This window comes from Jaculus jaculus, chromosome 1 (genome assembly GCF_020740685.1).
Source record: "Jaculus jaculus isolate mJacJac1 chromosome 1, mJacJac1.mat.Y.cur, whole genome shotgun sequence".
NCBI lineage: Eukaryota > Metazoa > Chordata > Mammalia > Rodentia > Dipodidae > Jaculus > Jaculus jaculus.
Genome location: NC_059102.1, coordinates 148640001 through 148710069, shown reverse-complemented (window position 1 = coordinate 148710069; position 70069 = coordinate 148640001). Strand labels below are relative to the sequence as shown.

Sequence of the window (70069 nt, the reverse complement as noted above, 5' to 3'; positions counted from 1 at the left end):
AAAGTGGTGCATATGTCTGGAGTTTGTTTGCAGCGGCTGGAGGCCCTGGCGCATTATTCTCTCTGTCTCTCTCCCTCACTGTTTCTCAGTCGCTCATCTTCCTCTTTCTCTCTTTTGAATAAATAAATAAAATATTTTAAAAATTATAATAAATGGGGCTGGAGGACTGGCTTAATGGTTAAGGCATTTGCCTCAAAAGCCAAAGGACCTCGGTTCGATTCTACAGGACCCACATAAGCCAGATGCACAAGGTGGCACATGCATCTGGAGCATGCAGTGGCTAGAGGCCCTGGCACGCCCATTCTCTCTCTCTCTCTCTCTCTGCCTCTTTCTCTCTGACTTTCTCAAATAAATAAATAAATAATTTTTAAAAATTATGATAAATGGCTTTTGCCAACCCCCTCCATATTAGATGGTCCTAAAGTCACCTTCTTCCTACCCATGATGCACCAGGGTGAAAGGGGAAGGGTAGAGCCAGCAACTGTTATTTGCCAGATGTTCTGCCCTATGCCCATGCTCAGCCCTTTGGTACTCACAGCTCTGTAAATAGCAACAAATGCTGGTAGTGGGCAACTGGACCACAGGAGGAAAAGGAAACCAGGGGACAGGATGCTGGGCATGACGGATGTCAGCTGTGGTTTCAAGTCCAAGTCAGAAGAGAGAAAAAGCACCCTTCTACCTTAGTGCACCCATCTGTGCACTTGTTTCTTTAAAAAGTTATTTATTTATTTTGAGAGAGAGAATGAACACACCAGGGCCTCCAGCCACTGCAAACGAACTCCAGACACATGTGCCACCTTGTACATCTGGCTTTACATGGGTCCTGTGGAATCGAACCTGGGTCCTTTGGCTTTGCAGGCAAGTGCCTTAACCACTAAGCAATCCCTCCAGCCCCATCTGTGCACTTGTACACATGTACACAGTACACACATGTACCAAACTTACATGTCAGTACAAACTCAGCAGCAGCCAAAGCTGGGTGGTCTATGGGTCGGCACCCCCCACCCCGCCACAGTCCCTTTCTACCTCAGTCTCTCCAACTCTCAGTAAAGAAGTGCATGCATTCCTGCCACTCTCCACCAGTCTCCCCTGGGCCAGCTGAAAATGCAGGCTCCACTCCTCCTTGAGCCTGGGCTCCAGGTCTTCCTCTCTTTTTAGAGGCACACACTGTCCTGTGCCGAATCCCAGACTCCACCCCTGTGCAAATGCTGGGAATGGAGGCCTGCTTTCCTGTCTCACCTGATCATCAGCCTCTCCCACAGGCTTGCTGAGCAGAACCTGCTGCCCCTCAGGGGATGCAGGTTGCCATAATTACCCCTATCAGGCAGCTTAGCTGTCCTAACCTGGAAGTTGGTCATGACAGATGTGTGAGCAGGTTCCCTCTGCCCCAGGGTACACGGAGCATCATCGGGGGCAAAGGGTATCCAATGAGCACCTACTATGTGCCACAGAGATGACCCCTGTGTCAGGCCCTCAAGGTAAACCTGTGATACCCATTCTATTGTAGATGAGGCAGTTGGGGCTTGGAGAGGCTGGTTGACCTGTTGCCCCTCACCCCGCCCCGCCATGGTCCTCATGCCCTATGCTGTATGGATAGACGTCCTCGTCCTCTCTGGGCTCTGCACAGGGAGAAATGTCTCTGGGAAGGTGCTCTCTGTACAATGCCAGGTGCCCTGTACGTTCCTCGAGTCCAGCTTTTTTGTTTGTTTGTTTGTTTGTTTTATGTGGTAGGGTCTCACTGTAGCTCAGGCTGACCTGGAATTCACTATGTAGTCTCAGGGTGGCCTTGAACTCTTGGTGATTCTCCTACCTCTGCCTCCCGAGTGCTGGGATTAAAGGCGTGCGCCACCACGCCCAGCCTGAGTCCAGCTTTCAAAAAAAATATTTTATTTATTTGAGAGAGATAGAAAGAGGCAGATGAGAGAGACAGAGGGAAAGCATGAGTGTGCCAGGGCCTCTAGCCAACTGCAAACAAACTCCAGATGCATGTGCCACTTTGTGTAACTGGCTTACGTGGGCCCTGGGAAATCAAACCTGGGTCCTTAGGCTTCACAGGCAATTTCATTAACCATTAAGCCATCTCTCCAGCCCTAAAGTCCAGCTTTTTTGTTCACTTTTTTTTTTTTGATATTTTGTTTTATTTATCAATCTGACAGAGAAGGAGACAGGGAGAGAGAATGGGCACTCCAGGGCCTCCAGCCACTGTAAATGAGCCCCAGACGTGTGCGCCCCCTTGAGCATCTGGCTGATGTGGGTCCTGGGGAATCAAACCTGGGTCCTTTGGCTTTGCAGGCAAATGCCTTAACAACTAAGCCATCCCTCCAGCCCTTATTTTTTTAATGTTTTTTATTTGAGAAAGAGAGAGAACGGGCATGCCAGGGCCTCTAGTCACTGCAAACGGACTCCAGATGCATGCGCCACTTTGTGCATATGGCTTACAAGGGATCTGGAGAATCGAACCTGGGTCCTTAGGCTTCACAGACAAGTGCCTTAACCACTATATCATCCAGAGTCCAGCTTCTTTGTTGTTGTTGTTGGTTTTTCGAGGTAGGGTTTCACTCTAGCCCAGGCTGACCTGGAATTCACTATGTAGTCTCAGGGTGGCCTTGAACTCACAGTGACCCTTCTACCTCTGCCTCCTGAGTGCTGGGATTAAAGATGTGTGCCATCCTGCCCGTCAAGAATTCAGCTTTTTAAACTGTGGTTACAATCTCATAAGGGACCGCATAACTGAATATGGAGGGTTACCAAGAAAAATTAACAACAATAAAAGGTTTCCAAATGTACAGCAAGCAAAAATTAATTCTAACTCAAATATGTAATGATCCAAGGTGTTTCTGGCAGAGCCCACCCATGCTGCATTGAGTGATTTTGCTGCATGCAGCCTTGGTTCTGAACACACAACATGGGCACTGTTGCATGTGCATGCCATCATGCCACGTCATGCCAGTGTGGCCTGAAACACCTCAGCTCAGATTTGAGACTGTCACATGTTAGGAACTGCAGTGATTTTACTGCACATAGAGAGTTTTCTGCTCTTATAAAAGCATCATGGTTTAGACTGGGTATGGTGGCACACACCTTTAATCGCAGCACTGGGGAGGCTGAAGTCGAGGGATCACCAAGAGTTTGAGGCCAGCCTGGGTCTACACAATGACATCCAGGTCAACTTGGGCTAGAGTGAGGCCCCACTCAACAGTACCAGGACCTGGGGAGAGGGCTCAGCCGTTAAAGGAGCTTGCTTGCTTGCACAGTTTTCTGGCCCAGGTTCAATTCCCTAGCCACCTAGAAAGTGGGACAGACATTCCATGACAGCAGCGAGAGACCATGGCACACCCTCCCTACCCACCCGCCCACAGACAAATAAATACATTTTTGAAAAGTCCTGTTGTGAACCAGACTTGCTGGTGCATGCCTGAAAGGTCAGCCCTCCAGAGGCAGGAGGATCAGAGGCTCAAGGCCAGCCTGGGTTACAGGAGACCCTGTCTCAAAAGAAAAAAAAAAAAAAAAAAAACAAACCCAAAAAACAGCAGCAACAGGATAAAACATTATCTACAATATCTGTAAGCATAGTTAATGGTGTGTACTTAGTAATAAAAAAGGCCTTGACTTTGGGGCTGCCCGCAACTAAACACACACTACATATGGACTTCACACTGTGTGAAGTCTGTCCTCTAGTCGGAATCCAGCCCAGGGCTGACCTCTGCCGTGGCCCTCCCCTCCCCTGCCTGGCTCATCGGTCTTTTGTAGTGCATGACCGGCAGCTCTGAGAAGTGCTGGCGAGAGGCATTCCGAAGCGCGTCCCCCTGCCCGGGCCTGCCTGTTCTTTCCACAGGATTCATCTCTGGTAGTGGGTTTCAGGAAGACCACAACAGCATGGTCACGTACACCACGCTGGTGACAGCCCAAGTGCTGTCCCAACCCAAGTCCTTGCCCGCTGAAAGAGGCACCTGCACAGTAAAGTTATTGTGTCCCTTTTCCTGGCTCTACCCTCTGGAAGGAAGTCGCCAGAACATTTCTATGCTTAAAGGGGGGAAGGGCTCTGCTTCATCTTCTGGAAGTGTCCTGTAACCACATGTTACTTGGAATTCTTTCTAAAGAATAGTCTCTTCTCTCCAGATAAATATATGCAGTTTTTAAAAATTATTTATTTGTGTGGGGGAGGGGAGGGCACTTTGGGATGTGCTGCCTCTGTAAACCAGTACCAGAGACCTGTGCTACATTTGTGTGTGTGTGTGTGTGTCCAGATTTACATGGGTGCTGAGAAATCAAACCTGGGCCAGCAGGCTTTGCAAGCCTTTTAACCACGGAGCCACCCCTCCAATCCATATATAGTTCATTTTTGGAGTCAAAGTCTCACTGTAGTACAGGCTGACCTGGAACTCACGGCAGTCCTCCTCCCTCAGCCTCCGGAGTGCTCAGGTGATCAGCACGAGCAGAAAGAGAATGGCTAACCATTCCAGGGCGTAGTCGATAGAGGAATAGCTTCTCTGCCTGACAGTGTAATCTGCACAGTGAACTGGTTACTGCAGCCAAGAAGAACCACCCATCACTTCACACAGCTGGCCCTTCTTCTGTGTGGGTACAAGCACCTTGAATCCGCTCTGAGAAAATTTCCGCACTCTACGCATTGGACCTCTAGACTTAGATACCAGCTCAGCTTCAACTCCGCCCTCTGCCCCCACCTCATTTCTCCCTGCCCCCTCCAGCCACCCTTCTACTCTCTGTTCCTATGTGTGTTTCTGTGTATTTAGCATTTTGTTTTAGGTTTGTTTCTTTTTTTCAAGGTAGGGTCTCAATCTAACCAAGACTGACCTGGAACTCACACTGTAGTTCCTGGCTGGCCTTGAATTCATTCACAACTTGGCCTCCTGAGTGCTAGGGTTAAAGGCATGCCCCGCTGAACTCAGTCTATTGTTTCTTTCTTTCTTTTTTAATTAAATGATGCTTCTTTTTTAAAAATATATTTTTTTAAATTTTTTTGTTTATTTTTATTTATTTGATAGTGACAGAGAGAGAAAGAGGCAGATAGGGAGAGAAGAGAGAGAATGGGCGTGCCAGGGCCTCCAGCCTCTGCAAACGAACTCCAGACGCTTGCTCCCCCTTGTGCATCTGGCTAACGTGGGACCTGGGGAATCGAGCCTCGAACCGGGATCCTTAGGCTTCACAGGCAAGTGCTTAACCGCTAAGCCATCTCTCCAGCCCTTAAAAAATATTTTATTTATTTATTCATTTATTTGAGAGAAAGAGAGAGGGGGCAGATAGAGAAAACAAGAGAATGGGTGCGCCAGGGCCTTTAGCCACTGCAAATGAACTCCAGACACATGTACTGCCTTGTGCATCTGGCTTACGTGGGACCTGGGAATTGAACCAGGGTCCTTAGGCTTCACAGGCAAATGCCTTAACTGCTAGCCATTTCACCAGCCTGATGCTGCTGCTTTTTAAATTTTTATTTTATTTTTATTTATTTATTTGGAAGCAAAAAGAGACAGAGATACAGAGAGAGAGAGAGAGAGAGAGAGAGAGAGAGAGAGAGAGAGAGAGAGAGGAAGAATGAGAATGAGGATGGAGGTGTCAGAGCCTCTAACCACTCAAACTCCAGATACATGTGCCACTTTGTGGATCTGGCTTTACATAGATACTGGGGAATTGAACCTGGCTCATTAGACTTTGCAGGCAAGTGTCTTAACTGCTGAGCAATCTCTCAGCCCTGTTTTATTTATTAATGCCCATATTGTATCAGTTACTTTTCTCATTAATAGGACTAAAGTACCTGAGAGACATAACTCCGAGGAGGCAAGTTTATTTCCGCTCATGGTTTTGGCGAGATTTCAGTCCACAGTGGCAGGGGAGGCGCGACATGGGCGCCGGGGGCTGCAGGTGTTCCCAGGAAGCGGAGACCATGGGCTGCAACCGGCAGTGCATATAAGCTTCAAAGGCCCCCACGCTAGTGAGCCACTTTCCCCAGCCAGGCCTCACCTCCTGAAGGTTCTACAGCTCTCAAAATGATACCACGAGTTGGGGGTTGAGTGTTCAGAACATGAGGTAGTGGAGGCATTTCAGACTGTAATGGCAAGAGGCAGAGGAGTGAGACCAGGCAGTGTCCGTCTCCCAGCATACCATCCTCCCGGTTCACCCAGGCTACAAAAGGCAGGAGTTCCTACTGGTTCATTCTAACACTATGCATCTCGGTCCGGCCAGGAGCCTTATGAGCATCCTACCCCAGCCTCCCCAGTGCTGGGATTACAGGCCTTCTAGAATCTCCATTTGAATAATATTCCAATGTGCATACACATATACACACACACACACACACATACACACACACACACACACACACACACAGTTTTTTTTGTGTGTGCAGAGTATGTGGGGTACGGTGTATGATGTGATGTGTGTGTGATGTGTACATGTGTGTGTCTGTGTCCAGATATGCATGCCCCACGAACATGTGGAGACCAGAGGAGAATGTTGAGTGTCCTCCCTCACTCACCAGCCTGTTTCCTTGAGATGGAGAGTCTACCTCAACTCACAGCTGCCATTTTCCCAATAGTGAGGTCCTACCTCTGCCTCCCGAGTACTGGAATTAAAGGTATGCACCACACGCCCGGCTACTTTTGTTTTTTAAACAACAGCTTCTTTAAAAAATGTGTTTATGGGCTGGAGAGATGGCTTAGCGGTTAAGCAATTGCCTGTGAAGCCTAAGGACCCCGGTTCGAGGCTCAATTCTCCAGGACCCACGTTAGCCAGATACACAAGGGGGCGCACGCGTCTGGAGTTCGTTTGCAGTGGCTGGAAGCTCTGGCACGCCCATTCTCTCTCTCTCTCTATCTATCTGCCTCTTTCTGTCTCTGTCACTCTCAAATAAATAAATAAGAATGAACAAAACATATTAAAAAAATTAAAATTAAAAAAAATGTGTTTATTACCAGGTGTGGTGGTGCACACCTTTAGTCCCAGCACTACGGAGGCAGAGGTAGAAGGGTCACTCTGAGTTTGAGGCCAGCCTGAGACTACATAGTGAATTCTGGTCCAGTCTGGGCTAGAGCGAGACCCTACCTCCAAAAGAAATTGGGGGTGGAGAGATTGCTTAGTGGTTAAGGCACTTGCCTGCAAAACCTAAGGATCCAAGTTTGACTCTCCAGATCCTACGTAAGCCAGACTCATAAAGGCGAGGCAAGTGCAAGGTTGCACATGCCCACTAGGTGGCGCAAGCGTCTGGCGTTCCAGTGCAGTGGCTTATGTGGTGAGAAGGGGGTTGGCACCCCATACACTCGCCTGTAGCAGAAGCACTCCCATCCAGTGGCCAGAGTGGAACTTTGGGTGTCCTGCTCTAACATTTCCACCCAGTCTTGTTTTGGAACCAGAGTGGTTTTATTGATTGCTGGGCTTGGGGGGCTGATACTTGGCCTCTACTCCTGGAGGGATTGAGGTTGTAGATGCATGTGCAAGCTGTTTTTACCTGCGATCCAGAGACTCAAACTCTTGACATCCTTTCTTTTCTTTTTAAAAAATGTTTTGGGCTGGAGAGGTGGCTTAATGGTTAAGGTGCTTGCCTGCAAACTCAAAGGACCCAGGTTCGGTCCCCCAGTACCCCCATAAAGCCAAATGCACAAAGTGGGGCATGAGCCTGGAGTTCATTTGCAGGGGCTGGATGCACTAGTGCACCCATCTTTTTTTTCTCCCTCTCTCTCTCTCAAATAAATATTAAAAATATTTTTTTATTTATTTGCAAGCAGAGAGAGAGAGAGAGAGAGAGAGAGAGAATACAGGCAGACAGACAGAATGGGCACGCCAGGGCCTCTAACTGCGGCAGACACATGAGCCACTTTGTGCATCTGACTTTCCATGGCTACTGGGGAATTGAACCTGGGTCCTTAGGCTTTGTAGGCAAGTGCCTTAACTGTAGAGCCATCTCTCCAGCCCCTCTTTTTCTTTTTCTTTTTCTTTTTTTTTTCTTTTGAGGTAGGGTTTCACTCCAGCCAGGATGACCTGGCATTCACTCTGTAGTCCCTGGCTGGCCTCAAATTCACAGATATCCTCCTATCTCTTCCTCCTGAAAGCTGGAATTAAAGGCATGTGTCACCACACTCAGCAAATAAAACTATTAAAAAATAACATAAAATTGGGCTGGAGAGATAGCTTAGCAGTTAAAGTACTGGGAAGCCAAAGGACCTCAGTTCAATTCCCCAGGACCCACGTAAGCCAGATGCCCAAGGTGGCACATGAATCTGGAGTTTGTTTGCAGTGGCTGGAGGCCCAGGTGTGCCCGTTCTCTCGGTCTGCCTCTGTTCTCTGTATCTCTCTCTGTCTGCTTGCAAAATAAATAAAAACATTTCAAACAAACCCTCAGTAAATAAAATACAAGCTATTGAATTATACATTGCCCTTTGAATGGGTATCACATAAGAAAAATCTAAAAATGCATATATAAAATTAAAATTTTAAAAAAGAAGTTAAAAAAAAGTATGTCAGCAAGACCTTTGACTGTCCAGGAGAGCGTCTTGTAGTATTCTGCTCACTGGGGCGGTGGCACCCACAGGAGGCTGCATCCATCTTCCTCGACTGTCTGTCACCCTTGGTATCACTGCCCCTGTGGACTCGGGCAGGGATGGGGTCAGGAGGCCGCCATCCAGGACAGCAGAGGACTCCATCCCCTCATGTCACGTTGCCCTCGTTCTGCAGAGCTTTGGGACTGCCACGGCTCTCCAGACTCTACGCTCCCCTCTCTCTCTTTTAATTTTTTTTTTTTTTTCTTTTTGAGGTAGGGTCTTGCTCTAGCCCAGACTGACCTGGAATTCACTATGTAGTCTCAGAATGACCTGGAATTTACAGTGATCTTCCTAACTCAGCCCTCTGGGTGCTGGGATTGAAGGCATTTTTTTTTATGGTAAGGTCTCACTGTAGCCCAGGCTGACCTGGAACTCACTCTGTAGCCCCCAGACTCATGGTGATCCTCCCCCCTGTGTTTCCTGATTGCTGGGATTAACGGGGTATATTATCACACCCTGCTTTCTCATCCCTTTCTTCACCAAGGCTCCCGGCTGTTTGTGGTCTCCATGGACTTCCTGGTGGTGGACACACTGGTCTGTTGTAAGGACGCAGGGCAGAGGAGCGCAGTGGCAATGCATACGGTGTCGATGCCAGCCTGTGGCCAGCCCTGGCTCTGATACCAATTGCCACACATCTCCTTTCAGCCTTATAGCTCATGTATGAGGTAAAATGAGGTCATGCAGGCGGCCAGAGCCAAAGCAAAGAGCTGCTCTCTGGGCCTGGCACTCTTATTTTCCATTTTGTTTGTACACGTGTGTGTGTGCGTGCGCACACAGTGCTCTGCGTGCTTGTCTGTTGTTGGCCATGGCAATTTTATCCTACAAATACACACCACGTTCTTTTGTTTGCTGGTTTGTTTTTGTTCTGTTTTGTTTATTTGTGGTAGGGTTTTGCTCTTGCCCAGGCTGACCTGGAATTCACTATGTATTCTCAAGGTGGCCTCGAACTCAAGGTGATCTTCCTACCTCTGCCTCCCGAGTGCTGGGCTTGAAGGCGTGCGCCACCACGCCCGGCTGTTCATGTTCACTTTTATGTGAGACAGGTGGGACTAGGCATGGAGGTCCAGAAAGGAGACCCAGTTGTGAAGGCCCTGCCACCCTTGCCCTTCTGTCCATCCACCTGTGCTCTCGTCTATCCCTAGGCTTTCATGAAGACATCCCCTCGGGTGCCTTTCCCTACCTCCTGCCTTCTCTGTCTCATACGCATTCTCACCCTTAATTACTTCCGAGACTCTCCAACTTGGCACCATTTCCCTCATCCCTGAAGGAGCAGAAACACTGAGGGGGTTTAAAGTAACCTGATCAATGGCAGCTGTCCCAGCTTAAGTAGAGGTATCCGTAAGTATCTAGGATAGGCTGTAAGTGTCATTTCAGAGCTTCAGGTCTGAAATAAGGTATTGAAGAGATGGCTCAGTGGATAAAGTGTTTGCTGCTAAAGTCTGAGTACCTGAGCTCAGATCCCATGAGAAAGTCAGCAGCCCTGGGCTTCTGTAATCCCAGCATATTGACAAGATGCGAGGGAAGACAGGGGACTTTTCCCAGAAGCCCACAGAACAGCTAGCCTAGTGAACACAGCAGAGAGAGATATTTCTGTCTCAAATGCGGTAGAAGGCAAGAACCAAGACCAGAAAGTTGTTTGTTCACGTGTGTAACACACACATACACACATATGCTCATAAAGTCTAAAATGATCAGTTATCCCAACAAAACCAGCCACTTTCATGAACAGACAGACAGCTGAGTTCAGATGCCTCTGGTGCTTCCCCTTGAGCCTGGCCCAGAACTCACACTCATAGGCTGAGAGCCACACCCCTTGATCACACCTCAAAGGTTTCAGCTATCTCTTCATAATACTATCGGTTAGGACTCCATCGTGAATCAACCAGTTGGCTGGGTACGCCCAAACCTGAACATGCTGTATCAGGAGGCCAAGTCTTCAACATGTAAGACTTTAAAAAAAAAAAAAAAAAATATATATATATATATATATATATATATATATATATATATATATAATTTATTTATTTATTTGATACAGAAAAAGAGGGAGAGAGAGAGAGAGAATGGGCACACCAGGGCCTCCAGCCACTGTAAGCGAACTCCAGATGCATGTGCCCCCTTGTGCATCTGGCTTACACGGGTCCCTTCCATCTTCAAGGAGTCTTGAGGCAGAGAGTGATGAGTACTGGCCCTCAGCTTTCCTTCTTACTCAGCCCAGCACCCAAGCCCACAGAAAAGTGCAGCCCACATTTAACCTCACTGAGATAACCTCTTACTGACACGCTCAGAGACCAGCCTAATCTACATAACCCCTCACGGGGGATTCCAAGTCTTGTCCAGTTGACCATCAGTACAAACCATGACAAGATCCAGCCAGAAAAAGTAGAGAGGGGCCCAGACAGGGGACAGGCTTCCCAGAGGGGGTCGCAGAGGAGGGAGCACCAGAAGACAGAAGGAAAGCAGCTTTTGTGGGTGTCCTTCCGGTGACTCCAGAGTTGCCCATTCCACTGCAATTGCTTATGTGAGTACTCTTCAAGACGGACATGGTGGTGGATGCTTTTAATCCCTGCAGTCAGGAGGCAGAGGGAGGAGGATTGCTGTGAGTTCAAGGCCATCCTGAGAATACAGAGTGAATTCCAGGTCAGCTTAGGTTAGAGTGAGACCCTACCTAGGAAAAACAAAAAGCAAACAACAACAACAACAACAAAAGCACTAAAAGACATACTTCATTGAAGATGGAAGTGACTCTTATTCTGAACATGGAGGGCACACCTTTAATCCCAGCACTGAGGAGGCAGAGATAGGAAGATCACTGTGAATTCAAGGCCAGCCTGAGACTATATAGTGAATTCCAGGTCAGCTTGGGCTGGAGGGGACCCTACCTCAAAAAACTAAAAGTAGGACTGGAGAGATGGCTTAGCAGTTAAAGCACTTGCCTGCAAAGACTCAGGACCCATGTTTGACTCTTCAGGTCCCACATAAGCAAGGCCACACATGAGCGCAAGGTAGCACATACATCTGGAGTTTGATTGCAGTGGCTGAAGGCGCTGGCTCACCAATTCTTTCTCTCTTCTCTTCCCACCTCTCTCTCATAAAAAACAAATACAAAAATAAACAAACAAGGAATGGAGAGATGGCTTAGCAGTTAAGGCGCTTGCCTACAAAGCCTAAGAACTCATGTTCAAATCTCCAGGTCCCACGTAGCCAGATGCACCGTGACGCAAGCGCACAACGTGGCACACGTGCACAAGGGGGCGCACGCGTCTGGAGTTCATTCGCAGCGGTTGGAGGCCCTGGCGCACCCTTTCACTCTCCCTCTCATTTCTCTCTGCCTCTTTCTCTGTCTCTCAAAATAAACAATAAAACAAACAAACAAATAAAAGGAAGTTTATTTGGGTTCCTAGTTTTGGAAGCCTTGCTTTGGTCCTATGACAAGGTGGCATATGGCACTCTGAGTGAGCCCAAGGTGGAGTAAGAAGGGGCTGGCCACCAGGCTGGAGAGATGGGTTAGTGGTTAAGCACTTGCCTGTGAAGCCTAAGGACCCCGGTTCAAGGCTCGGCTCCCCAGGTCCCACGTTAGCCAGATGCACAAGGGGGCGCACGCGTCTGGAGTTCGTTTGCAGAGGCTGGAAGCCCTGGCGCGCCCATTCTCTCTCTATCTGTCTCTCTCTCTCCCTCTCTCTGTCACTCTCAAATAAATAAATAAATAAAATTTAAAAAAAAGAAGGGGCTGGCCACATAGTAGATCCTTCAAGGACATGTCCCAGTGACCTCCCTTGCCCTACTTCCTAATGGTTTCACCATCTCCCAGGACCATCACACTGGACATCAATCCTTACCACATGGGCTTGTCAGACGTTCCACACTCAAGCGACAGGCAGTGTCAAGCCCCAGCCTCTGCCTGCCATCGAGAGCATGCGCAGTCAGCTACAGTTCCTGGCACACTGCTGGATTTCCTTGCATGCCAACTCACCCTATGTTCATCTGTCTGGCCCGGTGTCCTATACTGAAGTGTGCATATTCGTGGAGCTTTGACGGGTCTGTCTGTGCTGAGGCACAACGGCATCCCGAGCCAGCCTCGATTCCCCACTTCCTCACCGGTGCCAGGGTCACTACGAGCTACAGGATTGTAGAGGGACAGTGCTTTTCTCTCTGGCGTCCATTGCTGCACTTGAGCCTGCGACCATCCTGTGGTTTCTTTAGGGGGACATGCTTATTTATTTATGCTTTCTTCGTTGTTGTTGTTCTTGTTTCTTCAGGTAGGGTCTCGCTCTAGCCCAGGCTGACTTACCACTCACTGCGTAGTCTCAGGGCAGCCTCAGACTCACAGCAACCCTCCTTCCTCAGCCTCTTGAGTGCTGGAATTAAAGGTATGCACCACATTTTTTTTGGTGGGTGTGCCAAATGCCATTATGAGAGAGAGAGAGGAGAGACAGCAAATTAGTGTGCCAGGGCCTCCAGCCACTGCAACTGAACTCCAGACCCGTGCGCCACCTTGCGCACATGTGCGACCTTGTGTGCTTGTGTCGCCTTCTGTGTCTGGCTTACATGGGATCTAGAGAGTTGAAGAGGGGTCCTTAGTCTTTGTAAGCAAGTACCTGAACCGCTCAGCCATCTTTCCAGCCCTTTGTTTTTGTTTTTGTTTTTTTGTTTTTCAAGGTAGGGTCTCACCCTGGCCCAGGCTGACCTGGAATTCACTATGCAGTCTCAGGGTGGCCTCGAACTCACAGCGATTCTCCTACCTCTCCTCCCGAGTGCTGGGATTAAAGGCGTGCATCACCACGCCCGGCTTTGTTTTCCCTTTTCAAGATCAGTTGGGGCCCATGAAGTCCTTTGTAATTCCACATGAATTTTGGAATAACATTCCCATTTCTTCAAAAGGGCAGTTGAGATTGTTATAGAAATTGGGTTGAGAGACAGGTGTGTGGCACATGCCTTTAATTCCAGCACTTGGAAGGCGGAGGTAGGAAGACTGCTGTGAGTTCAAGGCCATCCTGAGACTACATAGTGAATTCCAGGTCAGCCTGGACCAGGGTGAGACCCTACCTTGAAAAACCATAAATTAAAAAAAAAAGAAAAAGAAAAAAGAAATTGGGTTGAATCTGGACGCTAGGGATGTAGCTTAAGGGTAGAGTTTGGTCCTAGGTTTATTATTAGTATTGACAGCTTCCATAGTCATAGACAATAAACCATAATTCCCTCCCCCCTCACTTTCCCCTTCACAACTCCACTCTCCATTATACCCCCTGTCATAGGTTTGACCCTCACCACTGCAAAACAGAAAATCCAGACAAAGGACTGCCAGGGGAGGCAGAGACTTCTTCTTCAGGGTGGAGCCACTGGCAAGTTTTAAGTGCTCTAGCAGGTGACTCCTTACCCGTGCTCATGCAAACAACCCTTATCAAATCCACACAACCTCGCGCAGCAGACAGCAAATGGAAGAGGGTCTAGCTGGAAGAAGAAAGAGTTCAATGGGAAAGGAATGAGGGGAAAGGGGCAATTATGATCAGAATACTCTCTACCTCTCTATGTATCATACCTATCTATCTATGTGAATAAACAAACTTATAGAAAAACAAGAAGGGAGAAATTGAGTTTATAGATAACTTGATAAAGATGGCTGTCTCAGTGATATTGTATCATCCAATTCCTGAGCAAAGATGCCTTTCTATTTATTTTTTCAAATTGTTTACTTTTAAAAAGTTATTTTTTAGGGGCTGGAGAGAAGGCTTAGCGGTTAAGCGCTTGCCCGTGAAGCCTAAGGACCCCGGTCCGAGGCTCGATTCCCCAGGACCCACGTTAGCCAGATACACAAGGGGCACACATGTCTGGAGTTCGTTTGCAGAGGCTGGAGGCCCTGTGCGCTCATTCTATCTCTCTCTCTATCTGCCTCTTTCTCTCTCTGTCTGTCACTTTCAAAATAAATAAGTAAAAATAAAAAAAATTATTTTTTATTTGAAAGTGAGACAGAGAGAGAGGGAGGGAGGGAGAGAATGGGCACGTCAGGAGCTCCAGTCGCTGCAGTCAAACTCCAGACACATGCGCCACCTTGTGCATCTGGCTTACATGGATCTTGGGAAATTGAACGTGGGTCCTTTGGCTTTGCAGGCAAGAGTCTTAACCACTAAGCCATCTTGCCACCTGACTGCCCTTTTTTATAGGACTTTTTGAGCTAGGGTCTTACTCTAGTCCAGGCTGACCTGGAACTTACTGTGTAGGTCCAAGCTGGCCTCAAACTCATAGTAATCCTCCTACCTCTGCCTCCCAAGTGCTGTATGTGTCATCTGGCTTAGATATTGTTTAAAATATTTATTTTTTTGAGACAGAGGAGGGAGAAAGAGGAGAAAGAGAAAATGAGCATGCCCGGGCCACCTTCCAATGCAAAGGAACTCCAGATGCATACACCACTTTGTGCACCTGGCTTTATATAGGTTCTGGGAAATTGACTCCAGGCAAGCAAGAGCCTTTAACCACTGAGCAATTTATGCAGCTATAGATATTCTTTAAGCCCCTTCAATAATATATATTTTCTGTTTTTAAAAATTATTTATTTGGGCTGGAGAGATGGCTTAGTGGTTAAGCGCTTGCCTGTGAAGCCTAAGGACCCTGGTTCAAGGCTCAATTCCCCAGGACCCACGTTAGCCAGATGCACAAGGGGGCGCACACGTCTGGAGTTCGTTTGTAGTGGCTGGAGGCCCTGGCGTGCCCATTCTCTCTCTCTCTCTCTCTCTCTCTATCTCTCTCTTTCTCTCTCCCCACCTTTCTCTCTCCCTATCTATCGCTCTCAAATAAATAAATAAAAATAAATAAAAGAAAATTTAAAAATTATTTATTTGCAAGCAGAGAGAGGGTGTAATGGGCACATCAAGGCCTCATGCCTGAGCAAATGAACTCCAGAGGCATGTGCCACTTTGTACATCTGGCTTCATGTGGGCACTTGGGAATTGAACTTAGGCTGCCAGGCTTTGCAAGCTAGTGCCTTGAACTTCTGAGCCATCTCTCCAGCCCTTCTTTTCACTTTTCTTTCCTTTTTAAAAATTATTTATTTTATTAGAGAGAGAGAAAGAGAAAGAAACACACATACACACACACAGATATATATTATACATATTATATATATATGTATATATATATATAGAGAGAGAGAGAGAGAGAGAGAAAATGGGTTCCCCAGCCTTTAGCCATTATAAATAAACTCCAGATGCATGTACCACCTTGTGCATCTGGCTTATGTGTATCCTGGAGAATTGAACCTGGGTTCTTTGGCATTGCAGGCAAGCGCTTGAACCATTAAGTCATCTCTCCACCCCACGCACCCCCACTTTTTTTTGTATTTTTGAGATAGGGTCTCACTCTAGCTCAGGCTGACCTGGACCTCACACCATAGCTCCAGTCTGGCCTCAAACTCATAGCAATCCTCCTACCTCTACCTCCTAAGTGCTGGGGTTAAAGGCGTGTGCCACCATGTCTGGCCCTAATTTTCTTTCCTACTTTTTAAAAACATGTTTATTAATTTATGAAGGAAAGAAACAGGCAGAGAGAGAGAATGGGAACTCCAGGGTCTCTAGCTACTGCAAACAAACTCCAGATGCATGTGCCACCTTGTGCATCTGGCTTTATGTGGGTACTGGGGAATCAAACCCCAATCCTCAGGCTTTGCAGTCAAGCGGAGCCATGCCTTTAGCCCTTCTTTTCAACTTAACAATGTTCAGCCTTCCACTTTCTTGGTAAAATCCTCTCTGTAAAATGTAATTATTCATTCCCTTTTAGAGTATTGCTGTCAGTGTACAGATTCACACGTCTGCATCCGTGCCACGGTGCCACCGCCCTTTCCCTCACTTAAAAACACTTTTTTTATTTATTTCAAGGGGATGGAGAAAGAGGCAGAGAGAGAGAGAGAGAGAGAGAGAGAGAGAGAGAATGGGCACACCAGGGCCTCTAGCCACTGCAAATGAACTCCAGACGCATGGGCCATCATGTGCATCTGCCTTTACGTGGGTACTAGGGAATCGAACCTGGGCCCTTGGGCTTCACAGACAAGTGCCTTAACTGCTAAATCATCTCTCCAGCTCCCTTATTTCCAGAAAAATAAATAAATAAATAAATAAATAAATAAATAAATAAATAAATAAATAAAGTTTCACTGTATAACTAAGATTGGCCTCAAGTCTTTCATCCTCCTGCCTCTGCCTCCTGAGGGCTGATGTTATAGGCACGTGCAGTACTAACCGTTTTAATTTCTTTATTTGCATGTGTGTGTGTGTTGGGGTGGGAGGCAGAGTCTCTTGTCTCTATCAACAAATGCCAGATGCTTCTGCCACTTTTTGAGTCTTGCTTTATGTTGGTGGCTGGGGAATTGAACCCACATCAGTAGGTTTTACAAGGAAGCACTTTTAACTGCTGAGCCATCTCTTTAGCCCCAATACTTCTCTCTTTCTTTCTATTTATTTGTAAGGGTGGGGGGGGGGGGAGAGAGAGAGAATGAGGCCTCAAGTCACTGCAGACAAACCCAGATGCATGCACCACTTTGTTCACCTGGCTTTTAGTAGGTACTGAGGAATCAAACCGGGACCATTAGGCTTTACAGGCAAGCACCTTAACCCTCTGAGCCATCTCTCCAGCCCTCTTTCTTTCTTTTTTACTGCTTCCTTTCCAGTTTACTTATTTTCCTTACCTAATCGCCCTGGCTACAAGTTTCAGTACAAAGTTGAGTGGAAGTGACAAGCTCCGACCTTATCTTGTTCTTGACATAAAGGAGACAGTGTTCAGGCACTTATCATTAATTGCGTTGGTAGCTGCAGAAGTGTGTAATAGATATCTTGTTCTCTGGTGGGGGAGAGTAGTACTTTGAGACACGGAGCCTTGTTAGTAGCTTAGGCTGGCCTGGAACTCCCAACCCCTCTTCCTCCGCCTCCTAAGAGCTGGGTTTATAGGCATGCACCACCACGTCCAGCTTTTTTGTTTTCCTTTCTTCTGGTGTCCTCATCTGACTTCAGTTTCTGCACAGCTCTGGCTTCACAAAATGATTAAGAAGCAATTCTCTCTTGAATTTGGGGAGTGATTGTGAAGGATTGGTGTAAATTCTTCTTTAAACATTTGGTAGAATTCCCCAGTGAAGCCATCTGTTCCTGGGCTTTACTTTGTTGGAATTTTTGTTCTGTTCTGGGTTTTGTTTTGTTTTTGTTGTTACTGATTGAGTTTTTATCCCCCTTTGGTCAACCTCTTATAAAAGTTTACACCCCTGGACTAGAGCTAGACCCTATCTTGAAAAAAAAAGTTTATCCCCCACTTTGTTTTTAGTTCTTAGAGAAGGTAGATTAACTTATTGATTTCAGGTATTTAAAATTTTCTTTGTTTATTTTTATTTATTTGACAGACAGAAAGAGAAAATGGGAAGGAGAGAGAGAGAGAAAAAATGGGCGCACCAGGGCCTCCAGCCACTGCAAATGAACTCCACATGCTGGTGCCACCTTGTGCATCAGGCTTACATGGGTACTGGAGAATCGAGCCTTGAACTGGGTCCTTAGGCTTCATAGTCAAGAGCTTGATCACCAAGCCATCTCTCCAGCCCTATTTTTTTTTAAATTAATTAATTTGCAAGCAGAGAGAGAGAAAGAATGGAGGCACCAGAGCCTTTTGTGCTCCAGATGTATGCGCCACTTGTGCATCTGGCTTTTATGTGGATACTGGGAATTTGACCCTGGCCAAACCCAAGTAGGCTTTACAAGCAAGTGCCTGTAACCACTAAGCCATTTCTCTAGCCTTCACTTCAGATACTTCTTACTAATTTATTAATTATTGTAATTTCAAGACAAAGCCTCACTTTAGTTCAGACTGGTCTCAGACTTGTAATAATCCTCCTGCTTTAACTTCCAAGCGCTAGGATTATAGTGTGAGTCACTATGTCCAGCTTTCTTTAATTTTTGTTTTGGATTGGTTTTGGTTTTGGTTTTTCAAGATAGGGTCTCACTCTAGCCCAGTCTGGCCTGGAATTCACTATGGAGTCTCAGGCTGGCCTCAGACTCACAGTTATTCTCCTACCTTAGTCTCCCAAGTGCTGGGGATTAATGAGGCACCACCAGGCCTGGCTTTTTTTTTTTTTTTTTTTTTTTTTGAGGTAGGGTCTCGCTCTAGCTCAGGCTGACCTGGAATTCACTATGTAGTCTCAGCGTGGCCTTGAACTCACATCAATCCTCCTACCTTTGCCTCCTAAGTGCTAGGATTAAAGGTGTGTGCCACCACACCTGGCTTCCTCAATATTTTAAGACTTTTTTTTTTAGGGCTGGAGAGATTGCTTAGTGGTTAAGGCACTTGCTTGTGAAGCCTAAGGACCCATGTTCTATCTTTTTCCAGATCCCATGTAAGTCAGATGCCCAAAGGTGAGGCAAGCACAAGGTCATACATGCCCAGTAGGTGGCACAAGCATCTGGAGTTCGACTGTAGTAGCTGAGGCCCTGGTGCACCAATTCTCTCTCTTTCTCTAAAAAAAAAGAAAGCAAAAAAATTTTTTTTTTATTTGCAAGGAGAGAGAGAATGAATCATCAGAATGGGTGTGCCAGGGCCTCTTGCATAGCAAACCAACTCCAGATGTATCTGACTGTACGTGGTGTGGTAGTTTGAATAAATTTAGGAGTCTTATTCAAGCTTATAACTTGATGTCACTGTGGGTGGATTCTAGGACCCAGCCCTAAGGTATGCCTGGGGAGGATCTGAATTCCAGCCAAAGATCTGCAGAGTACTGGAGTTCTGCCTGGGGTTCCTGGAGTGTGCTTGCTTACGGTGCTGGGGGTGGTATTCTCTCTGCGCGGACCTGTGAAAGGGGCCGAGCTTCTTCCACCATTATGGAACTTCCCCTGGATCTGGACGTTTAAAATACATCCCATTCCTCCCATAAACCGGGTCTGGTCTGAGGTTCATCCCAGCAACGCGAAGCTGACTACCACACATGGCTACTGAGGACTTAAAACCAGGTCATCAGGCTTTGCACACAAGCTCCTTTAACTACTGGACCATCTATCCAGCCCCCATTTCTTTCTTTCTTTTTTAAAACTATATTTTATTTATTTATTTGAGAGAGAGAAAGAGGCAGAGAGAGAGAGAGACAGAGAAAGAGAGAGAGAACGGACATGCCAGGGCCTCCAGCCCCTGCAGATGAACTCCATATGCATGCACCTCCTTTGTGCATCTGGCTTTATCTGGGTACTGGAGAAATGAACTCATTAGGTTTTACAGGCACGCGCCTTAACCACTGAGCCATCTCTCCAGCCTTGACGCTCCTTCTTTCAAGTGACCCTTGCTGCTCTTTCCCTCTGAGCACTGTTCTCACCACACCCCACACACTTTAGTGTGCTTGTCTGGCTTTTTTTCCCCCAGTCTCCCTTGTGATTTCTTCTTTGACTCCTTAGTAATTTGGGAGCGTACTAATTTACACATATTTGTGACATTTCCACCTTTCTATACTGATTTTTTTTTTTTTCGAGGTAGAGTCTTGCTATAGCCCAAGCTGACCTGGAATTTACTATGTAGTTTCAAGCTGGCCTTGAACTCACAGTGATCCTCCTACCTCAACCTGGTATTAAAGGCAAGTGCTGCTTAGGCACTTGCCTGCAAAGCCTAAGCACCTAGATTCAATTCCCCAGGACCCATGTAAGCCAGATGCACAAAGTGGCATATGCATCTGGAATTCATTGGCAGAAAGTCCTACTGTGCCCATACTCTCTGTGTCTGCTTCTTTCTCTTTCTCTCTGAACTAAATAAATTAAAGTATTTTTTAAAAGGAAAACAAAATAAGTCTGGCGTGGTGACACATGACTTTAGTCTCAGCACTCAGGAAGCTAAATTTGGAGGATTACTGTGAGTTCAAGGCTAACCCGGGTCTACAGAGTGAGTTTCAAGTCAGTCTGGGCTAGAATGAGACCCTGCCTCAAAAAAAAAAAAAAAAAAATTAAATGAATCAATGCATTGAGATAATGTAACCTGAGTAGCAGAAAGGAGACAGAATGAAGAAAAGATGGCCTAGGGGCCCTGCAGGACACCATGAAGCCTCCCAGTACATGTGCAACGGGTGCCACAGAGGGAGACAAGAAAAAATGGATAGAAGAATGTGTCAAGAAACGAAATGCTGAAACTACACATTTAATGGGAACTTATTTTTTTTAACTTTTTTTTTTTTAACTTTTTTTTTTTTTTTTTTGGTTTTTCGAGGTAGGGTCTCACTCTGGTCCAGGCTGACCTGGAATTAACTCTGTCATCTCAGGGTGGCCTTGAACTCATGGCAATCCTCCTACCTCTGCCTCCTGAGAGCTGGGATTAAAGGCGTGTGCCACCATGCCCGGCTTGTTTTTATTTATTTGAGAGAGAGACATATAGATAGATAGATAGATAGATAGATAGATAGATAGATAGATAGATAGATAGATATAGAGAAGTAGATAGAATGGTGTGCCAGGGCCTCCAGCTGCTGCAAATGAACTCCAGACACATGGGCCCCCTTGTGCATCTGGCTTATGTGGGTCCTGGGGAATTGAAGCTGGGTCCTTTGGCTTTGCAGGCAAATGCCTTAACCTCTAAGCCATCTCTCCAGCCCAAGATGGGAACTTCTGTGACAGAGATCTCCTCTAGTGCACTTTCTGTTTTATTTGTGTGTTTGTGTGTAGTGCTGGGGGTGAACTCAGAGCCTTGGGAATGCTAGGTGAGTCCTTTACTCCTGAGCGATACCTTCAGCCCTCTTTAAAAAACATTTTTTTGGGCTGGAGAGATGGCTTAGCGGTTAAGCGCTTGCCTGTGAAGCCTAAGGACCCCGGTTCGAGGCTCGGCTCCCCAGGTCCCACGCTAGCCAGATGCACAAGACGCATCTGGAGTTCGTTTGCAGTGGCTGGAAGCCCTGGCGCGCCCATTCTCTCTCTTTCCCTCTGTGTGTCTTTCTCTCTATGTCTGTCGCTCTCAAATAAATAAATAAAAAATGAACCAAAAAAAAAAACAATTTTTTTCCTTGAAAACTTCCATACATATACAGAATATAATATGACTACAATCCCCTCTTACCACCTTCCGTTTTCCCACTCTCCAATCCCTTCTTTTTCAGTAATCTCTCTTCTATTTTGATGTCATCAAAATAGGGAGGGAAGGATGTAGGTAGCATCACCCTGTGTGAGTTCATGAATACCACGGCCACTCTGAATCTGTCAGCTCTTCCTCAATGGTCCCTGAGCCTTGGAGGGAATGATAGAGATGTCTCACTCAGCGTGGAACATTCCACTGTTATTTCTCCTTAGTACCTTGGTGGCTTTTGAGTTTCACCAGTGGTCACCACCATCTGAAAAGAATGTGAATGTAGCATTAATATATGGGCATAAATGTAGGTATTTAGAGGGCAGCTTGGTGAGCATAATATATCCATTTAGCCAGACAACAGTAGTAGTTTCCCCACGTAGGTCTCATGACCTCCCCAGCCATAGGCTTTTGATTTTCTTTTTTTTTTGGTTTTTTGAGGTAGGGTCTCACTGTAGCCCAGGCTGACCTGAAATTCACTATGGAGTCTCAGGGTGGCCTTGAACTCATGGCAATCCTCCTACCTCTGCCTCCCGAGTGCTGGGATTAAAGGTGTGCACCACCACGCCCGGCTTAGATTTTCTTTTTTAAAAAAATATTATTTATTTGAGAGAGAGAATGAATGTACCAGGGCCTCCAGCCATTGTAAGCAAACTCCAGATGAATGCACCCCCTAGTGCATCTGGTTTACATGGGTCCTGGAGAGTTGAACTTGGATCCTTTGGCTTTACAGGCAAACGCCTCAACTGCTGAGCCATCTCTCCAGCCCCTTGATTAGATTTTCATTACCAGGTCATGTAGTTCCTCCTCTGGAGCAGACCTTCAGTCCAATCAGAGAGCAGTTGGTTTCCCCCTTAACAGATATGCCACCATTGTGCCATCCAGTCTTCTTTTATTTTCTTTAGGATAGAGTAATTCTTTATTTTTACATACTTTGATGATGAGGTTTTCATGAAGCACTCTTCCCAGTGGGGAATGGAGAATGTGAAAACAGCCTCTAGCCTGCAGCAGCTGCTTGCTCTCAAGCTGCGACTCCCTCTTGCCCAGTGGTGGGGCCATACCTCCCCCTTCATCAGCTTATCCTGCTGCTTCTTGATGGCGTCCACGCGCGTCATCATTCTGTCCTGAAGCAAACATGCTGTGAGACCATCACACTCTATTTTATCTATTTTACCTCCTTCTTAGCCCAGGTACCATCCATCTCATATGCACATCCTATCCTTTTTTTTTTTTTTTTTTTTTTTTGAGGTAGGGTCTCTAGCCCTTAACTCATGGCGATCCTGCCTCCCGAGTGCTGGGATTAAAAGCGTGTGCCACCACACCAGGCCTCTATCCATTCTTTTTCAAAAGCATGGCATTGAGAAGGAATCTTGAAGGGCTGGTCAGAAGTTTGGATTGCAAAGTGATTGCTGAGGCTAATGCCCAGCCTTGTCTGCGGGTCAAGGAAAGCATTGCAGTGGGCCCGCAATGCTCTTGCCTTTCCCTGGGATGCAGCTTCAAGACGATCCAGCATAAAGGTGGTGTAGACGCCCCTCTTTTTATTTTTTTATTTTGAGATAGGATTTTACTAAATTGCCCATGCTGACCTGAAGTTCACTCTATAGCACAGGCAGGTCTGGAATTTATAATTCTCCTGCCTCATCCTCCTCAGTAGCTGGAAATACAGGCTTGAACCACCAAGCCCAGTTTATTTTCTAACTTTGTGTGTGTGTGTGTGTGTGTGTGTGTGTGTGTGTGTGTGTGTATACACGAGTGTCTCTTGCCTTTCTCGGCAAATGAGTGCCCGTCGGCTTTCAATGGGTGGCTGGGAAATTGAACCTGTGGCTGCCAGGGGGGCAGGTTTTGCAAACAGAGAGCTGCACTGTCTCCCTAGCTCCTTCCCACCACTTAAACAATATTTTATTTATTGGAGAGAGAAAGACAGAGACAAAGAGGCAGCAAAAGAGAAGAGAGAATGGGTGCGCCAGGGCCTCCTGCCTCTGCAAATGAACTCCAGACATGTGCACCAACTTGTGCATCTGGCTTTACATGCGTACTGGGGAATCGAACCCAGGTGCTTTGACTTTACACCTTAGTTGCTAAGCCATCTCTCCAGCCCCAATGGTTCAATTTTTTTGTTTGTTTTTTTGAGGTAGCGTCTTGCTCTAGTCCAGGCTGGCCTAGAATTTACTATGTAGTCTCAGGGTGGCCTCAAACTCATGACAATCCTCCTACATCTCTGCCTCCTGAGATTGTATGTATGTATGTATGTATTTGTATGTATATGTATATATTTGACAGAGAGATAGAGAGAGGCAGATAGAACATACTAGGGCCTCCAGCCAGTGCAAGTGAACTCCAAATGCATGCACCACCTTGTGCATCTGGCTTATGTGGGTCCTGGGGAATCAAACCTGGGTCCTTTGGCTTTGCAGGCAAGTATCTTAACTGCCCAGCCATCTCTCCGGCCGAGGTTCAACCTTTTGCATCTGACTTTATGTGGGAGCTGGGGGATTGAACCCAGGCTGTCAGGCCGTGCAAGCAAACGTCTTTAACCAGTGGGTCATCCCTTCAGCTCTCACTTGTTTTCGACACAGGCCTTGTGTAGCCCTCGCTGGCTGGCCTAGGTGCGTTGCAACACATCCCCTTTTGGTTTCTTTTGTTGTTGTCTATTTACTTTGTGTGGTGTGCGTGCGCGTGGGCGCGCAGTATATGGGTGGAGGTCAGAGGACAGCCTCAGGGCTTTGGGGCTCTTCTCCCGCCTGGCTTGACACTGGGTCTCTCTTGCCCCTGGGAGTGCCAGTCTAGCTGGCCTGCAAGCTCCACCTCCTATTGCCGTGGGTGAGTTGAAATTACAGATGTGTGTGCCCTTCTGTGGGTGCCGGGATACAGTTGGGCAGGTGTGGGCACTCAGAGCTCTTTACTGTCACACAGGCTGATGGCACAAGGCAGTTGGTTTTCAGGTATCTTCCCTGCGTGGTTTTTTTTTTTTTTTCTATGATATATATTTAGTTTTTTAAATTTTTTTTATTTTCAAGGTGGGAGGAGTGATTGATTGAGAAAATGGCCACTCCAGAGCCTCTTTCCCTGGTATATTTAGAAGTGGATTTCATTTCGTTATCCTACTTGCACCTTGTGCTTCCTGAATTCAAGCACAGAAGAAAATTTCACCCATTACCTACTCAAACAGTTTTTCTCTTTTTTTTAAAAAAAAATATATTTATGGGCTGGGGAGATGCATTAGCAGTTAAGGCACTTGCTTGCAAAGCCAAAGGATCCCAGTTCGACTCTCCAGTGCCCACGTCAGCCAGATACACAAGGTGGTGCGTTTGTCTGGAGTGTGTTTGCAGTAGCTGGAAGCCCTGGTGCGCCCATTCTCTCTCTCTCTCTGCCTCTTTCCCTCTCTCAAATAAATACATAAAAATATATTTATTTAATAAATATTTATTATTATTTAATAATAAAATATAATAATTAATAATGATATTTAATAAATAAATAATATATTAATTTTTTTGAGTGAGGAAGAGAAAGAGAGGCAGACAGACAGACAAACAGTACAGGTGTGCCAGGGCCTCTTGCTGCTGTAAATGCACTGCATGTGCATACACCACTTCCATGCCCCTGGCTTTAAGTAGATACTAAGTGTTCACACCCAGGCCTGTGGCTTTGCAAGCGTCTTTAACCACTGAGCCATATACACAGCCCCTATCAATTATTTTGAGCACACTTACTTTTTAGTGTTGGGGCTCCTTCTCTCAGCTGGAGACATAAGGAGGGAACAGAGGCAAGACTGGGGTGTTGGAGGATATTGTGCAGAAAGGTTTCCTCTGGGTCCCAGGGCCAAGGTGGACTGGTGTTCTCATCACTTCAGGTACAGAGTTCCAGGACTATCATGAGCACTGAGGATTTGTGCAAGGATCTTAAACACCCAGAGAGCTGGGGCAGCTCCCAAGCTAGTGCTGGCTCTGTTGAACTGTTGAATGAAAACTTCATTTTTATTATGCAACAGTATCTTCCTGCCACGGGGTGGGGGAGGGGAATACCGATGATCAGGAAGAAAAATGAACTCAGGGCTGGAGAGGTGGCTTAGCAGTTAAGTAAGGCGCTTGCCTGCAAAGCCTAAGAACTCACCACATTCAAATCTCCAGGTCCCATGTAGCCAGACGCAGTGATGCAAGCATGCAATGTTGTATATGCACACAAGGGGGCACATGTGTCTGGAGTTCATTTGCAGCAGCTGAAGGCCCTTGCATGCCCATCCTCTCTCTCTATCTCTCAAAAATAATATATATAGATATTGATATAGATCGATCGATCTATCTATCTATCTATCTATCTATCTATCTATCTATCTATCTATCTAAACTCAGCTGGGCGTGGTGGTGCATGTTTTTAATCCCAGTACTTGGGAGGCAGAGGTAGGAGGATCGCCGTGAGTTCAAGGCCATCCTGAGACTACATAGTGAATTCCAGGTCAGCCTGGGCTACAGTGAGACCCTATCTCAAAAAACTTAAAAAAAAAAAAAAAAGATAATGAACTCAAACGAGCCACAAAGCTTGGACTCTGGACACAGCAGCTTGTCATCTTGGTTCCATTCATGGATTTCCCTTATCACTTTGTTCCTGGGTATATCAGCTCCATGACAGCTGGGCTTTGTCCTGTTACTGCTAATTGGCAGTGCCAGGCTGTGGGAGCCTGTGGTCCCATGCGCTCCATCAAGGTCTCAGAGTGAATGAATGTTATGTTCTTTGTAAAAATATATATATAGTTTATTTATTTATTTATTTGTGTGTGTGTGTGTGTGTGTGTGTGAGAGAGAGAGAGAGAGAGAGAATGGGCATGCTAGGGCCTCCAGCCATAGTAAACAAACTCCAGACGCATGCCCACCCCACTGTGCATCTGGCTTATGTGGGTCCTAGAGAACAGAACCATGATCCTTTGGTCTTGCAGGCAAGCGCCTTAACTGCTAAGCCATCTCTCCAGCCCAAATGTTATGTTCTTGATCTCCACCACTGTGCTGTGTGCAGGTGTCTCAGACTGGGGGCAGGGGAGGCACCCTCCTGAGCATTCAGGAAGTACAGTCCCAAAGCTGCGGCACCATTCACGCTGCTTCCTGGAGCCTTGCAGGTTGTACCAACATCTTCCCACACGGTGCCTTTCATGCATGTGCGGTACTGAGATTGATCGTAGGGTACTGTGCATGCTGGGCAAGTGTTCTTCCACTGAGCTAAATCCCAGCCACTTATTTTTATTTTTATTTTTTTGATATTTCAAGGTAGAGTCTCACTCTAGCCCATGTGGACCTGGCCCTCACTCTGCAGTCCCCGGCTGGCCTTGAACTCACAACTATCCTCCTACCCCTGCCTCCTGAGTGCTGGGGTTAACAGCCACCATGTCTGGCTCAGCCCTGTTTTCTTAAATTAAAAAATATTTATATATTTATATTTCTATAATATTTTTATTTTACAATTTCTTTGAGAGATCGAGCATGAGCATGCCACTGCAAATGACCTTCAGACACATGTGCCAACATTGTGCATCTGGCTTTCTGTGGGTACTGAGAAATTGAACCAAGGCCAACAGGCATTGCAAACAAGTGTCTGTAACTGATGAGCTATGTCCCCAACCCTGTTATTATTATTATTATAGCTATTTTTAAGAAGACAGAGAGAGAGACATGCACTAGGGCCTCTTGCCACTGAAAACGAATTCCAGATGCATGTGTCACTTTGGGCATCTGGTTTTACATGAGTACTGGAGAATTGAACCCAGACCGTAAGGATTTGCATGCAAGTACCTTTAACCACTGAGACAGCTCATAACCATAGGATTTTTTAAAAAATATTTTTGTTTATTTTCAAGTAGATAGGGAGAGAGAATGAGAGGAGAAATGGGCGTGATTATTTTTTTAGTGTGTTTGTATGCAGGTGATTGTGCATGTGGATTAGATGCTGTCTACCTATTCTTTCTTTCTTTTTCTTTTCTTCCTCTCTTTAAATTTTTCTTCCTTCCTTCCTTCCTTCCTTCCTTCCTTCCTTCCTTCCTTCCTTCCTTCCTTCCTTTCTTTCTTTCTTTCTTTCTTTCTTTCTTTCTTTCTTTCTTTCTTTCTTTTTGAGACAGTCTCATGTAGCTCAGGCTGACTTCAAAGTCAGTATGTAGCCAGTATGTAACCTTGAACTTCTGATCCTCCTGCATCTACCTTCTGATTGCTGGGATTACAGATGTGTGCCACTATTCCAAGTTCATGTGGTCCTGGGGATCTGCTGGGTAAGCACTCTACCCCTCTGAGCCACATCCCTAGCCTGTACACCTTATTTAAGTCAGTCTCTCATTGGATCGAGAACTTACCAACTAAGCCAGACTAGCTGGCCAGCTAGCCCTAGGACTCCTGTCTCCCTAGTGGTGAGATTATAGACATGTGCCACCACACCTAGCATTTTAAAATACTTTTATTTACGTGTGTGTGTGTGTGTGTGTGTGTGTAAGGATGCACCAGAGTCTTTTGCCACTGCAAACAAATGCCAGATACATGTGCCATTTTGTGCATCTGGCTTTACATAGGTGCTGAAGAATTGCCAGGCTAGCAGTCCTTGTGAGCAAGGGCCTGTGGCTGTTAAGCCATCTTCCCAGTCCAATGCCTGTCATTTTTATGTGGGTTCTGGGATCAAACTCAGGTGTTTATGCTTGCCACGCCACCTCCTCAGCAACCCCCCCCTTTTTTTTTTTGGTTTTTGAGGTAGGGTCTCACTCTAGCCCAGGCTGACCTGGAACTCACTATGTATTCTCAGGGTGGCCTTGAACTCATGGTGATCCTCCTACCTCTGCCTCCCAAGTGCTGAGATTAAAGGCGTGCGCCACCACACCGGCCCCTTATTATTATTATTTTTTAATTGGTTGATTGCTGATCAGTTACGTACAGAAAAAGTACTCATAACTGAGCTTGTAAGAAACTAACCCTAGTGCAGCAATGTAACTGTGCCTCATGAGGCACAGTGAGTGAAGGAGGAGGAGGAGGCCTGGGCCCTATACTGGTTGGGGCCTGGCTAGGACCTCAAGGGGGTGAGGTGAGCCAGGAGGCTGCACTGAAGTGCGCTGATGGGAGACTGGGCTACAGAAGTAAACATTCATCCATTTGCTCAACAATTATTAAGTAACTAGGGAAATGGCAGAGGACTCTTGAAGCTGGACAGAAATGGGTGTGATGGTCTGAAGAGGGAGCACAGGCCTGCTCTGCTCTCAGGCTGGCCTTGCCCTGCCCCATCCCTCCCTAAGCTAGAGGACCACGGCCCATTTATATTCTCCTTTGACAGCAGGAAGCTGGGCCAGTGAGATTAGGAGGTCTCACCAAAGGCTCAGTTTTGCCTAGGTGGTGTCCCGAAGGCTGATCTGCAAGCGGTGGGAATGAGACAGATCATTCAGAATGTCTGTACTTGCTGCAAGGCCTCTATTGGGGTTCTGGGCCAGGACCCTGTGCATCCCTGAGGAGTCCACGGCCTACAGACCCTGCCAGTCCACATTCCCTTGTCTAACAGTCCTCTGAGCCAGGCCTGGTCCTCCTGAGCCTGAGGACTGCCCCGTGTCGGGTCTGCGAATTAAATACCAGAGCTCTTTTGGAGTGGGTACCTCCACATGGGACCTAAGAGGCTCCCCAGTTCCCAGTTGAGAGCGAAGAAGATCTGGAGAGATTTGGGCTTGTCCCACGAAGGACAAGGACCTGTGGCTTTGGGGTTGACCTCCTGCATATGGGGCTCTAAAGAAAAGACTAGGACCAAGACACTTGTTTTAATACCTGTGTAATCCTGGCAAGCAGTTGAGTTCCTCTTCAGGCACAAATAAACACTAGTGACCCCAGGGGCTTGGAATGGGTCCAGTCCACACAAGTAATTGCAATCTTGCACTAGAAGGTTCCAGCAGACACTGAAGAAAAACTGTTGTGACATTTTTGTTGGGAGTCTAATGTGCATCTACTTTAAGTTACATGGATAAAAGTTGGCTTATGTATGCATCCGAGTAATATTAATCCAAAACAAGATCTGGAAACGTGTCTGCAAGTCTGTTTTTTAAATATTTTATTTAGTTATTTATATGAGAGAGAGAGAGAGAGAAAGAGACAGAGAGAATGGGCACGCCAGGGCCTACAGGCCTAGCTACTACAAAGGGACTCCAGACGCATGCGCCCGCTTATGCATCTGGCTTACATGGGTGCTGGGGAATCAAACCAGGGTCTTTAGGCTTTGCAGGCAAACGTCTTAACCGCTAAGAGCCATTGCCCCAGTGCCCCTTTAAAAAAAAAAATCAATTAATTTATTTGAGAGAGAGGTAGATAGAGAAAAAGAGAGACTAAGCCTGTCTTTTAAAAGAGAAAAAGGACCAGGGGAATTTGGTGACTCTGACTTTTCTTTTTTCCTTTTCTGGTTTTTCCGACGTAGGGTTTTACTCTAGTGCAGACTGACCTGGAAATTCATTCCGTAGTCTCAGAGTGATCGTTCTCGACTCTCAACGGGCAAAGGGGGAACCCCTAAGGCTCGGGAGGCGGGAAGGTCTGCTGGCAGAGCCTAAGACATTCCTTGTCTCTTTTTTCCCCCTGCTCTGGGAAATTAGCACCCTCTCGGAGACCAGCTTAACCCCCCCCCACGGCTCCTTCCCAACCCCTGGGGCCAGGTCTTTAGCCGCTCCTTAAGTCTTTAACCCGCGGCGGGGTGTCGGGGGCGGGTCCGAGCGTGACTCCCGCCCGCTGGGCCCGCCCCTTCGCCCCGCCCCGCCCCGGCGCGCGCGCCCTCGCCGGGCTCATTAGGCGCGCTGTTTGTTTACAAACACGGGCTGCGGGCAGGTGCGCGCCGCGCCGCCCCGCCCCGCCCGCCCGCGCGCGGTCGGGGTTTGGGATCGCCACCCCCCGTCGCGCGGGAGATCGGGGTGTTGAGTGTCCTCCCGCCTTTTCCACGCCTCCCTCGGCGCCTGGAAACTCGCCTCCCCCCGGGGGCGCTCATTCTTGGGTGCGGAGACAGCGACGCCAGCGCGCGCGCTCGTGCGCGCGCGGGCGACTCCAGCCCCGAGGTTCCCGCGCCGCAGCCAGGTCCGGGGCGGGCTCCGAGCTCCGCCCCCGCGCGCCCCCCGGGCTGGGCCCGCTCGCGGCCGGGTCGGCGGGGCGGGCGCACGGGGGCGCGCGGGGCGGGGCGCGGCGCCGGCAGGGCCGGGACATGTAGTTCGCGTGGCTCGGCCTCCCCCTGAGCGGCCCCGAGAGCGGGCCAGGGCGCGGACTACGACTCCCGCCAGGCGCCGCGGCTCAGCGCATGAGCCCTGCTCGGCTCCGGCGCGTCTATTATGCTGCCGGGGCCGGCGAGCCAAAGAGGAGCCGGCCGCGGAGGCCGGGAGGGGACGGCGCCGGAGCCGCCGAGGCCAAGTACGCCTTTCTGCCGTTTCCTTGCGCGCGCGGGGCGGTGGGGCGGCGGCCGGCCGGCCGGGGCCCGGGGAGCGCGGCCCCCGAACGCCTGGGTGCAGGCCGCCAGCGCGTCCCGGGAGCCGGGCTCCCGGGGCTGCCGCCGCCGTCTTTGTGCGCGGCCACGATGCAACAAAGCGCGGCAGCCACCCGGGGTCGCGACGGCGCGGGCTCCGGTCTCCAGTGCCCTGCGCCCGCGGCGGCCCGGCCGCCTCCGCCCCGGGCTTGGGAGGCGTCGCCTGGGATGGAGCGCGCAGCCTGGACTTGGCACGGCCCGCGCGCTCCGCGCCAGCCCGGCGTCCGCGCGCCCTCTCTCACGGAAGGGATTTTTTTCCCCCCTTTCCTCTGCCCGCCATCTTCCGAAGGGGACAGCCCGGAGGACGCGGCGCGGGAAGGTGCACGCGGCGTTGCCGCGGCCGTGAGCTCCGGCGCCACTTTGCCCGCGCTCGCCTGGGGGGGGGGGTCACCGGTGGCGGCGCCGGCGGGGAGTGGGGGGTGAGGCGAGGCCTGGCCCGGGCCTGGGCTCTGCTGACCTCCCCCCAGGAGCTGCGATGTGGCCGGGGCTGGGGAGGGGGGGGAGGTCGGCGGCCCGATTCCAGAGTTACTGGCCGCGGAGCCGACTTTGCGCCCGTGCGAGTTGTTGGATTATTTCCGCCAGGCCTGGAGGAGGAGGAGGATGCCCAGTTCGCCTTTTGAAATCATTCTGAAGAGTGCTTAATCCGGGCGAGGTCGAGTTGGAGACGGATGGGAGGGGTGAGGGGGCGCACCCCCATTTTTCCCTGCACTTCTGGAATAAATATGTAAACATCGTAACACGCAAGCCCACAGGGCGAGGAATGCGCACCCCAGACGTCTTATGTGGCTCTAGAGGGCTCCTCGAGAATAAAACTTCTGGCTTGGGGAAGACCTCTTTCTCCACCAGTTGCTAGAAGCAGGGTCAAGGTGGAGGCCTTGGGCAACCGTCTTGCCCCTATCTCATGAGTTTCTGCTGTTTGGTGCATTTTCTAAGTAACTGCCCTCTAATTTTGGTTGAGAAATTTTGCCTAGAAGTGTTTTCTTCCTTACCTAAAACTTTGGTATTGTCTGCAAAAGTTAGTGGGGGGGCTAGGCATGAGACAGGACTGGACTTCTGCCTCCCATTCTCCCAGTGAGAACAACTTCGTTTCCTTTTCTTCCCCCCTCTGCTGTTTCATATTTCCTCCCTGGGTCCTTAAAACGGAGATTCGTCCTGGGTCCATGGGGTGCCTCTGGGGACATCTGAGATCACTGTTAACGCAGCTTGATAGTGTCTGGAGAGTTTCTTACTAGCTTTCCAGGGTCCAGGAAAGACCTTTAGTGACCTTTCTTGGAGGCCCTGAGTGTGGCCTCTTATATGCAAATAAAGGTCTGTGTTTGCCCTGGTTGATCTGTCTCAGGTCTTGGTGTGTGTTATGTGCTGCAGAACTGGGGAGGTGAAGCGTGGGCTTGACAGCTCAGGTGGTGGTGGTGGGGGGGAGGGAGGCATTTCTTTGAGCTTGCTGGTAAGATTTGGGCCCAGTGCTTGAGCAGGGTGTCCCAAGTTCTTGCCCCACCGCTGGGACATCCAGGGAAGATGGATTTCAAAAGCTTTCTTTGGACCGCGGCTGTAGTATTCTGGCCCGTAGTCCGGTTGCAGTGCCACTTTTTGTTTTGTTTTGAGAAAGTAGAGTAACTGCTTCGGAAGTGAGTTCTGAATAGAGGCTGGAGTTTGGGAAGGCCCCTCCTTCCCTTACTTAGACCCAGAGGCAGAAAGTGAAAGTAGGAGAGTGTTGAAAGGGAAGACCAGGCCCGCTTCAACACCAAGCTCCCGCTGGCCTGGAGCCATGCCCCCCCCCCCCAGGGCCTCCCGGGGTTGCCATGTCCACTTCCTGGTTTGCAGTGGCAGAGCCTACCCTGGGGGAGGGTGGCCCAAGGCCGTAAGTGGAATCTTTGCTACAGGACAGTAACAGCCGTACTGCTTAGTGTCCAACTGCTGCTGTGCCCAGTTCTGAAGGGAAGAGAAGAGCCACCGAGGGGGGCGTGTCAGCAGCACGTAGCTCTACCCACCCTCCTCTGGAGCTGGGAGAACTAACTGGTCTGAAGGATGGGATCCATTGTTGGAGTAGCCTGCCTGCTCAGCTACGGGGTCCCTGTTTGCCTTCTGGGCTGGTCCTTCTGGCTACACTCGGAAGTCAGGACCTAGTTGAGACCTTGGCTTCAAAAGCTAAGGTGAAGTTGTGGCAGCAAGTAGCTCCTGGGCTCCTGACTACTGCAGCCCCCATCCCTCCCCTCTCCCGGAGGCTCTGTGGAAAACATGGAGTGCTGCAGTCCTGCCTGGGTGCTCCTGGGCTGCCAGCAGGTTTTGCCAGGAGCAGCCTTGCCCGCCCCTTGGTGTTTACGGTGCCTTGCAGGTGCCAGAGGGCTCCTAGCGGGGAAGACATCCCATGCACCTTGCTCCCAGATGTGCCGTTTCCATGTTGGCCTCCTGGTCAGCGTAGATCTGATGTGCCGGTGAACTGTGGTTTTTGCGTGCGTGCGGGACTTTGGCTTCGTCGTGCCAGGGCCGTTGGCTATGTTTCTTTGACTGTTCTCAGGGGAGCCAGCTCTCTGAGCACCTCTCTCTAGCCTTGATGACCTCCAAGTGGAGACGCCCTTCCTAGAAAGCTGCTCCCTGCCTCGGGCTCTAGAGGCCTGCAGAGCTCATCTGAAGTTAACAGGGGGCTGAGGGTCTTCCTGGCTTGGGAAGTGTCACACAGGCACAGTGGTGTCAGAGTATCCCTAGGTGGATGCTTCCCAGATGTTGGGTGGTTTCCTGACCAGCATCTGAGCGTTTTCAGAGTGCTCTGTGTGACTTGCAGAGGGGGATCTTGGTGGGTCCTGGGACCTGGGCTGGGAAGGGCATTTGTGTCACAGGTATCAAACTGTCCTGAGGAGCAAGGGCTTGGAGCTTGTCTCTGGGACTATGGGTTTTAGGGGCAGGGTAGCCTCAGCTTCCTCATACGCATTGAGTAAGTTCTGTATGTGCCATTTGCCTGTGGTACCATCAGCCTCGCTGTGTTTGTTCTGCCCCATAGTCCGTTGCACAAGGCAGGGGAACTGACTGAGCCCCTTCAGGGAGTGCTTTCCTTGGGCAGTGTGGCCTGGTGGGCTCAGGGGTGGAGCAGCATACTGCTTGGGAACCCCCGCTCCCTTCTGTTTGCTCACGCCCCTAGTCGTCCCTGGAGACTTGAGCAGCCACTTGCTGGGGCCAGCCCTGTGCTGGGGCAGTTGTGGAAGACTGGACTTGGGAGGCGTGCATCCTTGCTGTGCCCAGATTTCTTTCCTCTGCCCCAGTCTGTCCCAGCTAGGCCCCGGGCTCTATCTTGAGTGATAGCTGGCTGAGGACAGGGCCACGTCATGGCCCTGGGCTCCTAACCCTTTCTACCTACCCACTGCTGTGCTTTGGCCCCATGGCCTCCCAGGCCATCACTGCACCCAGCTTCCATGCCCACTTGTTAAATGAGATGATGAAGTGGTTCTTGGGACCACTGACAGGAGGGGGGACTAGGGGTCGTGGGGAGACACCGTGAAGTAAGGACTGGTTGGGATGGCAGCTTTCTCCTCTTGGCTGGACCACCTCTGTGGGATCTTGGAGGGGAGACAGTGAGACGGCTAAGCAGCTGGGCCATAGGCAGATGCTTCAGCTCTCCCATACTGGTGTCTGGTCTTGCTCTGGAGGTGACCAAAGGGTGTGTACGGGTGAGAGAGGCAAGGCAGTGACCCTCTGGGCTTAAGTTTACCCTCCTGCTGCTGCTGTAAATGGGTCCACAAGTTGGGGTTATTTTCTGTCTGTCCGAGAGGAGTGTTTCTCCCTGGCTTCGTGGACCCAGGTGCAGGCTGGGCTTGCTGCTCCGCCTTCCTCTGTAGCGTTGACTTGGACAGCAGCCTCTCGTGCTCCTGCGGGCTTGGTGCTCACTGGCTTGTTCGAGGGGACCCCTCTGAAGGTTGCTGGGCCTCTCCACACGTGTGTGGTTCCCTGAGCTGGGGAGCTGTGCCCCCTTCCCTGTGCAGGGTGAAATGTCCTCCTTTTGCTGCCTCCTCAGTACCACAGAGTGCTCTCAGACAGAGGTGCCTTTTTGTCTCATGCACCACGTATGCATGGCACCGCAGAGAAATGGCTGGGTCCCTCTTTCCAGGAAACCTGTGACGGTCCTTCCTGCCAGGTCCCTACTAAGGAATGTCAGGGGGTCCCTGGTCAGGAGTCACTCACTGCTTCCCAGTTCCCCAGCATCCTCTCAGCCCAGGATGTAAAGGGTTCTTTCTGGATTCTTGCTGTTGTTCCCTTGCTTTGGGGATGGGGCAGCGGGTGGGACGGTACACCTCTGCTGGTTTTTCTGGTCGGTTTCATAGAGGTCTTTTCGGGAAGGCATTGTCCCTGCAGAAAGGGAAGCTTGGTCACCCTGCCTGAGCTGCTGGGGTGTGGGGAGGTGAGGCCTGAGAAAGCATGAGAAGCATCGGGTTGATTGGGGCAGTCAGAAGTCACAGGAGGTTCAGTGACTGTGGTGACAGCTGTCATTACCAAGTGTCCTGTGCCCTTACATAGGACAGTGATGGGTCCAACAAAGCTGCCCCCCATTCCATGGCTTGCCATAGCTGGCTCTCCTGCCTGGTGGGGCCAGCAGCTGTTGGAGGCAAGTGTGATATGACCAGGGTGAACTTGGGATGCTGGCCTGGAGCCCCAGCAGTGAAGGCCAGGCAGTGCCACTCAGGAGTGTCTCTCGTGGGCTGGGAGAACCCACATAGGCCTTCTGGTCTGCCTGGCCCCAGAGCTGCCTAGAGGCCCTGGCCCCACAGCAGACAGCAGTTGGTTCTGTCTGTCACTAAAGCCAGCCCTGCCCTTACAGATCCGGTTTCCCAGGCCTGGAGGGCCAGCTCAGGGTGGCCTCTCCCAGAGCACTTGGCTGGTCTACCTGAGTGAGGACAGCAGCCTGCACCATTGTTGAGCGTTCCTTGGGGACAGTGGTGAGTTTGGATGGATGGATGGCCCCGTTTGATCCTGGCTCTGCCTGCTCCTCCTGCGGTACCTCATTCATCTGAGCATTCCTTTCCCCACCTGGAAGGAGGATCTGATGGGATGCTCCACTGATGCCTTACTGGGCCGGACTATAGTAGTGAGGACCACCAAAGGGGGGTAGGCACCCCCAGGATACACAGACGTAGTATCTGGAGGAACCTGCCAGCATGCAGTCCTCCAGCTTATGGAGACTGAAGGGGAATGGGGAGGCCAGGGGATGGAGGTATGGCAACCCCAGATACAGGGAGGGAATGATCTCTTGCCCACCTCAGCCTCTTTGAAGGCATCTTTTGTGGCTTGTGGGCAATGGATTGGATCAGGACAGGAAGGGAAACTGAGGCCACTTAAGACCCTATACCTCCCCCATCTCCAGCTGTAACCTGGGATCCCTGCCTGCTTCTCTCACTGACCACCATGCAGCCTTCTATGACACTCTGACTAGCCCTAATGCCTGTGCTGTCTACCGCCACCTTGGACGTATCCCCGGAGGCAGGAGATCCAGGTGTGGGCCCCACGTGCCCCAGCTGGGAGCCCCTGCCCTTGACTCGCTTGGGCCTTGTGGAGGCCCTGACGACTGAGTTGGCCTTGCTGTCCCTCCTCCACTTGAGACCAGGACAGCCTTCCCAGCCGCCTCATACTCACAGTGGGGCCTCCCTCCTTGTGCCCCAGGAAAGGGCTTCTTACTCAGGAGTGAAGCCAGTCTGGATATGCCCCCACAGCCTGCCCACTGCTGCATGGCCGGTCTGAGCCAGGGTTGGTGTGAGGGGAAATACCAAGTGTGCTTGAGTGAGTAGCCATGCAGCTGACCTTGGCAAGGCTTGAAGGCTGGGCCTCAGGAGGTGCTGGCCCTCCTCCGGCCCCTGCTGCCCAGCAGTGCCAGCTCAGTGTGCGTCGGCTGGGGGCGGGGTGGGGTGTGTGAACTGTGACTGAGCTTCCTGAGTGGCTCCCACTTGTGTGGTTGCAGTCCCATGCTCTCTGTCTCTTCAGGGCCCCGAGAGAACTGTGGCCTCTTGACTTTGCCGATGTGTCCTCTGGGCAAGACCCCCTAAGACTAGATTTCTGCTTTCATTCAGGTCTTGGTTCCCTGTGGAGAGGAAGGGACAGTTGGGTACCTGGGGAAAGGGAAGATGGTTCACCTGATGACACTCAGCAAGGTGGGAGAACAGGTGGGGTTCAGGCATTTTGCATGGTGCAGGGTTTTCCTGCAGTCCTGGCTGAGTGCCTGTGCTTGGGATATGTTACTCTCATCGGTGTAGGGCAAGAGCCCAGCCCTGCCTTGCCCCCCTGTGACGTTCTGGGGTTCAAACCTCCAGGTCTCAGCTGAGCTGCTGGCCCAGGCTTTTCCTGGTGTCTGTGGACTTCGGGGTTGTGGTCTGAGTTCCCCTGCCACTGGCTGGTTTCACATCCAATTAAGTCTAGTGCCTCTTCAGACTGACTTTCACCCACGCTTGCTCAGAGACCGCCCTGCCTATTCTGGGCCCGTGGCTAACTGCTGAGCAGCAGGCCTGGGGGAAGTGGACCTCAGTGAGGGCCTAAGCCTCAGTTTTCATTTGAGACATGGGCTCCATCCCCGTTCCGTGGAGCAGGTGTTTCGACAGGTAGCAGTACTTCGTGTAGCTTCCGAGGCCCGTCTGGTTTGCTAGGGACAGGCTGCCAGGCCAGGTGGGACGGAAAAGCAGCAGCGGCTAGGAGGGGGCTGTCTGCGCTGAGAGCTGTCTGGTGCACACTGCCTGCTGGCGGGGCTGCAAGGCTGAAGGGGCACAAGTCTCGGCCCTGCTGTCGTTCCCCGCCCCCACCTTCAGGCTGACCTCTAGCCTGGCTTCTAGTTTTGCAGGCACTGATCATGAATTATAGTGGTACCATTTACACCCCCGAAAAGCAGGTGTTCACCCCAGAGCAGCTACTGTCTCTCCTGTGCCCATTTCCCTGGAGGCAGAAGGGGCACAGGGAAGCCTTTTTGGCTCACAGAGGTATGTCGTGTGTCTAAACTTGAAGGCCTGGTGTTTCTTTGACACCTACTTTTTTTTTTTAAACTTGTTTTTCTGACTTTTTTGAGGTAGGGTCTCTCTCTAGCCCAGACTGACCTGAAATTTATTATGTAGTCTCAGGGTGGCCCCGAACTCATGGTAATCCTCCTACCTCTGCCTCTCCAGTGCTGAGATTAAAGGTGTGTGCCACCACCCCCAGCTTTATTTTTTTTTAAACTTTTTTATTAAAAAAAAATATATTTGTATTAAGCCGGGCATGGTGACACAAGCCTTTAATCCCAGTACTTGGGAGGTAGAGGTAGGAGGATCACTATGAATTTGAGGCCACCCTGAGGCTACGTAGTGAATTCCAGGTCAGCCTGAGCTAGAGTGGAACCCTACCTTGTAAACCACATATATATTTATTTGCCAGCAAAGAGAGAAGAGAGACAGACAGGATAGGCATGCTAGGACCTCCAGCTATTGCAAATGAACTCCAGATGCATGCACCACTTTGTGTATCTGGCTTTACCTGGGTACTGGGGAATTGAACCCAGGTCATTAGGTCTTGCAAGCAAGCTCCTTAACCACTGATCTATCCCTTCATCTTTCCAGCCCCCCTTTTAAACTTTTTTGTTGTTGTTGTTTTTCGAGGTAGGGTCTCACTCTAACCCAGTATGACCTGGAATTCACTCTGTATTCTCAGGGTGGCCTCCAACTCACAGCTATATTCCTAGTTCTGCCTCCCAAGTACTGGGATTAAAGGTGTGCGCCACCATGCCCAGCTAACTTTTTGAGGTACGGTCTCACTCTAGCCCAGGCTGACCTGGAATTCACTCTGTAGTCTCAGGGTAGCCTCGAACTCACGGCGATCCTCCTACCTCAGCTTCCTGAGTGCTGGGATTAAAGGCGTGTTCCACCATGCCTGGCCCCTTTTTGACTTTTTTTTTCCTTTTGAAAAATGCAACATTTATTTCATGCTCTATTCCTGTGTTTTCATATAATAATCTTAAGCATTATGGTACAATTTTAATAAAGATATCAAGTCAATTTCATCTAATTTTAAAATAAAGGTATATATTAAGTACATTTATTAATTCATTGAACAATACTGCATGTATATATTAAGTACATTTATTAATTCATTGAACAATACTGCATGTGGTCTTTGATGATGAACTTCATTTTGGTACACAGCTCATTTCTCCTTTTAGCATCAAAATTAGGAAGTATACCTGACACATCAATAATCAATTTTAACAATTAGCAAAACCAAAATGTTCTAAAAGTACTCCATTTATAATCAAAACTAAAGAGGATTCCTAGTGAAAAGGAGAGAAGAGTTATCATCAGCAGTTTACAACAGATCTTAAAAGCAGATTATATTCACAGTATATTGGAAATTTGGGAAGTTTAGACTGATAGAAATGAAAGTGGTGATATTCTTAGCACTGGTTTGTCTCTTCAACAGTATAAAGTTGGCATCTAATTTATGCAAAGATGGATATTTTCTTCATGTTACCCCCATTTCTCAGCCAATCTTACCAATTATTATTGTTGTTGGGTCTTTGGAGACAAGGCCTCATATATAACCAGGTTGTCCTCAAACTTGTGGTGATCCTTCTGCCTCTATCTCCCAAATGCTGAAAGCAGAGGTGTTTGCAACCCCCTTTTAGCTTTTAATCAACAATTTCCATACATACTGACAATATACCATGATCATAATTCCCTCTGCCACCCTTCCTTTTCTTCCTCCTCAATGTCCCCTCCACTGAATCCCTTCTTTCCAACTAATGTCTTCTATTTTGATGCCACCAGTTTTTTTTCTTCCTCATATAATGCGGGTCTTGTGTAGTTAGCGTCAGCCACTGTGAGGTCATGAGTATCATGACCCCTTGTGTCTGTCCGGAAGAGTATTAAGCACTCTTCCCTACCCTTTGGCTCTTCATTTTTTCCCTCCACGATGATCCCTGAGTCTTGGAGGTGTGATAGAGACTTCTCATTTAGTGCTGAACACTCAGCTGTCACTTTTTAGCACTTCGGTGAATTTTGAGTCACTGTAGCCCAGGCTGACCCGGAACTCTCTATATAGTCTCAGGATGGCCTCGTACTTAGGGTGACCCTCCTTCCTCTGCCTCCTGAGTGCTGGGATTAAAGGTATGTGCCACCACGCCCAGCTGTAACTTGGGTGAGTTTTGAGTCACTAGCGCAAGCTGACCTGGAACTCACTCTGTAGCCCCCAGGCTGCCCTTGAACTCACAGCGATGTTCCTACCTCAAGATTAGACCTGAGCCACCATGTATCCAGTAGTGATGCAGGTTTTAGATGGAGGTGGGTGTGGAGCTTGGGTGCCCGCTGCCTCCCAGGGGCAGCCTTGAGCACTCTGATTTGTCTAGTTCCCTACTTGCCTTCAGCATCCCCAACTGTGTGTCAGCAAACTCCAGATGCTTCCATTTATAGAATTTTCGGTACAAAACCCTAACAGATAAAACCCTTTTAAAACTCAGAGCTACAGTATCATCACTCCCAAAGTGTGAGTACTGCTTCCAAAAGATGACCAAATCCTCAACCGAGGTTGTTTGAGGTCAGGGCCCTCCACCCTACATTCTCTTTCCAGCAAGTATTTCTAGCAAACTGGCCCCAGCACAAACCAACTCTCCTGGGCTTTAACCCTAGGCACCACTCCTCTTCCCCAGCAGCCTGACTACTGATCAGACTACAGAATGAGGCTGACTTAAGGGCTGTCTGGGAAATCACCAGCCCCAGGTACCACCACTTTCCTGGCCGCAGGATCAGTGCTCTTATCTGAAAGCCCTTAGCAACACACCTGTGGCCCTTTGCCCCACTGTTTGCTTGCAGTTCATGTTTGATTTGGTATGTTCGCACAGGCCTGGTGGTAGAGGAGTGTCTGAGAGGTTAGCCAGCCTGTGCTGAAGTCCCTGTCTCAAACAGTTAAGAAGGTGCCTGCTCTCCCAGCAGTGGGTGAGACGCCTTTGGCCTGTAGGGTGCTTGTGCACATTGTAGAGGTGTGTCCTCAGTGAGGGAAGGAGCTCTCGGCACGGCACCACCCCCTTGCATTTCTGGTGTTTCCTGTGCCTGGTTCCACCGGGGAGGGGAGCTCCCCAAGTGTAGCAGAAGGGGGCAGAACCACTGGGAAGACTGCACCAGCAAGGAGTGACTGTCCCAGCTGTGAGGCCACGCTCCCATAGCTCCTCGCATCCCTGGGGGGGACTTTCAAGGGACATCTCGGGCCTCCTTCCTCCCCAGTTTCTAATATCCGTTCAGCATCTCATGTTTGACTCAGCGGTGCTGTCTGATTGGTTGAGGGTTGCTAGGCATTGCTGATGGAAGGTTCGGCCAGGCTTGCAGTGGTCCTTGCTCCCTGGACATGCCAGCTTGCTTTGAGGGAAGCAGTTGAACATGCCGCTCAGCCCAGAGGAAATGGTATGGTGTGAAGGAGAGCTTGGATGCCTGGCTGGCGAGACCCCATCTCTCAGCCCCTCCCCTCTGTGGTGGTCCCGGGAGCTGGTCCAGTCTGCTCCCCCACCCACCCCAGCCCCTTGCAATGCTGTCACCCTACTTGTTCCCACCCCTGCCTGCCTGGGCTTGCCAGGAGGTGGTCCTGATCCCCTGGGCATGAAAAGGGCTGTGACTCTGAGTGAGGCCCATGACCACCACCCTTCTCAGGAGGCCTCCTGCACCTGGGTCTGCACCTTAGACCTCTTGCAGTGCCATAGGTCTCCCAAGGCAGTTTGGAACCCATGTCCCAGCTCTCTGGGCCCATGCAGTAGCATGACCAGCCTTTAGGTTCTGGGGACCCACACACACTGTGGATTTGCTTTCCCACCTGGAGGCAGCATTGTGAGACTTGGGAACACTGTCCTGATGCTCCAGGGCTCTCCTTTAGTGGTCATAGCTGGCCAGTAGTAGTGCCTGAGAGTCGTGTACTTGGCTGCAATGGAAGGGCATGGGTGCCTGCCTCAGCATCTACCCTGCAGTCCCTTGCTATCTGGGATGCTGCCATTGCTGTCCAAGTCCTGAGGGAGGGTGAGGACCAGCCAGCACGCCTACAGCCACCACAGTTTCAAGGCCCTGTCACCTTGAGTCATGTAGCTTGGGTCAGTATGTTAACAAGATCCTGATGGATCCATGGGATCCTGATGGGGAGGCGGTGACTGGAAAGAGACCCTCATGGATGATCCAGGCTTGGGCTCCGGTAGCCTTTGGCTTCCAGGGGAGGACACAGCCTCGTGATCATTGGGGTAGGCTTGGGAGCCATGGTGCAGGCACACATGGGGTTGGGTGAGGGGCAGACTGTGCAGACCTGCTTGGCAAGTGACACTTGCCTGATGTAGGTTTTGAGACCCTTTCCGCCAAGGGCTGGAATTTGGAGGAAGAGAAGCTGCCAAGAGTAGCTGTTACCATATGTTTTGCAGTCAGCCTTCTGGGGAAGAGCCCTGGTTGGTAGCATCTGCCAACCTGTATGGTGTGGAAATGCCCACCCCCACAGACTTAAAGGGACCAGCCTTCAAGATCCTCCAGGGTTGCTGGTCTTCTTGCAAGTCTTGGAAGTAGGGCTGGCAGTAGTGCGTGCTGGGGGCTGTGCACTGGGAGTGTGCCACAGCCGAGACAGGGCAGTAGGGGAACCGCAGAGCAGGAATGTCACGCGCAGCACCCGTACATGGCACCCTTGCCGCACAACACCCTGGTTTTCCTGATGGCCCTGGCTTGCCAGGGGTTTGCAGCACTGCCAGAGGCTCTCTGTGACCACCATGGCCAGCAGCTAGGCTAGGGTGCTGGTCAGGTCTGCGACTGTCCCTTGTGTTCAGAGACAGCCTGGGGAGGCAGAAGAAAGGGCCGCAAGTCTCGGTCACCCACTGTCTATGTTGCCAGAGCAGAGAGAGAAAATGGGTGCACCAGAGCCTCTTGCTGCCACGGATAAACTCCAGATGCCTGCGCCACTGTATGCGTCTGGCTTTATGTGAGCGCTGGGGAATTGAACCCAAGCCATCAGGCTTGGCAAACAAGCACGTTTAAACCACTGAGCCATCTCCCCAGCCTGCTGGCACACTCTTTGGCCATCCTGATTGAGTAAGGGTGAGGCATGTCACAGCCAGCCACTGTCACAAACCGCGGCTTGTTATCCTGGCTAGGTCAGAAGTGTTCGAATGTCACGCTACACACCGCCCAGGGCCCCTGCTCCCATGCTGGGTGGAGGTCTGCAGGCCTCGGCTGTTGCTGATCTATCATCTTAGCCACTGGGTGCATGCCATAGTTCTCTGCACTTGAATTGTCCTTGGAAACGTTGCCACAGCCAAGTAGTGGAGAGTCCGGTAGAAGCGAGCTAGTCCCAGCAAGAGTTATTTGGTGGGCACTGAGCCAAGAGTAGCCAGGTCCTATGCGTAATGACTCCCACCACTCTGCACCCCTCCATGTACAGGAGCTGTGACCCGTGCCGTGTCTGCATTAACCCCACTGTCCAGCCATTTCCTCAGGTTGGCAGAGTAGCGTGGGTGGTGGAGGCCTGGGACAGGGCATAGCCACAACCAGGTGGGTGGGAAGACCAGGGGCCAGTTAGTGTGCTCCTTGAAGTAGAGGCCCTTGGCCTGATGGCTTCTCTGCCTTTCTTCTCTCCTGCTTCAGGGCTTGCCTGATTGGGCCCAGAGATGGGATGCCAGGCCTCCTCGGGGAGCACCAGAGACGCAGGGGCCTCTCTGAGCTGCTGCTGTGACGGCAAGTGAGTAAGCAGCCAGAGGATGTCCGCGACCACAGCGGCCGCCCCCGCCGGGATCCCGGCGCCCCCGGGCCCCGTGAACCCGCCCCCGCCGGAGGTCTGCAGCCCCAGCAAGCCGGGCCGGAAGACCAACCAGCTGCAGTACATGCAGAACGTGGTGGTGAAGACGCTGTGGAAGCACCAGTTTGCCTGGCCCTTCTACCAGCCCGTGGACGCGATCAAGCTGAACTTGCCTGTGAGTGACCCCAGCCCAGTCCTGGAAACTCTGCCCTCGGGATTTGGGCACGGTGGCATCTGAGATGAAGCTTGTGTGCACCCTGTGACAGCCCACGTCCCACAGTAGGAAGGAGCAATGGATTACTTAGATATATGGAAGGTGACCGTTCCCAGGTGCAGGAAATGAGGAGAGCCTGTAACTTCTAGAACAGAAGAAAAGGAGGTGACCAGATGGTGATGGGCCTTAGGAGCAGAGGTCCCACCAGATCTGTTCCCTGTTGTTGCAGTCAGGTTCACATTGCTGGCAGAACTCACCCAACCAAGAGCAGCTTATGGGAAAAAGGTTTATTTTGGCTTACAGGTTCAAGGGGAAGCTCCGCAATGGCAGGGAAAACGATGGCATGAGCAGAAGGTGGACATTACCCCCTGGTCCACATAAAGTAGACAGTAGAAATAGGAGAATGTGCCAAACACTAGCAAGGGGAGTTGGTTATGACACCCCACCCATAAGCCCACTCCCAGCAATACCCTGCCTCCAGAAGGTGTTAGTTCCCAAATCTCCACCAACTGGGAACCTAGCATTCAGAACACCTAAGTTTATAGGGGACACCTGAATCAAACCACCACACTCATGTCCCTGGGGACCATGTGTCTGCCCACCCATCACATAGTCATGAATGTCAAGTGTGCTTTAAAGCCAGTTGTCCAGCTGGTGCTTCCAGAACACAGTCAGTTTTGATCTGGATGCAAATATAGAGAAACCGTAATTGTTGCAAGGAGAAGCCTTGGGCCAGTACTTGGTGGCCTGTGTTCTAGACACAACTTGGTCCCTAGCCACTTGCATGTTTATAACACTTAAAGGGAGCTTAGTCTCATCATGTGCACATAGACCATTTGGGGCTCTGCCCTGACTCCAGATTCTCCCTGGGGACAAGAGAAAGGTTTGGCAAGAGTTTGGAACTGGCTGGGGCCTCACCCCCAGACCATATGCCCCCTTGCCCTCAGGTAGTCAGCTGAGGGTAAGTTGAGGTGAGGGCCTAGTTCTGTCACTCATGTGACTGCTGGGAAGGACCTGGCTGTGCTTGGGAAATGTGAGAGTAACTGTGTTGGATGTATCAGTCAGACCTTGACATCTCTTTGCTAGGATTATCATAAAATAATAAAAAACCCGATGGATATGGGGACAATCAAGAAGAGACTAGAAAACAACTATTACTGGAGTGCCAGTGAGTGCATGCAGGACTTCAACACCATGTTTACAAACTGTTACATTTATAACAAGGTAAGACGTGAAGCCTGGACCTCCAAAGCCACTTGCAGGAATGGTTTTGGTACCGGGAAGCTTGGCTCCCTGGGTAGCCTTGGCTGGGGATGGCCCAGGGTTGGCTGGGTCCCCATGGGTCATGGTCCTTGAACGCAGAGTGCCATTCTGGCATCCCAGCCTTCTTTGGCTATGATTCATGATTCCACTGGCTGTGCCAATGGCCTGCTTCCTTCAGGTAGTGGAAACTGGATGACCCTTTTTTTTTTTTTTTTTTTTGTAGTTGGTTAATTTTATTATCAGGTGCCTTTTTTCTTTTCACAATTTTTACTAACATTTTCCATGATTATAAAAAATATCCAATGGTAATACCCCCCACACACATACACTTTCCCCTTTGACATTCCATTTTCCATCATACTACCTCCCCATCTCAATCATTGTAGTTACATATATACAATACCAACCTATTGGATGGCCCTTTTGAGGTCATCAGTATAGACCATAGACTTGACCCTGGGCTTAGGAGTTCCACCCTCAGAAAGCCTAATGGCGCAGAGCTGGGGTCCTACTTGCCTTTGAGAGGAGGTGGCTGAACATACTGTGACCCCACGTCCAGCCATCCAAAGTGACATTGAGCACTTAGCTGACTCAGGAATGTCTCAGAGTGGCTGTCAGATGAGAGATCTGTGCATACGTGATCCTGTTTGGGGGCTTGTCTTTTTAACAGTGACATGAAAAGAAAAGACGATGGGAGCTGTTGGAGTTCTTTCCTCCACACAGTAGGATATGGAGACTGTTTTACATGCTTCCCTTTTGACTATGTTCTTCCAGGATTTTCCACATTGCAATATGTCCCTCTTGCCCCTGTCTGCCCCACCAAATCTCTCAAGTCTTACGTGCTTTCTTGAGCCATAACCCACAGTGTCTTTTGCATGTGCATGGCTCCCTACCCAGTGAGTGACCTGGGCTCTCTGTCTTCAGCCCACAGATGACATAGTCCTAATGGCCCAGGCTTTAGAGAAAATCTTTCTGCAGAAAGTGGCTCAGATGCCCCAGGAAGAAGTTGAACTGTTACCCCCAGCTCCAAAGGGCAAAGGCCGGAAGCCGGCTACGGGAGCCCTGAGTGCAGGTAAAGGGGTGCGGGCATTCTGTGCCAAGGCTGCAGGTGAATGGACAGGGCACGAGTCCCTCAGCCCCTCCAAGGCCTTGCCTGGCCTGTCTAGTGGGATGGGCATGGAGGGCTGGCAGTACTAGGTCTTAGCTGTGTTAGAGAGCTAGCTGCTTAGGTGTGGGAAGGATGTTGACCTGGCTACTGTCCTGTGTTTGTCCCCCTCCTACATCTTGTTCCTGTTGTATGTTGGTGACCTACGTGTCATCACCATCTGGCTTGCTCCTGATTGGGAGGAGTCTGTCTCCTGCTGGAGAGAGGGATGGTCAGTGCCCAGCTTCCTAACGTCTGGCCTGGTCTGAGAATAGGGACTGGAGGTCCTTGGGCAGAGTGGCTAAGACAAGTGAGGCGTGAAGGCCGCGTCCTGGTTGCTCAGCTAGTTAGCCATGGCACCTGAGTTCTGTCATAGGTTGCTCGGTATCAGAGCTCTGCCTGTCAGCGCCAGGCTTCGGGCCTTACCTTGGTTTTCCTCTCTCTGCCTTCTTTGGTCTTCGACCAGAGGAGCCTATTATGCATTCAGTGAACCCTCAGCTCAGGTAGCCAGACAAGCCCCTGTCCTCTAGGTCAGGAAGGAGGGGATCTTCTGGCTGGGGGTCTTGGTCTGTCACAGCTGGCCGTAGTGTGCACTCTGGATGAAAGGCATGTTCCTGGATGCTTCTGGAAAATACAGATGTTGGTGAGCTGAGTTCCCTTTCCTTGTCTTGAAGGTACGCAGCAAGTGGCAGCTGTGTCCTCGGTTTCCCCAGCGACCCCCTTCCAGAACATGCCCCCCACTGTCTCTCAGACTCCCGTCATTGCTGCCACCCCCGTACCAACCATCACTGCAAATGTCACATCGGTTCCTGTCCCCCCGGCTGCCGCACCACCTCCTCCGGCGACACCCATCGTCCCTGTGGTCCCTCCCACACCGCCTGTTGTCAAGGTGAGCATCCCTGGAGCTAGACGGCCACCTCACAAGGTCATCTGGGAGTCCAGTCCTCATAGAGTTCCCAAAGCTGAGGCGAGGTTGTGGCGGGCATGAGCTGTGCTGCTTCTCTGGAGTGAGGCTGTTGGGAAAGGTTCCCTGTGTGGATGAGGAGACCCAGGCTCAGGGGCGGAGATCACACGGCTGATGCTATCTGGGCTAGACTCGAACCATGGCCTCCTGAGCCTGGCGGCTCAGGCCTCAACAGGAGAAGGTGGGGAAAGCAGTGAGGGTCAGAGGGTCAGGTCATCCCCAGGAACCCCTGGGGAAGTGGAGCCAGTGGTACTTGCCTGGCATAAGGGCCTGCATGGCTGCCTCCTGTTCAATGGGAGCTTTTCAAAGTGGGCACTGCCCTGGCCAGGCCTGGCTCAGGCCCAGGTGGAGTGGGGGCTTCCTCTGATGTCTGGGGCTGGTGAGGCCTGTTGAGTCTCCTGTTTGAGCAGGGCTGGTGCCGGGCACTCACGTGTTATCTTCTTCAATTTGATCCTCACAGCAACCCTCTGGGGCAGGCAGTAGTCCCCCCTCTTACAGATGAGGAAGCGGGCGCTCAGGGGTTAAATGGCTCTCCCAAGGTAAAATGGCACCTCCGTTGCTTTCCCTCCTTCGTGGCCTTCACTGCCTGCACTTCCTGGTGGCGCCCGGCCAGGCCACCCCCCACAGTGTGGGGCCATTTTGGAGCATGTCCTGTTTGCCACATCCAGATGAAATCTATCCTGCCGCCCTGGGCCCTTTGCAGCACGTGTTCAGTGCTTGGCATCTCCTGGGTGCCCATCAAGTGTCTGTGGATAACCGGCTCGTGCCCCTGCCAGCCTGAGGGTGGTGGCTTGGCTGGGGTAGTGATCAGGGTTCTGTAAATGGCAGGTGCTTGGGTAGCTGTCACCAAGTCTGGGACCTTGTGGCTTCTGCCATTGGCTTCTCTGCCTGCCCAGCCCAGGCTGAGGGAAACCCACTGAGAGGGTCTCAGTGCCTACCAAGTCCTGGCCCCTGACTCAGTGGTGATACCCATGGGCTGGGCCCTGCAGGCTCTGTCAGAAACCCCCTGTCAGACCTGCTGTCCCTTGGCAGAGGTCATAGGATGTCTTCCGTAATCAGCCGGCCCCAGCTACCCATAGAGGCCATGCCACCTCTCACTACTTCTGGGCTTGAGCAGCCCTGTGCACCGCTCATGCCTTCCAGGTGGAGTCTAGGCACACCCGGCCCTGCAGTCCCTTGGCCTCAGACCCCTGTGGCTGCTTCACATCTCCAAGTCAGGCTGTCCCTACCTGTCTAGCCCAGAATGCTCCTCCCACCTTCCCTTATCCCGCTCGACTGTGTCTGTTCTTGCAGCACGGGGCCTGGTCTGGCACTTTCCTGGTGGTCCTTAGAAGCAGGGAGTCACCAGTCTCTGGTGCCTGGCCTGGGGTGCTTGTTAGGTGTTGGGTGGATTCCTGCAGTACCTCACCCCACTCAGGTCAGTGGCGTGTTCGCCCATGTGGATTGGCCGCATCCTGAGGGCTAAGGGACAGAGTCCCCGCCTTGCCCTGACCAGCTGTGTGACCTCTGAGCCTCGGTGTCTTCTCTACTATGGGGACAGCTGAGGAGGCAATGCCCTGCATGTGGTCGATGGCTTGGCACCTAGCAGGCTTCAGGGCCTCCTCAGGTCCTCGTTTCTGAAGCTCACTGGTCACTTTGCTGTTACAGAAAAAGGGAGTGAAGCGGAAAGCAGACACCACCACGCCCACCACATCTGCCATCACTGCCAGCCGCAGTGAATCACCGCCGCCACTGTCAGAGCCCAAGCAAGCCAAAGTGGTGGCCCGGCGGGAGAGTGGGGGCCGCCCCATAAAGCCGCCCAAAAAGGACCTGGAGGATGGCGAGGTGCCACAGCACGCGGGCAAGAAGGGCAAGCTGTCGGAGCACCTACGGTACTGTGACAGCATCCTCCGTGAGATGCTGTCCAAGAAGCACGCTGCCTACGCGTGGCCCTTCTACAAGCCAGTGGACGCTGAGGCGCTGGAGCTGCACGATTACCATGACATCATCAAGCACCCCATGGACCTCAGCACCGTCAAAGTACGTGTGGGGCAGTGGCTGAGGGCAGGAGCCAGTTGGCTCTGCTTAGCCCTGCTCTGCTGAGCCACACTCCCCAGTCCTGATGGTCCTGTTGCTGCTGGCACCTCACAGTCCTCAAGTGGGCCTGTCCACACTCAGGCTGCCTGCTGGGCCTACCTGCTGACTAGCCTGGTTAGGGAGGAAGGCCTGCTGGTCCCTGCACCTCTGTTACCACTTATTGTAGTTAAACGCAGTTCAGTGACTCATTTTTCTTCCCTAGTCTGAGGTGAGAGGGGTTCTAGGCAATGTCTACTCCTGCAGCTAACGCCAGGCTTAAAGCTGGAGTATTGCTCAGAAGCCCTAGATATAGGTACCTCACAGCAGAGATGAGAGTGGGTGGCTGACAAAGATGAGCCTGGCTTCATTCCTCCCCTTTGCCACCTCTAAAGCCTGTGTCACAGCACACACAAAGGGGAAAGGAGAAGAGGGCAGAACTGAGCCTGTGCTGGGCCTTCGGTGCTGGGGCCTCCCTGAGGCAGCGTCTCTGCTTGGTCTTCTGTGTGCCCAGCCAGGTCAGAGCTAAGCAGGTTGGTAGAAAGTGGATTCCAGCCATCCGAGTGAGTAAAGGCTTGGAAGGTGACCACAGTCCCTGGACTGGACTTGGCTCCCCTGTCTTCCCCAGGGGGAGCATCCGGCTGTCCCCTAGGACTGCCCTTGTTAGTTGGCACAGGGGCAGGTGTGCCTGCTTCTGAACCCTAGAAATATTTTTCCACATGGACCAGTTGATTGCTTTCCTCTAGGGGGTCCTTGCAAGGGCTGGTTGGTCACTGCTTTTCTACCTCATTTTTCAGTGACATCAACCTGAGGTGGAATCTTGGAAGTTTTTTCTCTTGGTTGATCGTGGATGTCGGGTTGGCAGGCCTAGCCACCTAAACCTGTTGTGCCCAGTGCTCATTTAGGTAAAAGTGAAGTGAGGGGCTGGGCCTGCCCAGCAGGGCTGCTGTGGGGCGGGAAAGCTGAGGTCTGGGAGCCACACAGCCCAGAAGCTGCGGAAGCTTTGTTCTGTAGAGCCCACGTGGCCTAGGTCCTGTGTGTGTGCAGTAGTAGTGTTCTGGAACCTTGCTGCAGGTTCTGACATTTGGGCCACACTAAGGTTAATCCCGTCTGGTCAGAGAGTCTGATTTGCCCTCGAGTCCAGGATAGAAGCTCAGTTCAGTCTGAAGTCACCATGCACCTCACTCGGGCTTGTCATGTTCTCAGGGCTTGGGGAGAAGAGAAGCTAGGTGCTTGCAGGCGACTTTTGTTCATGGCTGAGTCTGACTGCCACTACTACATCTTTCTATGAACAGATCTTAGCAGAAAAGACTGAATGAAGTGCCTTCAGTTCCTAACTTACTGTACAGTGCAGGGAGGCATTCACTCAGTGTGTTATAAATTTAAGAAGAAAGCTTGGGGAAAATTGTGCCCAACAGCAGGAAGCTTTTCCCAGGTAGTCCTCAGCAGAAGGGTGTGCATGTGTGTGGCCACAAGGGCCAGGTCTGGACTTGGGATCCTGCAGCAAGGTTGGACCCTAGCTGCTGTGTCTGGCTGGATTGATCCAGTCCCGGGTCCCACCAGGGGTTGGGATGGGTGTTAGCCCTTGGGCAAGGCTCTGACTACTGGTCTCCGTGAAAGACAAAGATCTTGTGCCCTCATAAATAGCTTCATGTGTGCCAGCCCGCTCCTGGCTAGTGTGTCCCACCTAGCTTTGTGTGACTGTGTGAATTCACCCACCCCAGCTCTGGACTCATCCTTAGTGGGGTGTGAGGGCCAGGTCCCTTGTGATTGGTCTGTGTTGGCTCCACAGGCCCCTGCTGCCCTACATCCTTGCACCCTGTTCCAGAGCTGCCTCTAGGTCCAAGACTCAAGAGGCAGGCTTGCCACAGCCTCTGGATTCCTCAGGGGGAAGCAAAGTGTGGCTCCCCGAGATTGGTAGAGCAGCTTCAGCAGAAACACCTTGCTCCCCCAGCACCTGCAACATCAGAGCCTCCACGCTGGCCTTGTGCAGCCGAGAACCCCGGGCAAGGGAGGGGATGGGCGTAGCTGCAGGGCCCAGGGCTTCTCTCCCGGCGTCTCCCATGCAGTGGTGGGTTCTGCCTCTGGATTGCAGATGCTCCCTGCCAACCCATCAGCTTCTTCCCTCCCCAGGAGCTCCTGTTGCAGAGGTCCCCGTGAGCCAGTGACCGGCTGCTAGTGCTGTCTTTGAGTGGGCAGCAGATGTCCTCACGGCCCACATCTACCCCAGCATGGGTCTGGCTAGTGGTGTTGCCTGTTCACACCCTGTTGCTTGTATGTTACAGAGGAAGATGGACAGCCGCGAGTACCCAGATGCACAGGGCTTTGCTGCTGACATCCGGTTAATGTTCTCGAATTGTTATAAGTACAACCCTCCAGACCACGAGGTGGTGGCCATGGCCAGGAAGCTCCAGGTAACCCAGGGCTGAGCACAGGTGTCTTTAGCACCTGAGGTTGCACTGTGGGTCCCAGATACAGGACAGGCACCCAGGTGGGATGAAAGCACCTCAGGTGTCCCTGGGGAGCTTCATTCCCACAGCTCATTATTTTTCCCCCGCGTGGTGGTAATAGCTTTGACCCGACTCAGAGTGGGTTCCAAGGCACATGATGAACAGGCTGGCCTCGACCTGCAGGAGCCACAGGCCGGGGTAGGAAGATGGCCAGCCTGCTTGAGTTCTGCAGGGTGTCGCTGTAGGCAGGGCTGTCTCTGCAGGGCTGGTAAGCCCTAGTTGGGATGGCAGGTGTCCACTGTTAATGCTGTGGCGTTAATGGTCAGCGAGGCTGGTTGGACACTGCATTAGATGACAATCCTTGAGACACTGTAGGAGCCACAGGCTGTCCAAGCGGTAGTGTCAGGACTGGCCTTTGGTGCCTGGACTCTGAACATCCACACAAATGTCACCCAGACGTGCGTGTGTGCCCACACACGTGTTCTGAGTTCTAGTGCTACATGTGTATTTCATTGTTTATTTCATTTTTTAACTTCCTGCTTGCAAGCAGAGAGAGAAGAGAGGATGGGCACACCACTGCAAACGAACTCAGATGCATGTGCCACTTTGTACATCTGGCTTTACATGGGTATTGGGGAATTGAACCCAGGCCGTCAGGCTTGGCAAGCAAGTGCCTTTAATTGCTGAGTCATTTCTCCAGCCTTGCACACGTATCTATCTGTTTTTTTTTTTTTAATTTTTATTAACATTTTCCATGATTATATAAAAAAAATATCCCATGGTAATTCCCTCCCTCCCCACCCCCACACTTTCCCCTCTGTCTGTTTTTGAGGAAGGGTCTTGCTCTAGCCCCTGGCTGACTTGGGATTCACTCTGTAGTCTCAGGCTGGCCTTGAACCTCACAGCGATCCCCCTAACCTCATCTTCCTGAATGCTGGGATTAAAGGCATGTGCCCCCACACGCCTGCACACGTATTTCTGTATGGATCAGTATGCCAGTAACAAATTGACTATGCAGATTGTCTGCTTTTGTAAAGAACAGTGTCAGTATTTTAAAGACATATATAATCAAGATTTTCTTTCTGTAAGAAAAAGTAAGAATTATGGATATAGTTTCTCCAGAGCCTAGGATATTTTGGTTTGTGTTAATTTGTTTTGAGACAGGGACTCATGCTATAGCCTGGCTGGCCTCCAGCTCATGACATTTCTTTTGCCTCCGTTCTCTTGAATGCTGAAATCATAGTTGTGCACCTCCATGCCCAGCTTTAGGACCCAGAACATTGTATGAGGTGTTTTTTTGTTTGTTTGTTTGTTTCTCACTTGGAAATGTTTTGAGATCCCATATCATAGCTATGGTGTAATTCTGGGTTCTGTGGGCCCCAGTGAGGCCTGATGGGAAGAACTTTCTTTCTTGACTGTGGATCTTTCCTGGTGTCTTACCTTCTTCCATATGTTAGACTCCGTGAGGACTGAGGTCTCTTCTCCAATGCTGGCTGTGCCCTGCTACCCCTAGACAGGCTCTGGTAAGAGTCCTTGGTATTCTGTCACATGCAGAGGCGGCATCCGGACCCCTGTCTCATGCCAACCTCGCTTGTTGTGCTTGAAGCAGACAAGAAGGACAGTGGGAGGACACTGCTCTGACCCTGCTCCTGTAGAAGGTGGCTGTCAGCGACCTGCCTGTGCAGGCTGGCACTCCTTGTCTACTGGTGCTGAACAGTAGTCACCACTGTTGACTTTGAAAATTTATTTATTTTATAATTTTTATTTTTTATTGACAACTTCCATAATTGTTAACAATATCCCCTTTGAAACTCCATTCTCCATCATATCCCCTCCTCCTCTCAATCAGTCTCTCTTTTATTTTGATGTCATGATCTTTCCTCCTATTATGATGGTCTTGTGTAGGTAGTGTCAGGCACTGCGAGGTCATGGATATCCAGGCCATTTTGTGTCTGGAGGAGCACGTTGTAAGGAGTCCTGCCTTTCCTTTGGCTCTTATATTCTTTCCACCACCTCTTCCCCAGTGGACCCTGAGCCTTGGAAGGCGTGATCAAGATGTTTCAGTGCTGAGCACTCCTCTGTCACTTCTTCTTAGCACCATGATGCCTTCTGAGTCATCCCAAGGTCACTGCCATCTGAAAAGAGAAGGTTCTCTAACCAAAAGTGAGAGTAGCATTAATATATGGGTATGAACATTAAGAGAAGTGCTTACTGGGCAGTTTGGTTAGCATAGTGTATACATTTAGCTAGAAACCAGGAAACGTTACACCTCTAGGGCTCATGACTACCCCTGCTGTAGGTTTTCAGTATCAGGGATGTATTCCCTCCCATGGAGCCAGACCTCTAGTCTAATTAGAGGATGGTTGATTTCCCCTATAACAGGCATGTCATTATGGTACCTATTGGCTCATTTGCCCTGGCTGGCCAAATCTAAGGCTTGCAGTGTCCACTGTTGAGTATCTTCACTGGTTATTTTTCTCTCTCCTATTGAACTGCATGCAGCATAGCTTTTTCCAGCTTTCTGTCAGCTGGTCTACCATGGAGGTTTTCAGCTCATCTCCAGCAGGATTTCTCAGTGGCCTTGCAACCCAAGTATGTGGAGTCTTCAGCAATAGGGTCTTACCATCTATTCTGGTGGGGGGTAGTCACTACTGCTTTAGGAGTTGAGCTGTAGGCTGGAGCCCTACACCAGAGCAGCTTGCCTGGAGTGATTTTGCAGGCTGCTGCCCTCTTAGGTAGGGTTCTGGGGTTGAGAGAGCCTGAGAGCAGGCTCAGAGGGTTCTGCTAAACTCTAGGTCACATCGTGTGTGCCTGTGGGGACATGTCCCTGTAGAGACCCAGTGCATAAGGCAGGCGAAGAGAGCACCCTTGCTTGTTTCTTCATGGCCGTTCATCCTTACAGACACGGACTGGGCTGCCCATGGTAGATTGACCTTTGCTGGGGCTTCCAAGGGCCTAGCTCTCCTGTAGGTGATGCTGAGTTTCTTTCCAAAGCTAGCTTTGCTAGGACACAACTTTGCTTTTAGGCACTCACTTGTGGGGAGGTATGCTAATACTAAAAAAAAAAAAATCTCAGGAGTGGGATCAGGTGAGATGTGAGCCTGCTCTCAGTGTCCTGTGGCTGGGGCAGAGCTTGAGGAAAGGCATTCCTTTGTGGTTGGTTTTTTGTTCTTTGAGGTAAGGCCTAGCTCTAGCCCACGGTTTAACTGGAACTCACTTTGTAGTCCCAGACTGGCTTCAAACTCAAGGGGATCCTCCTACCAAGGGATTGTCCTACCTCTGCCTCCTACCTCTGGGATTAAAGGCATTCTTGTTCTCAGTAGAGGGCCTTGAGGAGCCTGGTACCCAGGGCAGGGCTTCCCATGTCTCTCACTGAGGCATGCAGATTTAGTCAAGGACATGGTTGCCAAGCCTTGCAAGCCAGGTCTGAAAGATTGGTCTCCTCCCCCGTCCTCGGCCTGTACTCTGGAATTGCCTGTGGAGAGGCTGGAGGGAAATTGAATAGGGCCGCACCACAGTGCTGCGGCAGACAGGCCCTCTCCCTGCCTGACTGTGGTGTGAGTGCAACCCGGGCCTCGGGGGTGCTGCAGGGGGCTCCCCTGAGGGTGTCATGCTCAGGCATCTCTGTTCCTCCCCAGGACGTGTTTGAGATGAGGTTTGCCAAGATGCCTGATGAGCCCGTGGAAGCCCCCACGCTGCCTGCTCCCACAGCCCCCCTGGTGAGCAAGGGTGCCGAGAGCAGTCGCAGCAGTGAAGAGAGCTCTTCAGACTCGGGCAGTTCGGACTCCGAGGAGGAGCGGGCTACGCGTCTGGCCGAGCTGCAGGAGCAGGTGAGAGCTCCTGCGCTGCCTCCCATCCGAGATGGCCCCTTGTTGCCATTGCTCTCCCTTTGGGCCACACTTCTTCAGAGCGGTGCTGGCCCTTCTCTGTGATGCTGTTTCTAGCAGAGCTGCTCCCACCATGCTCCTGGGTCTGTAGCAGCTCAAGTGTGATACCTAGGAGCAGACACAGCTGTGTGGATTCAGGGGTCCAGGGTGTTCATGCAGAACTGGTGAGGCCAAGCACATGGTTCTGTGTGCCTTGCCTTGCAGTCTCCAGAAAAGCCTGGAAAGTACTCACGGGCACAGCAACACTTTGGGTGATGTTTGCAGTGGATGGGGGCGTAGGCTCCATGGGTCCCTCAGAGCCCAGCTCAGATCTGTGCCTCCCATGCCCTCCTTGGCCTTAGTTTCCACATTGCAGAGTGGAGCGTGCTTGCTTTGAGAATCAGCGGAGAACATGCTAGGGAAACCGTTTATGGCCGGCAGTGTCTCTGCCCTCAGGCAGGCCGAAGGTGAAACAGAACCACTGAGGTGGGGGAGGACGGGAGTGTGTCGGGAAGGTGGCTTTAATGGGAGCATGGGGCCAGGGTGCAGACCTGGTCACCAGATTGGGCTGCATGTTGGACTTTGGGGTGTAGAAGACATGGTGTGGGGAAAGGGCCATGAGATGTGGCCACAGGGCTGGTGGGGTCGTCCACCTGCCGTCCGTGCAGCTTTACCTGGAACACCACGGGGCCAGCAGGGACAGGCCGTTGTTCACCTGCACTGACATGTGAAGCACACAGTGGTCCTGCTGGCTGCTGGTGGGGCATCAGGAAAATAAGCTGCTGCTGGAGCATCACTGTCATCTTGTAGTCTTGCTGTGTAATGTTCAGGCTGGCTTAAACCTCTAGTCTTGCCATCTGACAAATAAGAATCCATAATGAAAGTATTACTCTATGCCACCTGCCCCGTGCCCAGCCACTCGGGAGGTGGGTGCTGTATGCTACTATAGGTGAGGAAACAGGTTTAGAATGGGAAGTGACTCTCTAGCAAGCACTAGGTGTGGGGCAGAGAGGGCTGGGAAATGTTCTTTTTTTTTTTTTTTTTTTTTTTCCTGAGGTAGGGTCTCACACTAGCCCAGGCTGACCTGGAATTCACTTTGTAGTCTCAGGGTGGCCTTGAACTAAGGAACTCACCACAATTCTTCTGTCTCCTGAGTGTCAGGGTTAAAGGTGTGCACCACCACACCCGGCTTGGACAATGTTCTGTATCTCTCTGGCTCCTCCTGTCCAGCCAAGGTGGCTGCTTGTGCGCCCTGGCTCCTGGAGCCCACTTAGCTTCCTGCCCTTTTCCAGCTTAAGGCTGTGCATGAGCAGCTGGCCGCCCTGTCTCAGGCCCCAGTGAATAAGCCAAAGAAGAAGAAGGAGAAAAAGGAGAAGGAGAAGAAGAAGAAAGACAAGGACAAGGAGAAAGAGAAGGAGAAGCACAAGGCCAAGTCAGAGGAGGAGAAGAAGGCCAAGGCGGCCCCGCCCGGCAAGCCATCCCAGCAGAAGAAGGCTCCCACCAAGAAGGCCAACAGCACGACCACGGCCAGCAGGTGGGTGCCTCCCTGGCCCGCCCTCAGTGTGAGCAAGTCGTGGGTGCTCATGTCACAAGGATGTGCTGGGATTTGGGCTTTTTGTGCCTTGGCCACCTGGAAATGGCTGGGGGTTTCAGAAGACAAAAGAGCATCTGAGACTTGCTAGGAAAGCCCTGGTTGCGGGGATCCACCCTCACCTTTAGGCAGGCTCTGGCTCGGAGCATTGAAGCATTTGCAGTGCCTGGCAGAGGCTCTCGCCTCTCTGAATGTTGGGTCCTTTTCCTGGTTTAGGCCAAGGGAGTCAGGTGCTTTATTTCTGGCTCACCTGGTAGGGAGGAGATCGGATGGGGGGATGAGATGGTGCCTTGGCACACTGAGTCTTTTGATTCGGCTCCTGCCATGGGCTGTGTCCTGCCCTGAGGAATGTAGGAACAGCAGAGCGAGACAGGGAAGGATTCATTCCCCACCAGGTATAAAATGTGATTGCTGTCAAGGCAGGTGGGCAGCAGAGGCTGGGTACAAAGCCTCGTGGCCAGCAGACAGAACTGGTACTGCTGAAAAAGAACTGGTTGAGCAGAGGGTGAGTGGAAATTGCCAGCGTGGGCTGCTCTGGGGAGATGTTTTTCTCGTCCGTGGGGAGGGAAGAGAGTCAGAGAGCACTGCTGGGTGGGATCCTGGTTGGTGTGCAGGGCAGGGCCATTGGCAGCAGTCACCGGGGAGAGACTGCCAGCGGGGTCATCCAGGCAGAAGTTGGTGGTGGTGGAAGGAGGTAGATTATATTGAGGGTAGCTTGAGGCAGAAAGGACAGGCTCTGTACCTGAGCACAGAAGCAGGCGTGGAACCCCAGGGCCAGGGCCTTGGCATCCAGGTGGGGCAATTAATTAACAGAGCACACAGGATGGACTGTGTTCCTTCCTTCACTTCTCCTCTTTTCTGTCTCTTCTTCTGGATGCAGGCATCAGTTTTCTTACGCCATCTTTGTCTTGTCTGGTTTTTGTATCCACATAATACTGGTTTCAAAATGGTGGCATATTAACATTTCATTGTGATTAGGGACACGTAAAAAAAAATTCCCCTCTTATATATTCTGGGCAGATTTAGAGAACTGATGTTAATTCTTAAAGGTTTAGCAGAACAGTCATCACTTCCATTATTGCTGTGATAAAATATCTGACAAAAACAACTCAAGAGAGGAAGAGTTGACCTTGGCTTCCTGCTTGAGACCCCTCCTCAGAGGGGTGGCGTGACAGCCGGAGTGGGAAGCGGCTGGTGTGTTCAGTCTGCAGTCAATAAGCAGGGAGAGAAGAGGGCTGCTGCTCAGCTCACTTCTTTTTGTTGAGCCTGGAGCCCCAGCCCATGGATAGTGCCACCCATGCTTAGGATGGGTCTTCCCATCTTAGTTAACCTCTCTGGAAACACACTCACATAGACATACCCTTAAGTGATTTTAAGTCCTGGCAAGTCGACGGTCACAAGTGGGATTCACCAGCTAATCTACTGGTCTGGAGTCTGGAAGGTCCTGTTACTTATGCTGTAGATTGTGAGTTTTCTTCATGGACCCAGGTCTGTCTGTGTGTGGGGTGTGGTGGTTTGTGCCTCACAGAGCGCTGCTTGATTCGCCTAAATTTCCAGTATTCCAGACACAGCTTTCCATGTGATTGTCCCCTCTCATCCTTTTAGCATCTATAGGGATGTGCCCTTTCTCCTATCTTGATTGGTTATTTCTGTCTTCTCGATGTATCTTAGAGATTTGCCTGTCGGTCTTTCAAAGAACAGGTGCTAGTTTCCTTGGCTCTTCTGTTTTCACATTTGTGCACTAGAGCCCCTTTCTGTTCCCTGTGGCCTTTAGATTGGCTGCTTCCCTGCTCCAGCAGCTCAGGGCAGAAGCTTCGACCGCTGCCCGGAGACGTTCTTTCCAAGAGGAGCACCTGATGCTCTGAACCTCCATCCCATACTGCTTTAGCCACAAGCCACACATTTCAACATGCAATTTCCTGTTCATTTAATTTATACTGTTTTCTATTTTCTCTTTAGATTTTCTCTTTGACCAATAGGTTATTTAGAATTAGGTCATCTAATTTCTGAAGATTTAAGAATTTTTTCATGGGCTGGAGAGATGGCTCAGTGGTTATGAGCACTTCCTGTGCGAGCATGGGAGACTGAGGGAGCCTGAGACCGCCTGAGTTAGAGTCTGTATTAAATATTAAATAGCTGGGCTTGGCCACATCCCTCTGTAAACCCAATCCTGTTGGGGAGCAGAGACCCAGGGATTGCCAGAGCTTGGGAAAGAAGTGGTGAGCTCAAGGATCAGTAAGTGACTCCAGCTCAAATAAGAACAGGTAGAAGAGCGATGGGGCAGGACACCTGAAGTTCTCTTCAGTCACTGCAGGCCAGCACACCTCTCCACGGGCTAGTACATGGGGAGCTGCGAGGGTATACTTTTGTGCACACACCACACTTGCCTGAACAAGCAAGAGAGAGAGACAACTTTCCCAGGTACATTTTGGCTCTTGATTTCTAGATGAATTCCAGTAAGGTCAGAGAATTTACTTGTGTGAATCCAGTACTTCTAAGTTTGTTACGTTTTCTTTCATGGCCTAAAGTGTGGTCTGTTTTTGTCTTGGTGAATGTTCCCAAATGTGTGTTGTGTTGGGAGGAGTGTAGTGTAAATCTCATTTAGGAAAAAAACAAAAAAACCTTAGACTGCAGGCCCACCACCGTGAGTTAGAATAACTTGCAGATGGTGCTGTTCAGGTCTTTTCTGGTCCCAGTCAAGGGGAATGGTGTGCCTTTCCTTTAGTTCTGACAGATTTTGTTCTGTGCATTCTGTGGCCTGCCTCTAAATGCACATGCCTTTAGCGTCTGCTTTTGTGGTCAGTTTGACGTGCTGTAGAAACTGTCACTTTCCACTTACCTATCTTCTTTCTTGTAACATTCCTTGGCCTGAAGCTTTCTTTTTATTATTATTATTATTATTTGCAAGCAGGGGCGGGGGGGGGTGAGGAATGGGCATGCCAGGGCCTCTTGCCACTGCAAACGAACTCCAGGCACATGTACCACTTTGTGCATCTAGTTTTATGTGGGTACTAGGGAAGTGAACCCAGGTCATCAGGCTTTGCAAGCAAGTGCCTTCAACTGCTGAATGATCTCGCCAGCCCTGAAGCTTTTATATGAAATAATAATATGGCCATTCTAGTTCTCTTTCTTTTCTTTTTTTTTTTTTTTGGTGGTTTTTCGAGGTAAGGTCTTGCTCTAGCCCAGGTTAAGCTGATCAGGAATTCACTGTGTAGTTTCAGGGTGGCCTTGAACTCACAGCTATTCTCTGCATTTGCCTTCTGAGTACTGGGATTAAAGGTGTGTGCCACCATGACCGGCTCTTTTTTTTTTTCCCCCTGAGGTAGGTTCTCACGGTAGTCCATGCTGACCTGGAAGTCACTATGTAGTCTCAGGGTGGCCTTGAACTCAAAGTGGTGGTCTTACCTCTGCCTCCAGAGTGCTGGGATTAAACGCATGTACCACCATGCCTGGCTCTTTTTTTTTTTTTTTTTTTAATTCTTTTGCAAGCACAGGGAGGCAGAATAGGTGCACCTGGGTCTCTAGCCACTACAAATGAACTCCACATGCATGCACCACTTTGTGCATCTGGCTTTATGTAGGCACTGGGGAATTAAACCCCAGCCATTAGGCTTTGCAGGCAAGCACCTTAACCCTCTGAGCCATCTCTCCAGCCCCTCTTTTTTGAAATTGTTATTTTGGGGCCGGGGAGATGGTTGAGTGGTTACAAGCACCTGCTTGCAAAGCCTGCTGAGTGGGTTCATTTCCCCAGTACACTCAGGAGGTAGAGGTGGGAGGATCACTGTGAGTCCAAGGCCACCCTGGGACTACATAGTTAATTCCAGGTCAGCTGGGCTAGAGCAAGACCCTGTCCTCATGCAAAAAATATGGGGAGGAGGGCTGGGGAGATGGCTTAGCAGTTAAGCACTTGCCTGTGAAGCCTGAAGATCCCGGTTCAAGGTTCAATTCTCCAGGACCCACGTTAGCCAGATGCACAAGGGAGCGCATGCGTCTGGAGTTCACTTGCAGTGGCTGGAGGCCCTGGCGTGCCCATTCTCTCTCTCTGCCTCTTTCTCTGTCTGTCTGTTCTCAAATGAATAAGTAAAAATAAACAAAAAAAATTGGGGGAGGAGCTGGAGAGATGGCCCATACCCTTGGGTATGAAGAGAGCAGAGGAAGGGAGCCAGGTGGGGCCTCAGGGAGAATATAGACAGGAACTCATCGTTGGCCTTCTGTCTTGTGCCTCAGACAGCTGAAGAAGGGTGGCAAGCAGGCATCTGCATCCTATGACTCGGATGAAGAGGAGGAAGGCCTGCCCATGAGCTATGACGAGAAGCGCCAGCTGAGCCTGGACATCAACCGGCTTCCGGGAGAGAAGCTGGGCCGCGTGGTGCATATCATTCAGTCCCGTGAGCCCTCGCTCAGGGACTCCAACCCTGACGAGATAGAGATTGACTTCGAAACGCTGAAGCCCACCACGCTGCGGGAACTGGAGAGATACGTCAAGTCTTGTTTACAGAAAAAGCAGAGGAAACCGTTCTGTAAGTTGTCTGGTAGAGGGTAGTGCTGTAAGAGCCCCTGTAGCCCTCTACCTTCATCTTGAAGCTTCTGGAGACCGCTGGGGTTATGGCTGCCTCCAGTCTCCCAGCCCACCAGCCCACCACAGGCCCGAGGACATCTGTGTTTGGCCAAGGAACAGTCCCCTCCTAAATATCCCTTTCCTTCTCTTTGGCAAGAAAAATGCCTAACTGGCCTTCACATGCTTGAGGAAGGTAGGACCTGAGGCTGACTTCAGCCCTATTCATTCAGGTCCTGCCACACACTTTCCTGAAGCTCTGTCTAGGGACTTGGCTATATTAGCAGTCTTCTTGTGAGGAATTCAGAGCCCCCACAGAATGGACTCTTTTTTTTAATTAATTAATTAATTTTTTATTGACAACTTCCATAATTGTAGACAATAATCCATGGCAATTCCCTCCCTCCACTTTCCACTTTGAAACTCTCACTCTATTATACCCTTTCCCCTTCTCAGTCAGTCTCTCTCTTATTTTGATGTCATCATCTTTTCCTCCTATTATGATGGCCTTGTGTAAGTAAAGGTTTTGCCGGACAAAAATCTGTCATTTCCTGGATCCACGGGTGCTATAGGGAGAGTAGACCTGAGGCAGCCTCCCTCAGGGCTGGTGAGGCTTGCATGAACCTATGTCTTCAGGCAGGCTCAGTCCTCACGTGCTCTGGAATGGGCAGCCTTTTTTTTTTGGCCTGTGTACTTACAGTGCATTTGACCATACTAAGCCACACTGACTCAGAAGTGGGCATGTCTGGTGGAGGTGGTGGCCAGGCTCCCAGATCTCCTCAGTCTCAGGGCTTTGACCAAGGGAGAGCAGCAGCTGTGGTGAGAAAAGATGGAGGCAGAGTCTGTCCTTAAGGTGGTGGCTCTGCCTTTCCCAGGGGGGAGGTGGCCAAGCCATATCTCCTGTGCACCTGCTGGTGGGTGGGAATAGCCTGGCCTCCTGATTCCTGCGCAGGAGTAAAGATGAGAGTGTACATGATGAGGCGTCAAGTGTGGCGGTGATGGTTCTGTCACCCAGGGAGCCGACAACACTGCACCTTAAATTCACTGAGCCAAGAAGGCAGGCAGGTACCAGGCGATGGGGCCACGGCCACCCAGACAGCCCTGGCTCCGGGAGTGGCTGCAGGGAATGTACAAGTGTTATTTGCCCCTCCATAGCAGCGAGTGGGAAGAAGCAGGCAGCCAAGTCGAAGGAAGAGCTAGCTCAGGAGAAGAAGAAGGAGCTGGAGAAGCGGCTGCAGGACGTCAGCGGACAGCTCAACAGCAAGAAGCCCACCAAGAAAGGTACTGGGGGCCAGCTCCGGCCAGGGACTTGGGGGTCTTGTGGGCCAAGGTGTGGTCAGCCCCCTGACTTTTCCCATATGAGACTCCAAACCTCCTGAGAACCTTACCTGTGGCCTGGGTGCCTCGTCCCTGGTCCTCAGTGTGGTTACACAAGCTAGGGTGGGTGTGGGTGTGTGTACGCACTTCCCCATTCCAGAAAGCCCAAATGGGCTACAAAAGTGAACCAAAGATCTACTTCACTACCTCCCCCCTCTCTAGGGCATTCCCTTCTAGCCTCTGGGCGGCAGTGAACTTCCTGGCTTTGGGTCTCTGCTTTGGGAGCCCTGGGCCTTCAGGTTAGGTGAGCAGGTAATTTCATTCCGTTCCACCTTTTTCTAGAGCCCACTAGAACTTTTTCCCCTGCTGCCTCGGGAACCAACTGTGAAAGCACTTGAGGGCTGCAGAGGTGTAGGCGGTGGTCAGAGCCTGAGTGGTTAGTTGGGGTTCCACCTGAATTTAATTGCACACCCACTGGGTGCCATGGCCTTTCGTGGCCCTGTCCACATGGTGTCCAGACAAACCAGTAACTGCCATTTTCCTGGAGGACTGAGGGTCTGGGATCAATATGTGCTGCAGGATGACCAGATGCAGTGTCTGTGATTGTGCATGGCCACATGACCGTGAACACCTTTTTATGGGCGATCTTCCCAGTGATGCCACTTCCTAATTCAGTAGGCTGTGGTTGGTGTTCCCTGTTGGCCATGTTGAAATGGAAACCTTGTTAGTTCATGTCAGCAAGTATTTACTAAACCTCTGGGCCACGACACGGGTGGGAGGCCTGTGATGTATGTGGAGCATGCAGTGTGGGTTGATGACCTAGCCCAGCGAGCTCCTCTCTCATTTTGTGTCCCTGCAGAGAAATCTGGTTCAGCGCCCTCAGGCCCGTCCAGGCTCAGCAGCAGCAGCTCCTCCGAGTCTGCCAGCAGCAGCTCCAGTGGGTCTAGCTCTGACAGCAGTGACTCCGAGTGAACTCTGGGCTGGAACAGAGCAGAACAAATGGATATGGCACGCACCGAGTCTCTGCAGTGTCCCCTTCTATGGTTAATATACTACTTTTGTTCCATGGTGTGCAGGTTTTCTTTTACTTCAGTGTTATGATCTCTTCCAGCTGTACTTCAAGACGGCGGAGAGCCTCGCGTGTGCCTCGGGCCTGACAGAGAGGCTGAGCTCTGCAAGTCTTTTCCTCGTAACTTGCTTGGTTCAGTTGCTCGGAGACGACAGCCTTGGATGCTAACCTGATAACTGCCGAACACCGAGTGCGGGCGGCGTGGCCAGAGGACCTCCCCAGTCCCTCTTCTCATGCCCAGCCTGGCCTATAACTCGGAAAGTCTTTCAAGGATATTTCTCTGAAAATGGGTACTGTGTTTGAAAGCTGTTAAAACACTAACCAGCAGATGGCATCTTTGCCATGTGGACATCTTTGCTAGGGCTGAGGACAGATGTGCCAGTCCATAAAACCAGGCTGGGCCCCAGTGGAGGCCCATATAGCTTCCGACCAGAGCCGTGCACGCACCTTCGGGCTGTGCGTGGAGGGGGAGGGATGCCGAATTTCTCCAGCCCTCCTGGGAGGGAACGCAGCCAGCTGTGTGTGCAGCGTGCCGGTTTCCGAACACTGAAACTTTTACCTCAACTTAAAAAGAAAAAAAAGAAAAGATTAAAAAAAAGAGAGAGAGAGAGAGACTTTTTTTTTGTAAGTTCATCGATTTTCTACAGACGTCCAGCCCAGCGTGCCCCACGTTGCTAGCGCTGCCCGGCAGCTGCCGCCTCACACTCTGGACCACTTCCCCAGTTTTATGTATATATAAATATTTATTAATAACACCATCGGTCATTTTTAAAAAAAGAAAAAAGACAAGAAAGAAAAGACCGTAAAGAAGTGCATTAAGAGAAGTAGTGGAGACGCAGGCCTTCCGGCAGCCCAGGGGGACCTGATGGCCCGCGGCGGGGGTCCTCCTTCCAGCGCTCGGCTCGTCTGTGTGCTCTCTGGGCTTGTTGGCTTTTTTTTTTTTTTTTGTATAAAATTTGGAGATTTTACAAACATAGACACCCTTAGCCATTCTCATGTTTTTTTTTTGTTTTTTTTTTTTTAATGTTGTCTGTTCAGTTCCTTCATCTTCTTCACCTCTAGTCTCTTTAGGACTATTTGAAAAGAAATCAACTTAGGGAACCTCACTTCTATAACATAAGCTTTGTAAGCAGAGAGAAAAATGTACAGTAGGTTGAAGTCTTGACTTTTAATTTTCTATTGTAAAAAGTAATAATATACAGAGTTTAACAGAAAGTTCTGTTCAGTGTTGTTGTTTTGGAGGCTACTGAATGGAGTTCAGGGTCTGCCTGGCTGAGCTCTGAGCATTGTGGGCTCAGCCAGGAGCACACGGGCTGGCCTCCCAGCCTCCGGAGGCCCAGGCAGCTCTCCCTGACCTGTCTGCTCTCGGCAGGGGCCAAGATAACCCTGGATGCCAGTGCTCTCTACTCGAGAATTTTCTGTTAGTCTAGAAATGATTGAAGCAGGTTATTGTCCCTGACCACCCGAGGAATGGAGCCCCATGGAGTTCTATCCTTTTGTCCGGGGTCCTCCATTTCTGCCAACATTTCTGGGTAGAGACAGGGACTCATCATCCTCATCCCTATGTGGGATGATGTTCAATATTCCTAAAGTCTGTTCCTGTCCCACCAGCCCCCACAAAGGCCTGTAGGTCCTGATAGATGTCGACCGCGAGAGGAAATGGTTGGCTAACTTCCATGTTTCTAGAAGCCTGGTGAGTTGTCAGCCAGTTTATTAAACTTGTAAGTCAGTTTTGTTTATAATAAAAATATAAGTGGATTTTAAGGTTCCATTTTCTTTTTTAGTTACCCTTGTTCTTCAAAGGTATTTTCTAAAGAGATCTTTAATGGAATATTTAAACTGTGACTTTAAGAAATTAATATGATGAAATGGACAGGTCTTCACACAGGTCCTGAGTGATGGTGTGTCACAATAGCACATCTGGGCGAGGCACAGTGCCTGGGTACGTCTGCATAATAGCCAGTGTTCCTGCCGCCCAAGTGACCCCACTGGGCAAGGAGTACCTGGCCCTGGCAGGCAGAAGTCGGGGTGCTTGGCCATCCATTGGCTGTGTAGGATAGAGGGATCTGGTGGCTCCCGAGGGCTCTGGTCCCTACTGAGCAGCTTTGTTCCTTGGTGCTCTTAACTTTTTTAAGGTTTTCTGTCCAGACTTCGAAACTGTTTTGTCTTCAGAGTTTTGGAGGTCCCATAATGTCAGGCTGTGGGGTGACTACTATTGCCTTTTCCTGGGTCGGGAAAGCTGCAGGGCCTGTCATATTGTCCCACGTGGAGACGAAGGGCAGCTCTCAGGCTTCTTGAGGGGAAGAAGCAGGGGCAGGTGGTCGTATGCAGGGGGACAGGGTGGTGCTCTGCAGTGTTCCGGAGGCCGAGGGGTGGGCTTCAGTGCTCCAGAGGCTCCCCTCAGGCCAGACAGCACCAGCTTGCTCACAGACTGTAAGACACATTTAATTCTGTGGTTTTCCTTGGTTTTGTTCATTTGCCGCCATACCACCTTCCACAGTCATTTGGGAAATACAAGGTCCATGTCAAAGACTTGTCACATCCCGTTTACCGCTGGTCCCTAATGTGGGCATAACACTTCCGGAAGTTTTTCTTTTTTATATTTAAAATGTTACTTTCTGTATGATGTGCATGCAAGTTTCCCGTAACTTTTCTTAAACTTTTTAGTGCCGTTTCTAGTATATTCCTGTAAATGTCAGTTACTGAAAATGAGTCCAATGTAAGTAGTTTTAGCTTGTTTTTTGCAATGCCGGCCTCAACACCACAGAGTAAAAAATGGTAGAAAGTACTCTTTGATGTTTCTGGTAATCATGGACCCTACTCCTGGGGCATTTGTTTTGTTTTCATAATAAAAAGCAGGAAAAAAAAAAGTGTGTGTGTGGTCTTATGTGGTCGGAGGCAGTAACCAGCTTTTTGCCTCCTCTGGCTCCTGGCAGACTTACACAGAGCATCCAACAACAGCCGGAGGGTCTGGAGAGAGAGCCCACTGGATAAAGATGCTTGCTTGCAAAGCCTGATGACCCGTATTCAGTTCTCCATACCCATGTAAAACCAGGTGCATGCATCTGGAGTTTATTTGCAGTGGCTGGAGCACCCATACTCTCTACCTGACTTTTTCAATATTAAAAACAAGTGTGGTGGGGGGTCGTTCTGGAAAGATGGCTTAGCAGTTAAGGCACTTGTCTGCAAAGCCTAAGGACTCATGTTTGACTCTCCAGAGCTCATGTAAGCCAGATATAAGTGTGCAAGATTGGAGGCTCTGGCATGCCAATTCATTCTCTTGCATTTAAAAAAAGTCTGAAGCCAGGTGTGGTGTCACACGCCTTTAATCCCAGCACTTGGGAGGCAGAAGTAGGCAGATTGCTGTGAGTTTGAGGCCACCCTGAGAGTACATAGTGAATTCCAGGTCAGCCTGGGCTACAGCAATTAACTCAAGAAAGAAAAAATCTGTTGGGCTTGCCTCAAAAAAATAAAAAATCTTGAAGGGCTAGAGAGATGGCTAAAGGCACTTGCCTGCAAACCAAAGAACCCAGGTTCCTCAGTACCCAAGTAAAGCCAGATGCACAAGGTGGTGCATTTGTCTGGAGTTCTTTTGCAGAGGCTAGGAGGCCCTAATGGGCATATTCTCTCTTTTTATCTATGTCTGCCTCTCTAATAAATAAAATAGCTTGTGAGTGGGATGTGGTGGTGCACTCATTTAATCCCAGCACTTGGGAGGCAGGGGTAGGAAGATTGCTGTGAGTTCAAGGCAACCCTGAGACTACATAGAGAACTCCAGGTCAGCCTGGGCTAGAGTGAGACCCTACCTCGACCCCTCCCCCACCAAAAGAAAAAGCTGTGTTAGCAGGCATGTTGGCCCATGCCTTTAATCCTAACACAACAACAAAAACAACTTATTCTGGTCAGAGTTGAGAGACCTAAATGTAAGAATTATGGAGTGTGAGGTTTGGCTTATGAGCTTGAGAGTTTGCCTGGATTGGGCTTAGAAGCAGTTTGTGAGAGCCTTGCTGTTATGCCCATATCCTGAGGACTTGTGCAGGCTTGCATTGTGTAGGAATGGACTGGTGTGAGCAGAGGGATATGACATAGAAATGAAATCTTTGGACCAAAATTTTTGCCCATTCAGCTGCAATTGTATGAGAGATTACAACCACTGAGATTGATCCAGCTGATCTACATTGGGATGACAGGAAGAATGCACTCTTTGGAAGAGGACTGAATGTTGAAGGAATGTTCTGTTCTTCAAAGTCTGCTTCATTTTCCCTCTGGATTAACAAATTGCTAACAAATGCAGGAAAGAGGGGGTCGTTGAATTTGCAATACAGTGTTGTATTTTGGAAATGGCCATGGGCAGTGTGAAGCAGGCTTGTTGGATTACCTGTGTGTAGGCCTGATGGAGGCATGTGGATGGACGTGTTGCAGCGGAGATGCAGTGGAGATTCCAGGGCTATGAGATGACTGCCAAGGACAGCTGCAGTGCCGGAAGTTTTCTGGACTGTGAGTAGCCTAGCTGGAAAAGCAGAACTGGAACTCCAGACTTGTCACTGGTTAGAATTACCAGAACTGGAGACTTGTAGCTGCAGAGTTTGATGTTTGCCCTGTTGAAATCTTGTACTGGTTGAATATTTCGTTGCTATGACCAATGCCATCTTTTGCAGTGTCACTGTTTATTCTGTGCCATTACTTTTTTTTTTTTTTACACTTATGGCTCAGTTAAGAGACTGGATGGCTGGAGAGATGGCTTGTCTGTGAAGCCTAAAAACCCCGGTTCGAGGCTTGATTCCCCAGGATTCACATGAGCCAGAGGCACAAGGTGGCGCATGCATCTGGAGTTCGTTTGCAGTGGCTGAAGCGGTGCATCCATTCTCTATCTATCTGCCTCTTTGTCTGTCTGTCGCTCTCAAATAAATAAAAATTTTAAAAAAGACTGGACTATGGAGATGTTTGAACATTGGGATTGATAAAAGCTATGGTGGGAAATACAGTTTGAAACCAGGTGTGGTGATACATGCCTTTAATCCTTCCCAGCACTAGGGAGACTGAGGCAGGAAGATTGCTATGAATTTTTTACAAGGTCAGCTTGGAACACATAGGGCCCATCTCAAAACAAACCACTTGAACAGCTCCTGCTTCAACCAAGGTGCTCACCCAGGGCAGGCTGAGTGTCACCAAGGCATAGCGAGGGAAGAATGAGGGTCAAATGTCAAGAGTCCTCACGCTGCTTTATTTTTTAATATTTTCATTCATGTGAGAGAGATGGTATGGACATGCCAGAGGCTTTTGCCATTGCAAACAAACCCCAGATATATATGCCACTTTGTGCATCTGGCTTTACATGGGCATTGGGCAAGCAAGTGTCTTTAACAACATTGAGTCATCTCTAGCCTCCTAACACTGTTTTCAGAATAGCTATACCTGGGGCTGGGAAGGTAGCTCAGCAGGTAGCCATGTTTGCAGCCATTGGGCCTGGGGACAAAGTTCATGTTAGGTTCCATGTCCAATGGCACGTCCATCCAACTGGGACGAGGACAGGCTAGCTTTTGTCACTCCTGCCGATACTCTAGCCTTTCTCATCCAAACCAGTCTTCTCCAGCGTGGGTCTGGGCCTGTCTACCTAGTGCACGTCGTGTCTTCCTGCAGCCTAAGCAGTTTGGTGCCCTCGCAGCATCCTGTGAATGGCCTGGTCCTGGTCCACAGCTGCTGGCCTCTGCAAAGAGCGACTCAGCAAATGCCCATCCTCCTAGCACAAACT

The 70069-nt window shown here is 50.2% G+C and overlaps 1 protein-coding gene across 2 annotated transcripts; it reads left to right on the top strand.

The window, feature by feature from the left end:
* Positions 1-30894: 30894 nt before the first annotated feature.
* On the top strand, positions 30895-66075 carry Brd3 (bromodomain containing 3). 2 transcript variants are annotated; one of them, XM_045147977.1, is made up of 13 exons: positions 31652-31749; positions 35902-36019; positions 43682-44007; positions 45133-45270; positions 46234-46381; positions 47128-47342; positions 49065-49436; positions 51755-51883; positions 55558-55749; positions 57078-57319; positions 61604-61896; positions 63087-63212; positions 64108-66075. In XM_045147977.1, the coding sequence occupies exons 3-13, from the start codon at positions 43795-43797 to the stop codon at positions 64218-64220; spliced, it is 2181 nt and encodes a 726-aa protein (XP_045003912.1). In that variant the 5' UTR covers positions 31652-31749; positions 35902-36019; positions 43682-43794; the 3' UTR covers positions 64221-66075. The 2 variants fall into 2 exon arrangements, with proteins under 2 accessions (XP_045003918.1, XP_045003912.1); XM_045147983.1 differs by lacking the exons at positions 31652-31749; positions 35902-36019 and adding an exon at positions 30895-30985.
* Positions 66076-70069: the final 3994 nt, after the last annotated feature.

Excerpts from the sequence above, each read along its gene's own strand:
- Brd3 (XM_045147983.1), top strand. The coding sequence starts at position 43,795 with ATGTCCGCGACCACAGCGGCCGCCCCCGCCGGGATCCCGGCGCCCCCG. Across the intron at positions 44,008-45,132 it reads CGATCAAGCTGAACTTGCCT|GATTATCATAAAATAATAAA; the intron begins GTGAGTGACCCC and ends TCTCTTTGCTAG. Across the intron at positions 63,213-64,107 it reads CAAGAAGCCCACCAAGAAAG|AGAAATCTGGTTCAGCGCCC; the intron begins GTACTGGGGGCC and ends GTGTCCCTGCAG.